This window comes from Sinohyriopsis cumingii, chromosome 6, assembly GCF_028554795.1.
Source record: "Sinohyriopsis cumingii isolate HCF-2022 chromosome 6, ASM2855479v2, whole genome shotgun sequence".
Lineage (NCBI taxonomy): Eukaryota > Metazoa > Mollusca > Bivalvia > Unionida > Unionidae > Sinohyriopsis > Sinohyriopsis cumingii.
In genome coordinates this window covers 86,961,370-87,033,458 of record NC_142966.1, presented here as the reverse complement: position 1 = coordinate 87,033,458, position 72,089 = coordinate 86,961,370, and the positions used below count along the sequence as shown (strand labels likewise).

At 34.6% G+C, this 72,089-nt stretch overlaps 1 protein-coding gene across 1 annotated transcript; it reads left to right on the top strand.

Annotated features, from left to right (window-relative positions):
• Nucleotides 1-33,150: 33,150 nt before the first annotated feature.
• Nucleotides 33,151-64,468, top strand: LOC149797383 (uncharacterized). The gene is made up of 13 exons (XM_089960406.1): nucleotides 33,151-33,182; nucleotides 33,693-33,758; nucleotides 35,052-35,128; nucleotides 35,427-35,498; nucleotides 38,782-38,884; nucleotides 43,051-43,145; nucleotides 46,775-46,843; nucleotides 47,646-47,760; nucleotides 48,524-48,649; nucleotides 49,393-49,532; nucleotides 55,188-55,284; nucleotides 62,800-62,958; nucleotides 63,663-64,468. Exons 1-13 carry the CDS (start codon nucleotides 33,176-33,178, stop codon nucleotides 63,911-63,913), a joined length of 1,377 nt encoding a protein of 458 aa, XP_089816532.1. The 5' UTR covers nucleotides 33,151-33,175; the 3' UTR covers nucleotides 63,914-64,468.
• Nucleotides 64,469-72,089: the final 7,621 nt, after the last annotated feature.

The following is a 72,089-nucleotide window of genomic DNA, read 5'->3' as shown; positions in this document are numbered from 1 at the left end:
AGATTGCGTTCATTTCTTTCCGAAAAGCTCCTAAAACGCTGACAAGAGGGGAGGGGATGATCCCTGCCAACTCTCCACAACCACAAAAAGAAGAAACAATGCGAGAGACGCAACCGAAATGTTTTCCTAAAGCTCATTTTCTTTACAGTTAAAATGTTAAAATTACCCCTTGACAACAGTTAAAATGCAAGAGCTCCATGGGCTCCGGAACCTCGGCCACTAGTGGAGGTTTAGTCCCTCAAACTCCGGGCTCACCGACAAATATCCTACCAGCTATATTTTTGGATCCCCTATTCTCTCATTACACATTTGCAGTGTTTCAAGAAAACATCTAGAATACTTATTAGGTCTACATTTGTAAAGTTTGGTTTTGCTCTGAGAGAGGGTGTATTCATTCTAATATAAAATGGTAGTAGTAATAACATAATAATGAAATAAGTGTTTAGTAATAATAATAATAATAATAATAATAATACTTAATTATTAAATCTACGTAAAAAATCTAAGTAAAACTTACACACATATATATACAAACACTCTCTCTCTCTCTCTCACACACACACACACACACACACACACACACAAAAACGTTTACCTTTGATTCTTTTAGGCCACAATTCTTAAATAGAAAATATGCAAACAATCCAATTAATATTTTCGTTACCTGCATGTATAATGCAAGTGTCCAGGACATCCTCCATGTTGTTACCTTAATGGACGTAGGACTACAACAAACAAGTCGACGAAAACAGGCAGCTAATGATCAAAGTAAAGGACAATCTAGGTCGAAGCACCGCCAAATCACCCTATATCTAATTGTAGACACATAAGCAATTCAAACACAAATGTAGTGTTCGAATTTTATTTTTCAGATACTTTAAGACAGTATCATGATGTAAATATTTATTGCTTATACACGTATGTCTAGTCCCACAGGCTTTGGGTCTTTCACGCTCATCATTGATTCCGAACAGTTACGAAGCAAGAAGCAAGAAAGCATACATCATAGCTACGTAAAACCAAAGTCCATCAAAGATATTAACCTTAATAACGCCGAAAATAAATTGCATGAGTCCATGATAAAACGTTTTCTTTTCTTTAATTGCTGAGTGCTGAAACTATCACTGATATTCTTCAGGGAGAAACCACAACACGATTTTACAATTAGCTACTGTGGTGGACATATTGGACGTCAGGTTGGCACTGGTTTTATTTAGGCCCAACAAGACATTAAAACAAGACATAACAAGAATTTTTGGTGGAAACCCCATGGTTGATATGACTTTCATTTTGAAGAATCAACGATAACAAGATATTCAAGATAGCTGCTATGGTGGCCATATTGAATATCACATTGGCACCATTTAAATTTAAGACAAACTAGATATCGTTAAAACCACTGTTATGAATATCTATATTTTTGTAACTCCTGGTACATCATTATATTTAATTGTAGTTATTTTCATCAGGTTTGTATACTGTATAGAATATTTTTTGTTATAAATTGTGTACGTAATTTTATTCTGTTAAAAACGCAAACTGCGTAGGATCTATAAATAGATGTTTACTTACGTGTTGAGAAGTTGTAATAATAATCGTATTAATAAGACTTAAAATGGAGCCTAAGGCGTAGTTTTTCAGTGATTGATGGGATATGTAAGTTTCGAAAAAAATTATGTATTTTGCCATTAGATGCTTGAGGTCACGTGAATATGCTTAGTTCATCAAACTCAATTGTGTATGTTGCCACGAGGAGTCTATTTCGAAGTACAGTCGCAATTTACAGTGTATGTAAGGAGACAATTAAGCATTCAACTTCATTCCCACTTACGGAGTCGTTCGCACATTTTGTGTTCCTGATGTAAGTCTGCAGACCTGTTTTTGTTTTGTACTTAAGACAATGTTTTGAGAGAAAAACATTTGTTTTGACTTTTCAGTGGTGATAGAAATTGCTCATTATTTAGACAATGATATTGCTCTGGAACTGTTATAAATTATTTGAAGGAATTCTTGACAACCCAATCTTCACAATATCACTGTTCTTGGAAGACTATTGTATTTCCGGCATTAAAATGTAAAAGGGAATTTTCATTCATTTAGGACTTTCATAGACATTTATAAGGATTAGCTTGGATTCATCTCATAATACTGCAAGTTCCTCACACTTTTCATTTCTAGCTTGAAATTGTTTGCTTATTATTAAATAACTTATTTGTTATGCTTCTCTTCTGTTAATTAAGTCTGTGATCAAAATCTTAACATCAACCATCTAGGAGACGGAGTGATAAAAAGATTTCCAACAGGACCGTTTTGGAGTCCATATTTGAAGCCTTATCTTTCATTTACGACCAAAATGATCTGATAATAATTCTTTTAGTAAAACCAGCATGCTAATATGATCATTCATTTAGGAGATGTAGTGATAAGATTTTCAACATGGCCACTGTATTAACCATGCTGGATGTCTTATCAGTTTCGATATACCAACTGGACACCATAACATGTCTACGGATAATAATATTATTTTTGATCAGGAGGGGCGGCGATACAGACTTTAACAATTGCACCACTCTGCCATATTGTACATCACATCAGCACCATTTTCATAACGAATGAAGTAGGTATCATAAGAAGTCTTTGGACCTACTGGATGTCTGAATTTAACCATTTTCATTTTGGATCAAATAGAGGATATAATGCATGTGTATACAATGTTTTATGAGAATCCGCCAGACAGGTTAAGAGCAGTACCAACGACAAACAGAGGAATGGACGACAAAGATAGACAACAGACCGAGACCATCCCATGAGATCTCCTGGTCTATTATCAGTAGAATTAAATTTTTCTCTCGTTGAGAATGAAAGTGTAAAGCAGCAACTTGAGTTGGTGGCATATGACTACAATGTACTTGGAAAATGATATCCAATATAATTTACATCTGATATTTAAGACCATTTCGGATCGTAGATAATTGTACACTAATACTATAAATTCATGCAAGTCAACATAATTAACAAGAGACTATACCCATATGTGACCTGTGCATACACATTATTGTAATGGTCCTGATAAACGTTGTCACCTGGTTGTCCACATCCCTGCGCGTTGCAGAGATCGGTTTCGCAGCATTCAAGACAGGCATTATTGATACTTCCGTTAGAACTTTCAACGCGATTACCACAAAGCTGAAAACATCAATAACTCTACACACAAATCTCAAATATATTCCTTCAAAACTTCATAGCGGTACGATAGAGTGAATTTATTAATTTATCCACAGTGGCTCCAGTGAAAAGAAACAAAATACTTGTGTTTACTACGTATATTTATATATATAGATGGTAAACCCATCGGGGCCTAAGGGAGGGTGCACATAAATGAAATAAACAACATCCTAGGATGGTTGTCACGACACTTTCACTGTAAGGAGATTACTGTCACAACCTCGACATAATAATGATAGAGGAGTAAATCTTGTAAGAAATATAACCACATAGTAAACAACGGACGGTAGAAAACTGTAACTTATCCGCATCAAATGGCACAGAATCAGTTTAGCAGGGGACAATTATGAACAAAATGGCTGCAAAGTGGAATGGTCAATGAATGGCAGTTCACATTATTTTAGAGACAAATCCTTTTATGATTCCTTAAACATTTGTTTGTATTAACCAAACGAACCTACTTCATCTGTATCAATCCGTTTTAAACACAATATTAAAACGGACTTAAATCTAAATTACTAAGATGTAGCTCTTTTCTAAATATAAATTTCAGTCAATCACAATTACTTATGGTCGATTAAAAACTAATCTTATTATGCACACAAAATAAGGCAAAATCATAAAATGGTCAACTACCCAAGTTCCTACGATTTATCCAGCTACTACTGCTACTACTCATGTTACTACTACTACATTACTTCTCCACCTGCAACAACTACTACTTCCCCTACTAATACTAACCCTGCTAATGCTACTACTCCTGTTACTATTACTACTCCTGTTACATCTACTACTCCTATTACTAATACTACTCCTGTTGCTACTACTACTCCTGTTACTACTACTACTCCTGTTACTACTAATACTCCTGCTACTACTACTACTCCTGTTACTACTACTGCTGTTGCTACCACTGCTACTACATCTGTTACTACTACTCCTGTTACTGCTACTACTCCTGTTACTACTAATACTAATGTTACTGCTACTACTCCTGTTACTACTAATACTAATGTTACTATTATTACAACTAATACTCCTGCTGTTACTACTACTCCTGCTACTACTACTACTCCTGTTACTACTACTTATGTTACCACTGCTTTTACATCTATTACTACTACTAATCCTGTTACTGCTACCACTCTTGTTAATACTATTACTAACGCTACTATTACTACAACTACTACTCCTGCTATTACTACTACTCCTGGTACTACTACTTCTCCTAGAACTACTACTAATACTCCTGTTACTACTACTACTACTTCTGTTACTACTATTACTCCTCTTACTACTAGTAATCCTCTTACTAATGGTACTCCTGTTACCACTACTACTCCTGTTACCACTACTACTCAAGCTACTGCATCTTATGTTTCCACTACTAAGCTGCTACTACAACTCCTGCTACTATTACTATCCCTGCTACTGCTACTGTTACCCTTGTTAATAGTACTGTTACTACTACTCCCTCTACTACTACTAATCCTGCTATTGCTACTACTCCTGTTACTATTACTAATCCTGTTACATCTACTAATACTATTACTAACACTACTCCTGTTGCTACTACTACTACTTCTGTTACTAATACTAATCCTGTTACTACTACTAAAACTACTGCTATTACTAATACTAATGTTACTGCTACTACTCCTGTTACTACTAATACTAAAGTTACTGTTACTACAACAGCTTCTCCTGCTATTACTACCACTCCTGCTACTACTACTTCTCCTGTTACTACTGCTACTTTTGTTACTATTACTACTACTACTTCTGTTACTACTACTACATCTGTTACTACTAATACTCCTGTTATTTCTAATACTACTAATCCTGCTACTACTATCCCTGTTACTATTACTTCTTCTCTTACTACAACTCTTGTTACTACTACTAATCCTGATACTACTAATACTACTCCTGTTACTACTATCACTTATTTTGTTACTACTAGTGCTCCTGTTTCCACTACTACTCCTGGTACTACTACTACTCCTGCTACTATTATTACTCCTCTTACTACTACTACTACTCTTACTAATAGTACTCCTGTTACCACTACTACTCCTGTTACTACTATTACTACTCATGCTACTGCTACTAATGTTTCTACTACTAAGCTGCTACTACTACAACCCCTGCTACTATTAATAGCCCTGATACTACTACTACTACCCTTGTTACTCGTACTTTTACTACTTCTCACCTACTTCTACTAATACTGCTACTGCTTCTGCTCATGTTACTATTACAAATCCTGTTCCAACTTCTACTCCTATTAGTAATACTACTCCTGTTACTACTACTCATGTTACTACAAATTCTAATGTTACTGCTACTCCTGTTACAACTAACACTAATGTTGCAATTACTACAACTACTCCTCCTTCTATTACTACTGCTCCTGTTACGACTGCTACTCCCGTTACTACTGCTACTCCTGTTACTGCTACTACTTCGGCTTCCACTGCTACTACATCTGTTACTACTACTATTCCTGTTACTGCTACTATTCCTGTTACTACTAATACTAATATTACTATTACAACAACTACTACTCCTGCTATTACTACTACTCCTGGGACTACTACTACTCCTGTTACCACTATTCATGTTACTACTACTACTACTACTACTACTACTTCTGTTACCACTCCTCTACTACATTTGTTACGACTACTACTCCTGTTATTTCTGATACTACTAATCCTGCTACTACTACTACTACCCCTGAAACTATTACTACTCCTCTTACTAATACTACTCTTGTTGTTACTACCAATCCTGCTACTACTAATACTACTCCTGTTACTACTACTACTTATTTTGTTACTATTAGTACTCCTGTTACCACTACTGCTGCTGGTACTACAACTACTCCTGCTACTACTATTACTCCTCTTACTACTACTGCTCCTCTTACTAATAGTAATCCTGTTACCACTACTACTACTGTTACTAATACTACTCAAGCTACTGCTACTAATGTTTCGACTACTAAGCTGCTACTACTACAACTCCTGCTAATACTACTATCCCTGCTACTACTACTGCTAATCTTTTTACTAGTACTTTTACTACTACTCCACCTACTACTACTAATCCTGCTATTGCTACTACTCCTGTTACTATTACTACTTCGGTTACAACTACTACTCCTATTACTAATACTTCCCCTGTTGCTACTGCTATTCCTCTTACTAATACTACTCATGTTACTAATACTACAATTGCTGTTACTACTAATACTAATGTTATTGCTACTACTCCTGTTACTATTAATACTAATGTTAGTATTACTACAATTACTACTCCTGCTGTTACTACTACTCCTGCTACTACTACTACTCCTGTTACTACTAGCACTTATGCTACCACTGCTACAACATCTGTTGCTACTACTACTCCTGTTACTGCTACTACTCATGTTACTGCTAATACTAATGTTACTATTACTACAACTACTACTCCTGATATTACTACTACTCTTGCTACTTCTACTACTCCTATTACTACTACTCCTCCGGTTACTACTACTACTACTTATGTTACTAATACTACTATTATTTACTACTACTACTACTACATCTGTTGCTGTTACTACTCGTGTTATTTCTGATACTACTAATCCTGCTACCACAACTACCCATGTTGCTATTACTACTCCTCTGACTACTACTACTCATGTTACTCGTAGTAATCCTGCTACTACTAATACTACTGCTGTTACAACTACTACTTCTTTTGTTACTGCTAGTACTCCTGTTACCACTACTACTCCTGGTACTACTCCTACTCATGCTACTGCTACTAATGTTTTAACTACTAAGCTGCTACTACCACAACTCCTGCTACTTCTACTATCCCTGCTACTACAACTACTAATACCCTTGTTACTAGTACTTTTACTAATACTCCCCCTACTACTACTAATCCTGCTATTGCTACTACTGTTGTTACTATTACTATTCCTGTTACAACTTCTAATCATATTACTAATACTACTGCTGTTCCTACTACTACTCCTGTTACTAATACTATTCCTGTTACTCCTACTACTCCTGTTACTACTAACACTAATGTTACTATTACTACAACTACTACTCCTGCTAATAGTACTACTCCTGCTACTACTACTTCTCCTGTCACAACTACTACTTCGGCTACCACTGCTACTACATTTGTTACTACTACTACTCCTGTTACTGCTACTACTCCTGTTACTACTTATAATAATGTTACTATTACTACAACTACTACCTCTGCTATTACTACTACTCCTGGTACTACTACTACTCCTGTTACTGCTACTACTTCTGTTACTACTACTACTACATCTGTTACTACTACTACTCCTGTTATTTATGATGCTACTAATCCTGCTACTATTACTACCCCTGTTAATATTACTAGTCCTCTTACTACTACTTTTTGTGTTACTACTACTAATCCTGCTACTACTAATACTACTACTGCTACTACTACACCTTATTTTGTTACTACAAGTGCTCCTGTTACCACTACTGCTCCTGATACTACAACTAATCGTGCTACTACTACTAATCATCTTACTAATAGTACTCCTGTTACCACTACCACTCCTGTTACTACTACTACTCATGTTACTGCTACTAATGTTTCTACTACTGAGCTGCTACTACTACAACTCCTGCTACTACTACTACCCCTGATACTACTACTACCATTGCTACTCGTACTTTTACTACTTCTAACCCTACTACTACTAATCCTGCTACTGCTACTACTAATGTTACTATTAATAATCCTTTTTACACATTCTACTCCTATTACTAATACTACTCCTGTTGCTACTACTACTCCTGTTACTAATACTAGTCATGTTACTACTACTAGTCCTGTTACTAATGATGCTAATGTTACTGATACTAATCCTGTTGCTACTAATACTAATGTTGCTTTTACCTCAGCTACTACTCTTGCTGTTACTACTAATCCTGCTACTACTACTACTCCTGTTAGTATTACTACTTCTGCTACCACTGCTACTACATCTGTTACTATGACTACTCCTGTTACTGCTACTACTCCTGTTACTGCTAATACTAATGACTAATGTTGCTGTTACCACAACTACTACTCCTGCTGTTACTACTACTCCTTGTACTACTACTACTACTCCTGTTACTAATGCTACTCATGTTATTACTATTAATCCTGCTACTACTAATACTACCCCTGTTACTACTACTACCTATTTTGTTGCTACTAGTGCTCCTGTTATCACTACTACTCCTGGTACTACAACTAATCCTGCTACTGCTATTACTCCTCTTACTACTACTACTCCTCTTACAAATAGTACTCCTGTTACCACTACTACTCCTGTTGCTACTACTACTGATGCTTCTGCTACTAATCTTTCTACTACTAAGCTGCTACTACTACAACTCCTGCTACTACTACTACTACCACCCCTGCTAATAATACTACTACCCTTGTTACTAGTACTTATGCTACTACTACCCCTGCTACTACTAGTACTACCCCTGCTACTACTACTACTCTGCTACTTCTACTACCCTTGTCACTAGTACTTTTACTACTACTACCCTGCTACTACTACTAGTAATATTACTAATACTTTTTTACTACTACTTCCAATGCTACTACAATTCCTGCTATTACTACTACTCCTGTTATTACTATTACTACTACAACTACTACTAAGTCTGTTGCTACAACTTTTTGTCATCCTTATTATTATAAAAGAAATAATTCCAAGATAATCGATCCAATAGAAGAAAACCATGGCGGAGGTACAAAAGCAAGAAAAGAAATAGACTAGTGGGTTATGAGAAGTGATGCAAAATAACTCTCGTCAGAAGAAGAAGAATTAAAACAAGCCATACCATGGATTCAACAACCTAACAGAAACAGAAAACTTAATACATACGGAGAAGATATAGATGTTTTCAATGCCATGTCAAGTATGCCAAAATACTCTGGATAAAGTATATTTGGCAAACAGAGGAATCACGATAGCAACAAGGAGATTGTTTGCGAAAAGATAAATTATGATTTCAAGGATATTAATCAACAAGAAGATACCATAACAACATCGAATTCCTGCGATGACGACTTAATAAATGTGGAATCAGAAAACCTCCCGACGAAACGAAGCTTGTAGGTTTTGTATAAATACATTTACAATCATCCAGTGTCATAAAATGCTAGAGGACCTCAACACCATGAAGATCAATTCCTTGCAATTCTTCTGTAACTTGAAGCATGAAGCCTGATCAGGATAGTAGGCATTATATGCATGTACATCGGATGCGTGTGATATCGGTGCCTTGACATCCGAATTGAATTAGAATCGACAGGGTCAAGGCTCGAAGCATCGCGTGTGGAAACATAGAGGAGAAAAGCACATATATATACTGGCATGACAAATTGCATAATTGAAGATATCGCAGAAAAATCAATCTTAGTGCACAAACAAGAAGCACGGTCTCAATGCGAAGAAAGTGGTTTGAGTCAGCAATGCTAAACTCATTTGATTTGAACAACAGCATCAATAGCAACTACATCATGCAATACAAGAAGACTGAAGTTAGACTTGTTAAGTTATCTAAGGAAATGGTTTAGGAACTGTTGTCTTTAAGGTAAAGGTTTACATCTTCATGGTGCATTGGAAAGATACCGCATTGCTAGTAATAGTGCCATTATGCATAACCATAAACAATACACAGGTACGTTCCCTTTGCTAATGCATTTCTTATACAAATAATGCTCCTATATATCTAAAGTAATATGATATATATTAAGCTTACGTATCAGATAATTTGTATCTCGCTATATCTCATAGCAATATATCCGTTGACACAAATGGTGGTATTGTACATGTCTGTTGAAGGCAAATTATTAAAGTGGAAACCGTAGCAAAGGCATCGTAATTATGATCTAGAAGCATGAAGTCCTTGACATTACCGTTGTTCCTGCAAATCGTAGTTGAGATTTTAGCGCCTTGTAAGATATAGCACTACATATCTCTTCACCAACACGTTCATATTAAACATTATCGAAGTTAAACGCGTCCTTATCTTAACACACCTTTGCATTTTTATTATTCCAGCGTCGATGGACAATATAGGTTTATGAGTTACATACCTCAACATATAGTTTGAGATTTGATCAAGGTGAGTTCAGACTTATAGCTATTTATCTCTTCAGTCATACCATAAAAGAATTATGAATATCGATGATGTCATGGACATATCTACCTGCCAACCTAGCTACGTATATAATGATCTGTATCCGTAATACTTATAAAGAACACTGCGAATATATATATATATATATATATATATATATATATATATATATATATATGTAGTGATGATAATTGTATTACATACATTATTGGGCCTGCATCCAATGTTATAGACGATTTCATCTTGAAGATTTAGGGTTCTTTCCACTGCACAGTACTGTCATTTGGAAAAGAATAGTAAATAAAATGCACGAATGTATTGGAAACGTTCTCTGGAGTAATTGCTTTTACGTCATTGATTGCAACAATAATTCCATGCATTTATGTTGAAATATCTGGTATTTATTCATAGTCATTTTAAATAGCCGTCCAAACAGAGGCACGAATCATAGATCAAAATCGAAAATTATTATTTTCTCTTCTTTAATTGGAAGAATGTTGATACTACAAACAAAGTAAATATCTATTCTATAGAATCTGCTGTCATTTTCGTCAATAATAAATTTTGGGTTAATATACCTCATCTTGTTTCATTCAACGGCCACGTGGCAATGCCTCGGTTGAAATATTTCTCTACACTGTAGACAGGTTAAAGCTGGAAGCAAAGGGTCTTCATGAGCAACTAGATGAATCTCTGATTTAATATAAGGTCAAGGTCCTTCAGGCTAGATCAGTGGCTTAAATGTCGTGCAAAACAGAAGTACTAATGTTGTGATAGAGTTACAGTTAATAAAATATGCTCGAGCCTAGGCACCAGTCCGTGCTAGAAACACGAGGAACATTGAATGGTATCTAACTCGTGGTGGAAACTTGTTAAGGATTGGTTTTCTTTTTCTTTAAAATCATGAAATGACTCCAGGTCACCTAAGTCGCATATGGTTCTTAAACAAAATAGATCAAATTTGATATATGTGTAAGAGATCGATTAAGGTACATGCAACAAACGGACATCGAACTTGAAATATGTTCAAAAGTGAGGATATTTGGCGATAAACACAATTTTGAAATAGCATTTCTATTCATAAAACATAGCAAAGTCAAAGTTGTTAGTGTGCATGTTTTGTCTTCTTTTTCTGTGTTGCAATTTTGACTTTGACAAAGACTCATTGTGAATAGAATGCGCTTTTCATGTTGAAGACTTGTTCTATTCTGTAGTCTTCGGTACCAGCTGTTAGTATATATATATATATATATATATATATATATATATATATATATATATATATATATATATATATGGGTGGGGGTGTGTGTGTGTGTATTTGTGTGAGTGTGTACAGAAAGAGAGATGATCATCTAACATTTCTCGTCTTTTGTCTCATATTGCAGTTTTGTTATAACGACATTTTTTTAAAGTGTCACTTTAACCGTAAAATATCTTTGATGCGTTCAACCTTGTGTACTATACAAAATATTCCACAGACAGAAAACATCACACATATTAACATATAATATTTCTTGATTCACACTCCGTCCCCGTCACAAACATACATTTCAGGTTTCAATAAAGAGTTAATATGAAAGTTTGTAATTTTAATACAGGGAAAATATATCTCATTTAAAATCTAAAATTTCCATTTTTATATACTAATGATTATTAACCATTACTTTTAAACAATATACAAAAGCCATCGCTAGCATCCGCTAATTATATCACTGTCATTCTCGATCGACAATATTTGTGTTGCTGAATGGAAGATGGAAAATCTGTATTGTCTTCTACTTATATCTAGAAAAAGAAACCAATGGACATATGCATCGACAATAATATTCAAAGTGACCATATATGACAGATTAAAATTTAGTAATGTTACTGCAATATAATATAATAAAGTATTTTTGTAAAGTAAATACATTTTCTGCTGGTACCAATTTTGAATCTAGTTTGTATGAAAAATGAGATCATACCGTGAGTTTGCCATTTCGCATTCATTAGCTGCACCAAAAGAAAGGCTACAAAAATTTGTCGCATTCCTGGAAGAAAATAATAATGTTTCATCAAATACCATCATAGTCTTGAACAAATCAGTATCTCATCAACAGCGACACATCTTCAAGCATACTGCTTAAATCAATTTTCTGCATTCGTTCACTTAATTAATATTTAAATCGGCAGCTTCAAAGAACAGATCTCTTATTTACACAAGTTTGCATGTTTTTTTCCAATGTCTCCTGCTGAAATAGTCAACGAAGATACAACTAATGCAATATATTAGGGCTGTGTAAAATGACAAGCGACAAACCAACAGGAAAGTGTCATGTCATTGCTGTCTCACGTACAGAATATACCAGTAACCAGTACATGTTCAAGACGAAGAAGTAGAGGTTAAGGTTATATTATGTATACTTTTATTTAAGATGCAAATTAATCAAGTAAAATATATCATGTTTACTATATCCTATACTATGAATGGTAAAATCGTAATGTATAATCAGTTCAAACATACCAATCATCTCCACTATCACGTATGATGTCGGAACGAAATGGAATGTGAAAGGACGTATTGTTAAAGATTAGACAGTTTCCACGAGCAGCGATTGCTTATCTTGGTTCTCGTGTTTAGCATATATATCAAACTTCAAAACTGAAATCCTTTTTAAAAGTCACGAGATTTTCATTTACATAGTAATTTATAGATACTAATGTAATTAACAAGCATTAGTAATTATATCTTCAATATGAACAAAGTTACAGTTGTTAAAATTATATATTTGTTTATGGGCTCAGTTTTTTCACTCGCAATGTTTTTGAAGAGGGACATTTATTAGCATGCGCTTATGAGATTATTAACTTCCAAACTAAAGTATGCGTGGATTTGTGAATTGCTGTGGTAATGGACAAAGAGGATATTTCATGCCTGAATCGGGTCAATGTATGAATCCGACATCCAATGAACTGACTTTTTCAGATGCCTTTGTGATGCAGTCCAGTTTCTTCTCAATGGCATGAACATATAATTTATGTTACCAGCTATGTGTGAAACACTGATCGATCATTTTGACTCATTTATTAAACTTGTCATGATCTTGGGCATTGACTAATAAGAGTGAGACATTGTGATTTCACGGGGTACCTTTAACTAAAGAAATAGCTATATCCACCTATATCTAATATCTATGTTATTTTGAAGCTGACATGACTGGTTATTACGCAACATCATTGCATTTAATATTTAGAGCACAATCATTATTGAATTATATTTTAACAAATCTGAACACTCTAGAGGCATCCACAGTGGCTGGCATCATGTGACTAATTTTAGACATGAATTTTATGTTTCAACCGCATGGCAAATCGAAAATGATTTGTCCTGTGTAGATTTTAATCTTACCAAATGACAAGGTACTCTTGTTATTATTAAGTATAGTACCTACTCATTTGTTTACAAAGTAGCAAAGCTTTAAAATTTATAATATTAGTCATTTATAATATTCTGTATCTCTTTTGAATATGTGGATCTATATCGTTTGTAACTCAGTTACATGTTTCTCTAATTTTGCAATTTTCATTCATGGCTGTAAATTGTAGTAATTTTCTATTATATTTAATTAGATTTGGCCTACGTGACTAGGATATGTTTTAGAAAAATTAAATTTCCATAGGATCTATAAATAGATGCTAACTTATGTGTTCGCAATTACAAATAATAAGACTTATTGACGACTTTGGGTTAAAATCTCATTGACTGGTGGGATTTGGACGGTTCTAGAAGATTTAAGCAATTTCCCTTTGGTTGGGTTAGGTCACATCAATAGGCATTTTCGAAATAAATGGAGTAGTGTGATCTGTCACGTGGGAGTATTTGTGAAACATAGTAATAATATAGAGTGTATATAAAGAGAGAACTAAATAATCAGATTCATTCCTATTTTATTCATTCTCAGTTCTTGTGTTCCAGTTGAAAGTCTGCAAGTATGTTTTATGTTGTACTTAGGTATTATTCGAGAGGTAAATATTTGTTTGGACTATTCAGTGTAGATAAAAAGTGCTTAATTTCTTTGACTATAATAGCATTTTGGAACTGCTGTGAACTATTCAAAGGAGTTCTGGACAACGCCATCACCATTTTGGCAACGTCACGATTCTTGACGGACCGGTACATTTTCGGTTTTTGAAATTTATGCAGACGTTTTCATTCATTTTGACTTCGATATAAGTTTATCAGTATTATTTTGGATTTGGTTAATAACACAGTACGTTCCTCTCATATTTTCGTTTATAACTTTCATAACTAAATTATTTATTTAGTTTTATAAAAAAAAAACCTGATGGTTTTGCTTCTTTCTGTTACGTAGTTTATAGAGTCTCAACATGTCGTCCGACTTCATACAAAGATCAGCACACTAAAATAATTCCAAAGTCAGCATCCCGGGTTGGCTTTATTTGTAATAAAACAAACCTTGTATTTGATATCATGTCTGCAAGTTTAAAAAGGAGTTTATTGCTCGCTGTCAGTTGGGTTTATTCGTCACCCAGGCTTCAATTTGTTTACAATATGTGATCATAATTGATTCAAACGTTCATAGGATAAATAGTTACAGAGAAATAATTTGCATTAGCAATACATTTGTAACCCATGCTAGCGAAAAGATTATCATTTGCATTCACATTGAATGCATTTTCAAATAAGAATATTTATTTGCCAGATACCATCGTATAGTTGACCTTGATACAATACAATCTTAGTCGTTTTGCACATTATAACGTATCATTTGTGAATGGCACGTGACTTCAAGCAATAGGGCGATATTCCCGTCTCATTTGAGATTTTATTATCTGACATAAGCGATACACACTACAGTAAGGATACATGCGCCAGCCGGCATCTGCTACATATACGGAGTTCTTTAATACATTTTTTTTTGTTTAATAAATTACGCATGATGAAAAATAAATGAATAAATTATGACGATGCAAAAATAGCTTCTTTCTTTTTATTTTCAACACATTATTATGACGATTCTTAAGTCTTGTGACATACACCTTGATGAAAAAAGGTTCCGCATAAGAACTGGGACAGGAATTTTTCAAAATTATTTTATCGTGTCCTGATGTATACGGTAAATATGGTATGTATATATATATATATATATATATATATATATATATATATATATATATATATATATAATATGACTGATTCTACAGACTTTTGTACACCTATTAATGATAAAAGTCACAGATTAATACATTATATTCCTCTTTAAAAAATCCTTATAATAATGCTAAATAAATTGGTTGATCATAGGTGTAGACTCTACATGTTCAAAAAAGTATTATGATTGTTTAAAATATTAATAATATACATCTGCAGCAAGGTTACTGTACTGTAATATTTTATATGATATAATTTAAATTACGCTCTTTCTATTGTTCTTTTCATGCACACTATATAGCGTTCAGTGGGATTTAGGAGAATTTAAGACTTGCCCATCCCTCACACTATTTGATCCCACAACTTCAGTCCACTTTTTTCGTGGTAAAAGGGTGTTTCGTAAAAAGAAAGAATCCTATTGTCCCATAATCAATCTTCTGGATACATCCATGTGCAAAATAATGCACCATATTTGCTGTACCAAATCAGGATCGTAAGATATATCAAAAAGACATTTACGTGGGGAAATTAACCAACTGAATGGCTAGGTTGAATTGAAGGGATAAATGTACGTCATATTCCTGTTTGGCAATCGGAAACTACCGATAGCTTACGGAGATTGCCGAATACATTTCTTTCTCATTTAAAATAGAAGATTTTTAAGTCTAATTAAACATTTTATAGTGCGCATATATAAGAAATGCGTTTCTTTTATGACTAATAATATCACACGTTTGTACAATATAGTTGGCCAGTCACCTTTAACTAGGAAAAGATGTATTATGTTGATTAAACGCCACACAATACATTATTCTAATACGTTATAAATTGTGTTTTGAATGCTTTTTTAGCATTTGTAATATTTGTAATTATGTGACGTGAAGTGCAGATATTTATTTTACTATTGCACCATATTTCATATATACGCCTGTCGAATGCGCTGTCTCTCTAGATGAAGGGACCGTCGATATAACGACTGAAAATGTCCATATTCCATTCTTTATAACACCATGTTTGTGTTTCAGACCTGTCTTTGTTTTATGTACTTTTTGAACAATGATAGGTCAGGTCTACAAACCTGGCCCTGGATTGGTAAAACATTTTGGGCACGATGCTCAAACTCGAACATCAGACCATGAAATCAGGTTTGCGAACTAGTGGACATCTGCATCAATGAAATTTATCCCGTTAAGATTATGGGTGGCATTTTTACAAAATCGTTAAGGTTTGTTTATCTTAACGTAATTCTAACTGAGAGACAGGACATTGATTATTTCGAAAATTTGGCTTGGGTTTGAAAATTATACTCAGTAGTTACCAATAATACAGATCTAGATACGGAGATTATGAAACTTTAACGTTTTTATTTGTACTCGCGTTGTAAAATCAGTCACTTCAAAACAATATTTTATATACCTAGGTACAGGTACTTGCAATTGGTTAGGCACAAATCTTGTGCCGTGGTACAATATAAATTCAATAAACATTTTACAACTTTAATGCACCGTAAAATCATGCCACATAATAATTGACTGAACTTTTAGTTAATGAAGTTCAGCATTCAGAAAGTTAAGACATATTTATTAAACTTGCATTTAGTCCACTGAATAGGTTTAAGTGACACGCAGAGCTGTGAGTTAATGTATGTATAATCTGAAGGTATTCACGAAGCTTAATAATATAAAGTAAAACAGATAAATAAATACATAAACTAAGAATTTCAGTATTGTCAAATTGATGGAATCTGGTACTCACAACACCATCTTTTTGGCTCACATATACGACGTAGAGAAAATGCAGTGGTGAGCTATTGTACTTTCGCCGGACATGACGTTGGGGTTCACACAACTGAACTGGATGTAGATAAACCATTCTTTCTTCATCGTATGCATCAGTTTGGAGAGATTTAAAAGCACTTTAAAGGAGCTAATGGAGATAATTGTACGCATAAGTAAACATTAGTTGTACATTCTTACTCAAGTTTTTTCTTCATACTTGAATTTTGTTAAACAAATTTTATCGATCTACTAGAGGTCCATGGCATTGTTGTTACTTGCATTTAGATTTAGATCATGTCTGCACAACAAGAAAATCAGTTTTACGATGAACAACCTGTTATAGTTATACAATTTGGGATAACCCTGTCACTGAGTAATATGCCATAAAAGTGTTTGACTGTATTAGTTTTAATTGCTACTTGTGTCATAGCTGAGGTAGCTCCGGAACATGGTACTTTGGTTAGACCGATTAACGGAATTGTGCAGGATTTCGTATTCTTTGAAAACCTCCTTCAGACATGCACATGATTCTAAATTGTGCCATTGTCTCCCAACACTTAAGTCTATGTATGGGTCATCCGAGAGGTTGCAATGATGTATATTTAATTTGCTGTGTGTGTTTCTACATCATTTTATGTTATGCATATCATTATTGCGTAACTGAATTTCGTCAGTAATTGAGTTTAGAGCCTCTCTGACTACTCAATCATTTTGGACTTTAGAAACAACATATTCCATAGCTAATATTTCTCTATAAGTTTCGATTATGCAACAAAATCATTATAAATTGCAAGCAAACATGTTTGCACATGTTGAGCTTAATGTCAAGCTTTATTTAGAAATTAAGAATGTTCTAGAAGCAAATTGGCGACCAATATAATGGGAAATGACCCTCGTTCTAGTTCTGATGTTGTGTCTTAGCTTTTTGTATAAATATTATTTACTTCGGAATTATTAAATTCCTACCTTAAAAAACAAAAGTAGAATTAGTCTTATTGTTGCTTTTAGTTTTTATTTTCAGATTATTTATTTATATAATTTTTAATTGGAATTACAAAGTGTTCATTATAATTCTTGGACCTTTTCAATCATTTGGGATTGCCGTCAATTCATTCAGACACATTTATGACTATATCATTGTTATCCATTATACCTCATAATTGTTATCGCATAACCCGATTCCAAGCTCTTGGTACATAAACACATTCAAAATACAGAAAGCAGTACTGATTTATTTATTACGCCGAGTACGTACGACACAATGGACCGAGTACGTGATAGGCCGATTTGAGTAGTCCGCCTTCGTTATGGGCCGTGAATGTGAGTAGGCCGACGCTGCTATAGGCCGAGTAGTCCCAGAATCGCATTATTGTAACCCCATCGATTGATCTAGGAACAAATTTGTAGCGATATCACATAATTGATAGCGAAATGATAAACGGAAATAAATGAGAATTATAAACAAATCAGTAAAACATAGATCTTTTAAATTGGTCTACAACGTTTAAAAAGAAACAAAACTAACTTATAGTAATTAAAACAATTATGAAATACAGCAGCTGCAAATATATCATATCGCTGCGTCCTTTTCAGTGCCCTTGCATCAGTGTAGATCTATTGGCTTATTGTTATTCACGTTCGTATTCACAAAGTGTTCTATAATTTGTATTACAGTTAACGAAATTTGTATGATATGATTCAATAGCAACATACAACATCACCATTTGAGTTTTAGGCACTCATGTTAACAATTCGGATTAACGACTTAAAATAAATGTTGAACACACATAATACGTCCGTAGATTCATGATAGCGACAAAAGCAGGAAACGAAACAGAAACCGTCAAGATTTGGTTCGATGTGATAAACGGTTAATCCGTACAGGTCTTGTGGTAATAGAAGACAAGTATCTACACAACATTTGTCTATCTGAAATCATGATACAAGGACGGAGCAAAACCTTATAATGTAAAAAATGGGAGAACTCGGTGGAATGAACTTGAGTTATTCAAAAGCCCTGCATTCGATGTGCTCATATATGGTTAAGATTAAGAGATAATACAGTACAACAAAGTTCGATTACACTTGGATACAATGGTAGAGCAAAGAGAAGTAAATAACAAAAATAACCAAAAGTAGAGTATGGGGGCGAAATAGGGACAATCGGACTTACCGTTAAAAACTGGTCCCGTCACTGGGGTAAAAAGGGCAATTTAATATGCTGGGCCTATCTAGTGACTAGGGGAATTTAACATAGGTTGGGACTATTGATGATTGGGCCTGTCTAAGGAAAAGGGAAATTTAACATAGGTTGGGACTATTGAGGGACAAAGGGAACTGTATAGAGACATAGACATATACATATACAAACAAACAAACAAATACACAAATATGGCAATAGAGAATATATCCCAAAGGGCTATGTTAGAATGGGATGATAATCATACACTATGTTACAATGGGATGATAATCATACACTATGTTAGAATAGGATGATAATCATACACTATGTTAGAATGGTATGATAATCATACGCTATGTTAGAATGGATGATAATCATACGCTGTGTTAGAATGGGATGATAATCATACGCTATGTTAGAATGGGATGATAAGCATACGCTATGTTAGAATGGGATGATAATCATACGCTTTACAGTCATATCTTACATACTCAAAAAGTAACGGAGACAACAGGGTTAAGGTGAGGGTCACTAACACATACTAATTGAAAACAAATATACCATCTTATTCTGCAACATCAACACACATGCATACAAAATCTTTTGAAAGAGGTTAAAAATTATGTAATTATCATCACACATAACCCCAACTAAAAACAGTCTATATATAGAGAGGATATCTGCATTTGTGAGTAGATAAACAGAAATATTTCCAAGTCAAATATAAATTTCGCATTTTCACATTCAAAATATATTCATATAAATACTCAAAAACCGTATAAGTTCCTTTCATTATATGTTGTGTGAAAACCGTATCGATTTGCATTGATTTTCTCTATTCATTCTATTCTAATGCGATTAACATCTGCGAACGAATGTCAATAACAAATATGTTGGAACGTTGAAGAAAATATAGATTGTACATGTCATGTTTCAAATTAAATATATTTTCAAAATAATGACCGTATTGTCCGAAAACGAAGAACGTTTTATTTATGGTGACTCGTTTCATGAGAGAAATGGATGTAGCAACATCGCAGCGGTGTCGTCGTAGAGACTTCAGAGAGTAACATCTTTAAACAACATATTTTTAATGATTGTGAGTTTGTAAAGATTGTTCCTTTATTTATTCAGTCTAAAGTAAATGTTTGTGTGGCACTGATAACCTTGTAGTCAAGTTCGGCATCAGGCGCTGTATCAAAGTTCGATTGCCACTTACATTCAGTTTGTAGCCAACTCATACCAATGCCCCATTTATCCACGATGGACAAATCAAACACTATTGTGATGCGAGTAAAGTTTGTTACTTTAATAAGTTGACTACTATATTTAATCACAATTCTTTTTCAAAACTGAGTACCTTTTATCACAGAGTATTGCATGTATATAATTATGTATGTGTAACACATAACAGCAGGTCATGTAACTTCGGTCACTATAGCTTTCATACTTCGTGAAGAAAACTAAAAATGAAAAGGTCATACTTAAGGTTTACATTTTGCTATTGGGACTTCGTTTAATGGAATTTTGTACAGCGTGTCATTGACTATATAAACGTACACAAGATGGCCTTTTAATTCACTTTGGTATGTTATTGTGAATAGGAATCGCAATGAAATTGCAATTTTTCCCTAGCAAGTGTCGTCTGTTCTTGTTTTCTACATTTTCCTTTCCAGCGGAGAAACTCTTAAGGTCAGTGTCATTGCTTGTAGGACACAAAACATTCGTCATGAATTTTGTGCAGGGATCTCTGTTATCTTGCTTTTAGAATAACGAGTTTCTTTTCTGAATCGTCCTGAATTCCTTCGGGTCCCAATTTACTTTCTCTTGACAAATGTAACAGGTTCTGTCATTTTATTTCTAACCAAGTTGTGGTTTTATAACGGGTCCAAAAAGAGTTTCCTATCTGGATCGTCACATTTTCTGGCATTCGGTTACGCTTGCTAGTGACTGTGAATTTGGATGAATTCCTTTTTAGGGCAGATATAGTTAGAAAGACCGAACTGAATATACACACAACTATTTCTTCGTCCTCGAAATACTCCTCGGTGCACCGGCTACACAAATTAGAACTCAGTCGAGAATTGTTTTCGAAAGTGTAGTTTTACGGTGATGAATAATATCTTTTGTCCTAGATCTACTTTTATGCCGATATTCACAATATCAAAATATAATCTATTGACGGAAAGATAATTGGGATGAACAGATTCCGAACGTGATCGGTGTTCCCTCTTTTAATGGTATCTCTAAATGTAGAACTCACTTACAAGGAAATAATTCTCTAAAGCTAGGGTTAGGCCATGGTTAGCAACTGTTTCCGGTCAAGTTGTACTCGACACAAGGATCAAATGATTCTTGCAGTCAGATTAATCGGATATGGAAAGAAAACGTGAGGAAAGTTTTGTTGCGGTTGGTGTCTTTGGTTGCAGCAATGGCCCTGTTCAACTACCAATACTACCACCCTACAAAATAGCGAACAACCGTTTAAGACGATAAGAACTAACTACAATCGTTCAAAACAGGAGTTATGGCATGTTCTTAAATGTGTTTGCATGATGTGTAGTTTCATTAATAAATATTCTTTGCACATATTTAATTGAGATTGTTTTCAAAAACAGATCTTGTAATACCCTTGCATATTTTTAAAACTTTCTCAGTTCTAAAAGCATCCATAGTCACTTATACATCTAAACAATTAATGTATTGTTACGCCATTAATCTCATATTTGAACAATCCAACGAGCTGCTTGCCAGGTAATGTTTTGTTTAAATATGTTATTTTATTTTGTTTTGTATCATCATAACATTTGTCTGCTTTAACACTATGCCTGGAACATATGTGTCTGTCATTGATAACTTCATTTTATCACCATATTAGTTCTTTGGCTTGTTGTTGTTGTGTTCGAGAGTATGCAGATATGTAACTTATTTATACATACTTTGTTTTAAAGTTCTTTGTAAACAGTTCACGACCGTTTTTTATCCCATGATTTTTTCACTAGTGAAAAAGCAATATGTCGCTTATTTTAATTCCTTACAAGTGTTTATTGAGATATTCAGTGCATTTGGCTGCTTTCCGTCAGTTGTCTGCTTACAAATGATGTTCAGTGCCAGCATTACCTCCAAACCAGTATTTGATGTTAAAGAGTGCATAAAGACCACTTTCGCAACCGAGTTTACAAATATTGTCGTTTCATCGATTTTCCTTCAATCCTGATTTGTAGATATGTATGTGGTCATCCACGTTACTGATTCTAGCATAAACAATTTAAAGAAACTTTTAAAATCTTAATCAGAAAACCATTTATTATTGATCACATTGACACACTGTAAAGGCGTAACATAAGTCAACAAACTGTTTCATGTTGGTCACATTGATCCCCTGTTGAAAGATGTATGGAATCATCTCGTTTAATGGTTATAAGATGAACAATGCGTGTGAAACGAAACTGAAGCATAATCTGAAGCCCATCTCAATACAATTTGAAATATTAGATATAGTGACTTAACTTTATAACGAAGGCTTAGTCATCATTAAAAAGTATCTACTTTCTAGGATATTTGATTAATCCAGGTATATCAGTCGGTATATATGATGCCATACCCTATGTTTTACATATATATATTCATGATAGAATCAACACACTAGATGATTGTATGTATCTCTTTTAGTTCCACGCCATTAATATGCATCGTATTAATCGATTGCATGATTCTAGATATAGCAATACATTCTCTGACGCAAATACCAATTTAGTACAGATTTTAATGAAAATGAATAGTGAAAAATCCTGTGAATAGTGATGCACGTGTAAATATCAGACTGCATTGCAATATGATTATGAGAGACCGAGAGAACGAAATGATCAGGTGCTCTATGAGGGCGTGTCAGAAAACGAAACGTTTCCACAATGCTTCCCTATCCGCTGCTATGATGAAAACTCTGCTCTGTGTAATAGGAAACAATCACGGGGTCGCTAATCCATACGAGAAATATATACTAGACAACGTACACTTTAATCTCTACAAAAGGAAGAAAACAAATACAGAAATGAACGAAAAACAGGAGAATACACACTTCTAAAACTATCCTTGATAGAATTTATTCATGGTAAACTATAACTGTCAGATATACATTATTTTGTTTTATCATCATCTCCTGTATCTTCTATATTTATTTAGAATGACTGTATGTGCATTGCTACCGATATGTTATGTTATAAATTACGTTTCTATTTAGATGCGGTAGGGAGGGAGCATGAGTTCGAATGTGATAAACAGAAATCAGCTCTGTTTCATAGTTAGTATTGCATTTGCTTTGAGTGGTGGCATTCACATCTAGACAAGCAAACGTGGTTTTCAATAAAAGATTTCTTACAATGCCATAAATTAACATAACACCCTTGTGACATCCAAAAGGGTCTGTGTGGCTGCATTGTTGAAAAACGTTTTACCTATTCGCTTTAAATGTGGATTTTTCCACTGACATGACGCTTTAAGGATAAGACTTCGAAAATGGTTAATTTGTCCCAACTGAGAATTTTACATTGTAGCACCTCTCATCTTAGCTTTTATTAAAACTTTTTAACAGCCAATATGCTTCAGAGGTGCATGATGAAGCACGGTGACCAAGCTGTATAACGAAGGCTTACTACTCATGAATATGCATCCACCAGGAGTTTGTTATTCCAACTATAGCAGTAGGGATATATGATGTCATAGCATATGTGTTACGTATATACCTATGTGGCACTGTTCATGATATAATCAACAAAAGGTGATGCTTGTATGCATGTATGTTAGGTCCACAACATTCGTATGCATCCTCTCACCAGTTTTCATGACTCTAGATATAACAATACATTCTCTGACGCAATTACCAATGAAACTGAGTTCTTAAAAGTCTAGTGGTAGCGATGTAGCTGTAACACAACTACTGCCATGCAATATAATTATTAAAGAGAGAATGAGAGAGAGAAAGAGAGAGAGAGAGAGAGTAAGAGAGACTGGGAGAGGAAGAGAACCATTAGCGATAGGGTGTCAGGAAACGTTTTCAGAATTTTCACAATGCTTCAATATATACATGCTAAAAGGTCATTGCTTGAATCCACATGGAACTAATAGTATGCATATTTTAAAGGAACATGCCATTACAAATTGAGAGAAGCAGCACCGACATTGGAGATACTTACCATTTTAGGACGCTTTTTCTTTCATTAATTCCTCGCCACTGCATTTAGTTCAGATATATTTGATAGTTTAAATTAAAAACGTCATGCAGTACAAGCAGGAAACACACAAGAAGTGGTGAGTTTTAAAAGATAATTTCAATGTTTAGAAAGAAAAATAGACGCAGCCTTTATCCATCTGCATATCCACAACTATGACGAAAGTTCTGTGTAATAAGAAACAATTACGTGGTCTACATATTTTCCAAAATTAATAGTGCAATTTTCGAGAAACACTCAAAGTTTACTTTACTATGACCTATGAGAGCCAACCATGTTCATTGTTTAACTACGTATTGCTCAACATTATTTTGTACATATCACATGACGCCACCCTTTGTATAAGAAGTCATTGAATTGCAAAAGTGGTTGCAGTATTGAATCTTTTTCCATGACCATATACGCCTGTTAATAGGCGCGTTCTCATATTGATTTTGCCAATGGCGAGAGATAACTGAATCGTAATCAAGCTGTACCCGATGTCTCATTGGTGAGTTATATTGTATTCATTATTGAACATCATAACAATCATATATGGATTGTCATTGATAGCCTGCACGTATGTTGAACATTGGTCTCAATGTTTGACACTCCAATCTGGCTGTGATGTTTACATTTAGCCCTTTTAGTTAATGTCAATACTGTGGCGTACAAATAAATATGTAAATTATGCTGTGAATATTTAATATTGTTAATAGTTTTGTGCATAATTATTATATTACCCATTCCCTCTTGGTCTTCTTCGGATATGTGATGGGTATTTATTCAGAAGAAGACCTTTTTGTTATTTCACTACATTAACAGCATTTATGAATGGATGCATTTGCCAAGATCCATTTGCATATAACAAGCCGACATTCAATGACTTTTCCGTCTTTCCTGCACAGCATAGGCAAACCAAATGAATCAATGTGCCAATGGTGTTGTCAGGGCTTTAGAAGTGTACGACCGGGAGCCTTTGAGCCTCGTCCTGAGGGTCCAGGAGAATAAAGTGATAGTCCCGGAGAAAGAATCAAGCAAGCTAGTGAAATACTGAATAAATGAAGCAAGATAGAGACAGAGAGAGAAAGAGAGGTTCAAGTAACATTATAACCTTGGTGGGTTTTTTTTTTTGCAACCGTTGAATTTGGTTTTATGTGGTAATAAAATGAACACACTGAGATTTCACATACTTATTGTAATTTGATTCATTATCCATCCCCAAACCAAACCATTGGAGTCCACTCATGCAAACACACAGCAAATAAAATTCCAGCTCTTAATCAATTAAATTATTACGCCACTTTTAGTGCATTTCATTGAAATTGTATTACTGTGTAATGACAAACATCTCTACAATATTGTATCAATTAATTTCTCGCGAATTCACCCGAAAAATACATACCAGACAACCTTCGCTTCGAATTTTACAACAAAAAAAATGGACAATAACGATATACTCTCGACACATTACGTTTCTTTCTAGATTGGGTAAGGAGGAAGGGTGGGTGCGATTGTGACAGAGAACTTTGCTATGTTTCGTAGTTAGTGTTGCATCTGGTTTGTGCGGTGGCATTGACATAGGTAATACTTCAAGATGGAACAGGTTTTTATGGTATCAAGTTAATGCAAGCATTTGCAATCTGAGTCTGGTCAATTTAGAATAAATCAATCAAACGTGGTTTGCTCTGAAAAGATTTCGTGGATATGCAATGTTGTGTGTGTGGCTGTAATATTGAATGGTCACACCGATATGATGTTTTAACGAATAGACTTCTTAAAATATTTGATTTATCCAAAACTGAAAATGTTGCAAGTATCATCTCTAATCTTAGCTTCGATTGCGACCTTATAACAGCCAATATGCATCAGAGGTTGAATATATCAACAAGTTACAATATCTTCCTAACACAGGACAACTACGTGCAGCAACATGTACAGTACATCAGTATCTATAGGAAAAAATTCTGAATCGACGACCAGATGACAAGCAGCGCAGATGCTACTTACTCCATCATCAGAAAGGAGACGATAGTCCTACAAAGGTATAGCAATTTCGCCGAATATTTGCGTTATCGCCTGTAGAGATTGAATTAGTTGCCTTTGTCTTACACAACAGATTCACCTGGTGGAATAAGACACGGATCAAATGTAAATAAGCACGTTCTCACTAATTATTTCAGCTTGTTTTGCTTAATTTGTTTGTAATTTTAGGAATAGTTCTTCTGTTGTATAAGTTCAGACCTTTTTACTTACGAGACCAAGTTTTATTCACAGTGGATTGTAAAGAAGTGTTTCCTGGGAAATCTCGGTTTCAAAAGTTTGAACTGCATGATTTTAATTATTAAGGTATTAAGATGACTAATCTACAGATTTTATACGTAATTTATTTTTTAAATATTATAGTTTTCAATTTTATCAAACTTAATATATTTACCCAAACAAAACTAGACGAATAAATCAGGATGGATGATAACTGTTTTCTATGTGTCGCATCTTGTGTCCATAACTTGTCAATTTATTAATAGTCATTTGTTTTTCTTTTTATATAATTTTCTATTCCAGGACTTGTGAAATAAACGAACAAAGTATTGGCTTAACAAACGTTAGTTATGGCTGAAATATTTGTCATCGTGGCATGCATTTCTGATAACGCGAAATTCTGTTCAAGATAGATCACCTTAGAAGTATGAAGATATCTCTCCATATTACCGAAAGTATGAAGAAAAACCTAGAGTAAGAATGTACAACTAATGTTTACTTATGCGCACAATTATCTCCATTAGCTCCTTTAAAGTGTTTTTAAATCTCTCCAAACTGATGCCTACGATGAAGAAAGAATGGTCTACATACAATTCAGTTGTGCGAACCCAAACGTCATGTCCGGCGAAAGTACAATTATCTCATCACTGCATTTTCTCTACGTCGTATATGTGAGCTAAAACGATGGTGTTGAGAGTACCAGATTCCATCAATTTGACAATACTGAAATTCTTTTTTATGTATTTATTTATCTGTTTTACTTTATATTATCAAGCTTCGTGAATACCTTCAGATTATACATACATTAACTCACAGCTCTGCGTGTCACTTAAACCTATTCAGTGGACTAAATGCAAGTCTAATAAATATGTCTTAACTTTCAGAATGATGACTTTCATTAGCTAAACGCTCAGTCATTTATTATGTGCCATCATTTTATGGTGCATTAAAGTTGTAAAATGTTTATTGAATTTATGTTGTACCACGGCACAAGAAATTCCTCATCGTCGCCTCCCGTTTAGATTTGTACCTAACCAATTGCAAGTATATGTACCTAGGTATATAAAATATTGTATTGAAGTGACTGATTGTGCAACGCAATTACAAATAAAAACGTTAAAGTTTCATAATCTCCGTATCTAGATCTGTATTATCGGTAACTACTGAGTATAATTTTCAAACCCAAGCCAAATTTTCGAAATAATCAATGTCCTGTCTCTCAGTTAGAATTACGTTAAGATAAACAAACCTTAACGATTTTCTAAAAATGCCACCCATAATCTTAACGGGATAAATTTCATTGATGCAGATGTCCACTAGTTCGCAAACCTGATTTCATGGTCTGATGTTCGAGTTTGAGCATCGTGCCCAAAATGTTTTACCAATCCAGGGCCAGGTTTGTAGACCTGACCTATCATTGTTCAAAAAGTACATAAAACAAAGACAAGTCTGAAACACAAACATGGTATTATAAAGAATGGAATATGGACATTTTCAGTCGTTATATCGATGGTCCCTTCATCTAGAGAGACAGAGCATTCGACATGCGTATATATAAAATATCGTGCAATAGTAAAATAAATACCTGCACTTCACGTCACATAATTACAAATATTACAAATGCTAAAAAAGCATTCAAAACACAATTTATAACGTATTAGAATAATGTATTGTGTGGTGTTAAATCAACATAATACATCTTTTCCTAGTTAAAGGTGACTGGCCACCTATATTGTACAAAAGTGTGATATTATTAGTCATAAAAGAAACGCATTTCTTATATATGCGCACTATAAAATGCTTGATTAGACTGAACAATCTTCTATTTTAAATGAGGACAAAAAGTATTCGGCAATCTCCGTAAGCTATTGGTAGTTGCCGATTGCCAAACAGGAATATGACGTACATTTATCCCATCTATTCAACCTATTCATTCAGGTGTTTAATTTCCGCACGTAAATGTCTATTTGATATATCTTACGATCCTGATTTGATACAGCAAATATGGTGCACTATTTTACACATGAATGTATCCAAAAGAGTGATTGTGGGAAAATGGGGTTCTTTCTTTTTATGAAAGACCCTGTTTACCACAAAAAAGTGGACTGAAATTGTGGGATCAAATAGTGTGAGGGATGGGCAAGTTTCAAATTCTCCTAAATCCCATTGAATGCTCTATAGTGTGCATGAGAAGCACGATAGAAAGAGCGTAAATAAATTATATCAAATACAAGATTACAGTACAGTAACCTTGCTGCAGATGTAAAATATTAATATTTAAAACAATCATAATACTTTTTTTGAACGCGCAGAGTCTACACTGTGATCAAACTGTTTATTTAGCATTATTATAACCAAAATAAACTCAAAAGGATTATAAAAAACAGAAATATGATGTATTCCTCTGGGACTTTTATCATTAATAGGTGTACAAAAGTCTGTAGAATCAGTCATATATATATATATATATATATATATATATATATATATATATATATATATATATATATACCATATTTACCGTCATATATATATATATATATATATATATATATATATATATAAAATTTACCGTATATATCGTGACACGATACAATTATTTTGAAAAATTCCTGTCCCAGTTCTTATGGCGAAACTTTTTCATCAAGGTATATGTCCCAAGACTTAAGAAACGTCATGATAATGTGTTGATTTTGTCTCCTCCGCCCCGCACAATACAATAAAATAGATAAACAAAACCCTTATTTGAAAATAAAAAGAAAAAAGCTATTTTTGCATTGTTATAACTTATTCCTTTATATTTCATCATGCGTAATTTATTATACAAAAAATATATACCCAAGAACTCCGTATATGTAGCAGTTGCCGGCTGGCGTATGCATCCTTACTGTAGTGTGTATCGCTAATGTCAGATAATAAAATCTCAAATGAGACGGGAATATCACCCTATTGCTTGAAGGCACCTGCCATTCACGAATGATACGTTATAATTGCAAAACGACCAAGATTGTATTGTATCAAGATTAACTATACGATGATATCTCGCAAATAAAAATTCTTATTTGAAATACATTCAATGTGAGTGCAAATGATAATCTTTTCGCTAGCATGGGTTACAAATGTTTTGTTAATGCATATTATTGCTGTGTATACTATTTACCATATAATCATCATCCAACGTTTGAATCAATTATGATTACATTTTGTAAGCAATTAGAAGCCTGGGTGATGAATAAACACAACTGACAGCGAGCAATAAACTCCTTTTTAAACATGCCGACAGGATATCAAATACAAGGTTTTGTTTTATTACAAAGAAACCCAACCTGGGACAATGACTTTGGAATTGTTTTAGTGAGCTGATCTTTGTATGAAGTCGGACGACATAAAGAAGAGAAATATTTTTCCTTTGAATTCTTTTAAGTGTGCCGATTTCAGTTTATTTACAAAGTCGGCCGACATAGGAAAGCCTTTCTACCTGTATTAACGGGAGTTTTGAAAATAAATTGAAACAATGGAACAGTTTTAAAAGTGAGACAATCTAGTGCGTAGTGCACGCATATCGATATAATGCTGAACAGTAAATTTGTTTTCAACATTTTCATATATATGTTCCTTATTTATAGTTTATAGTGTTTTATTTTTCGACAACAAGAATCGTGTACTTTGTCTTGTGGGGTTGGAGTCTTCGATAGGTTGGAAATCGTAGCTAAGGTGAATTAACAGCGTTGTATAATTATATTTCTACTAATTAAATTATTTCTTCTTTACACTTGCTTGATATTTTTTTATTCGTTTAGTGCGAGTATAACTACTTTGAATCATGTAATGCAAATCTGAAGAAGAAAAAATGTTAGAGTATGGCCAGTGATCTTTAAATGTTGAGTTTGCTCGTAAAAGATGTATTCTTATGTTAAAACAAAGAAATGGCTGGTGTCAGCAATAACAGTTGATGGTCGGCGACAATAAATAACGTAATCCTTCGGAGCGTACTGTAATTTTTTTAAATAATAATTATTAGTTTTCCTGATTTTACGGGAATTTAGTCGGGATTTAAAATTGTGCACAGGGCGATATTATTTTTTGAATCATCAGATGGCTCATTGATCTCGAGTCTTGAAGTGTTTCGTTGTAACTCCTATAAAAAAAATTCATAGTGTATCCAATATTCACAGGCAATAATACAAATGTTGAGACTCTATAAACTAAGTAACAGAAAGAAGCAAAACCATCAAGATTTCTATAAAACTAAATACATAATTTAGTTATGAAAGTTGTAAACGAAAATATGAGAGGAACTTGCAGTATTATTAACTAAATCCAAAATAATCCTGATAAACTTATATCGAAGTCAAAAGGGATGAAAACGTCCGTATAAATTTCAAAACCGAAAATGTACTGGTCCGCCAAGAATCGTGACGTTGCCAAAATGGCGATGGCGTTGTCCAGAGCTCCTTTGAATAGTTCAGAACAGTTCCAAAATGCTATTATAGTCCAAGAAATTAAGCACTTTTTATCTACACTGAACAGTCCAAACAAATATTTACCTCTCGAATAATATCTAAGTACAACATAAAACATACTTGCACACTTACAAAAGGAACACAAGAAATGAGAATGAATAAAATAGGAATGAATCTGATTGTTTAGTTCTCTCTTTATATACACCCTATATTATTACTATGTTTCATAAATTACTCCCACGTGACAGATCACACTACTCCATTTATTTCGAAGAGGCCTATTCATGTAACCTAACCCAACCAAAAGGAAATTGCTTAAATCTTCTAGAACCGTCCAAATCCAACCAGTCAATGAGATTCTAACCCAAATTTGCCAATAAGTTTTATTATTAGTAATTGCCAACACATACGTTAGCATCTATTTATAGATCCTATGGAATTTTAATTTTCCTAAAACATACCCTAGTCCAGTAGGCAAAATCTAATTAAATAATAGAAAATTACTATAGTTTACAGCCATGAGCGAAAATTGCAAAATTAGAGAAGCACATGTAACCGGAGTTACAGACGATATACATCTTCATATTCAAAAGGGGTACAGAATATTATAAATGACTAATATTATAAATTTTAAAGCTTTACTAATTTGCAAACAAATGAGTAGGTACTCTACTTAATAATAGCAATAGTACCTTATCATTTTAAGATTAAAATATCATCTACACAGGACAAGTCATTTTCGATTTGCCATGCGGTTGAAAATAAAATTCATGTCTAAAATTAGTCACATGATGCCAGCCACTGTGATGCATCTAGAGTGTTCAGATTTGTTGAAATATAATTCAATAATGATTGTGCTCTAAATGTTAAATGCAAAAATGTTGCGTAATAACCAAACAGTCATGCCATCTTCAAAATGACATATATATATATATATATATATATATATATATATATATATATATATATATATATATATATATATATATATATATATATAGATGGATATAGCTATTTCTTTAGTAAAAGGTGAATTCACAATGTTTCGCTCTTATTAGTCAATGACCAAGATCATGACAAGTTTAATAAATGAGTCAAAATAATGGATCAGTGTTTCACACATGGCTAGAAGTTTAATAAATGAGTCAAAATGATCGATCAGAGTTTCACACGTAGCTGGTAGCATAAATTATAGTTTCATGCCATTGAGAAGAAACTAGACTGCATCACAAAGGCATCTGAAAGAAGTCAGTTCATAGGATGTCGGATTCATACATTGACCCAGTTCAGGCATGAAATATCCTCTTTGTCAGTAACCACAGCAATTCACAAAGCCACACACACTTTAGCTTGGAAGTTAATAATCTCATAACAGCATGCTAATAAATGTCCCTCTATTGGCAAAATATTGCGAGTGAAAAAGCTGCGCCCATAAAAAAATTATATAATTTTAACAACTGTAACTTTGTTCATATTGAAGATAGAATTACGAATGCTTGTAAATTATATCATTATCTATAACTTTCTATGTACATGAAAATCTCGTGACTTTTAGAAAGTAGTTCAGTTTTGGAGTTTGATATATATGTTTAACACGAGAACCAAGATAAGAAATCGTTGCTCGTTGAAACTGTCTAATCTTTAACAATACGTCCTTTCACATTCCATTTCGTTCCGACATCATACGTGGGAGTGGAGATGATTGGTATGTTTGAATTGATTATACATTACGATTGTACCATTCATAGTCTAGGATATAGCAAACATGATATATTTTACCTGATTATTTTGCATCTTAAAAAGTATCCATAATATAACCTTAAACTCTACTTCTTCGTCTTTAACATGTGCTGGTTACTGGTATATTCTGTATGTGAGATAGACATGACATGTCACTTCGGTTGGTATGTTTACACAGCGATAATATATTGCATCAGTTGTATCTTTGTTGACTATTTGAACAGGGGACATTGGAAAAATCATGTAAACTTGTTTAAATAAGAGAATTGTTCTTTGCAAGATATATATATATATATATATATATATATATATATATATATATATATATTAGAAGCTGCCGATTTAAATATTAATTAAATGAACGAATGCAGAAAATTTATTTAAGCAGTATGTTTAAAATATGTCTCAGTTGATCAGATACTGATTTGATCAAGACTATGGTGGTATTTGATGGAACATTATTATTTTCTTCCAGGAATGCAACAAATTTTTGTAGCCTTTCTTTTGGTGCAGCTAATGAATGCGAAATGTCAAACTCATGGTATGATCTCATTTTTCCTACAAACAAGATTCAAAATTGATACCAGCAGAAAATGTATTTACTTTACAAAAATACTTTTTTAAATTATATTTGCAGTAACATTACTAAATTTTAATCTGTCATATATGGTCACTTTGAATATTATTGTCGATGCATATGTCCATTGGTTTCTTTTTCTAGATATAAGTAGAAGACAATACAGATTTTCCATCTTCCATTCAGCAACACAAATATTGTCGATCGAGAATGACAGTGATATAATTAGCGGATACTAGCGGTGGCTTCTGTATATTGTTTAAAAGTAATGGTTAATAATCATGAGTCGAGAAAAATGGGAATTTAAGATTTTAAATGAGATATTTTTCCCTGTATTAAAATAAGAAACTCTCATATTAACTCTTTATTGAAACCTGAAATGTATGTTTGCGGTGGGGACGGGGTGTGGTTGAAGAAATATTATATGTTAATATGTGTGATGTTTTCTGTCCGTGGAATATTTTGTATAGTTCACAAGGTTGAACGCATCAAAGATATTTTACGGTTAAAGTGACACTTTAAAAAAATGTCGTTATAACAAAACTGCAATATGAGACAAAAGACGAGAAATGTTAGATGATCATCTCTCTTTCTGTACACACTCACACAAATACACACACACACACACACCCATATATATATATATATATATATATATATATATATACAAACAGCTGGCACCGAACAGTACAGATTAGAACTGTCTTCAACAGGAAATGCGCATTCTATTCACAATGAGTCTTTGTCAAAGTCAAAATTGCAACACAGAAAAAGAAGACAAAACATGCACACTAACAACATTGACTTTGCTATGTTTTATGAATAGAAATGTTATTTCAAAATTGTGTTTATCGCCAAATATCCTCACTTTTAAACATATTTCAAGTTCGATGTCCGTTTGTTGCATGCACCTTAATCGATCACTTACACATATATCAAATTTTATCTATTTTGTTTAAGAACCATAGACGACTTATGTGACCTGGAGTCATTTATATAATCATTTATTTCTTTAATGAAAAAGAAAACGAATCCTTAACAAGTATCCACCACGAGTTAGGTACCATTCAATGTTCCTCGTGTTTCTAGCACGGACTGGTTCCTAGCCTCGCGCATATTATATTAACTGTAACTCTATCACAACTTTAGCATTTCTGTTTTGCACGACATTTAAGCCACGGATCTAGCTAGAAGGATAATGACCTTTTATTAAATCAGAGATACATCCAGTTGCTTACGAAGACCCTTTGCTTACAGCTCTTACCTGTCTTCAGTGTAGAGAAATATTTCAACCGAGGCATTGCCACGTGGCCGTTGAATGTGCACAAGATGAGGTATGTTAACCCAAAATTTATTATTGACGAAAATGACAGCAGATTCTATAGAATAGATATTTACTTTGTTGTATCAACATTCTTTCAATTAAGGAACAGAAAATAATAATTTTCGATTTCGATCTATGATTCCTGCCTCTGTTTAGACGACTATTTAGAATGACTATGAATAAATACCAGATATTTCAACATAAATGCATGGAAATATTGTTGTAATCAATGACGTAAAAGCAATTACTCCAGAGAACGTTTCCAATACATTCGTGCATTGTATTTACTTTTCTTTTTCAAATGACAGTACTGTGCAGTGGAGAGAACCCTAAATCTTCAAGATGAAATCGTCTATAACATTGGATGCAGACCCAATAATGTATGTAATAAAATTATCTTGTCTCGAATTATATATTTTAAATGTATGTAATAAAATTATCATGAACATATATATATATATATATATATATATATATATATATATATATATATATATATATATATATATATATATATATTCGCAGTGTTCTTTATAAGTATTACGGATACAGATCATTATATACGTAGCTAGGTTGGCAGGTAGATATGTCCATGACATCATCGATATTCATAATTCTTTTATGGTATGACTGAAGAGATAAATAGCTGTAAGTCTGAACTCACATTGATCAAATCTCAAACTATATGTTGAGGTATGTAACTCATAAACCTATATTGTCCATCGACGCTGGAATAATAAAAATGCAAAGGTGTGTTAAGATAAGGACGCGTTTAACTTCGATAATGTTTAATATGAACGTGTTGGTGAAGAGATACGTAGTGCTATATCTTACAAGGCGCTAACATCGCAACTACGATTTGCAGGAACAACAGTAAAGTCAAGGACTTCAGTGCGACCAAATCATAATTACGATGCCTTGCTACGGTTTCCACTATAATAAATTGACAGCAATTAGCAATTCTATAGACATATACAATACCACCTTGTGTGTCAACGAATATATTGTTATGAGATATAATGAGATGCAAATTATCTAATACGTAAGCTTAGTATATATGATATTACTTTAGATATATGGGAGCATTATCTGTATAAGAAATACATTAGCAAAGGGAACGAACCTGTGTATTATTTATGGTGCTGCATAATGGCATTGTTACTAGCTGTGCGATATCTTTCCAATGCACCATGAAGATGTAAACCTTTACCTTAAAGACAACAGTTCCTAAACCATTTCCTTGGATAACGGAACTAGTTTAACTTCGGCATTCCTGTATTGCATCCTGCAGTTGCCATGGATACTGTTATAAAAATCACATGAGTATAGCATTGCTGACTCAAACCACTTTCTTCGCATTGAGACCGTGCCACTTGTTTGTGCACTCAGAATTATTTTTCTGCGATATCATCAATTATGCAATTTTGTCATGCCAGTATATATATATATATATGTGTGTGTGTGTGTGTGTGTGTGTGTGTGTGTGTGCTTTTCTCCTCTATATTTCCACACTCGATGCTTAGAGCCTTGCCCCTGTCGATTCTAATTCAATTCGGATGTCAAGGCACGGATATCACGCGCATGCGATGTACAGGGATATAATACCTACTATCCTGATCAGGCTTCCTGCTTCGAGTCACAGAAGATTTGCAAGTTATTGATCTTCATGGTGTTGAGGTCCTCTCGCATTTTATGACACTGGATGATTGTAAATATATTTATACAAAACCTACAAGCTTCGTCTCGTCGGGACGTTTTCTAATTCCACATTTGTTAAGTCGTTCTTGCATGAATTAGATTGTTCTTATGGTATCTTCTTCTTGATCGATATCCGTGGAATCATAATTTATCTTTTTCGCAACCACTCATTTAAAACATGTATATCTTCCTCGTATATATCAAATTTTCTGTTTCTGTTAGGTTGTTGAAGCAATGGCATGGCTTGTTCTAAATCTTTTTCTTCTGACGAGAGTTGTTGTGAATCACTTCTCATGACCCATTAGTCTATTTCTTTTCTTGCTTTTGTACCACCGCCATGGTTTTCTTCTCTTGAATCGATTGTCTTGGATATTATTTCTTGTGCAAGTTGTAGCAATTATCTTAGTAGTAGTAGTTGTAGTAGTAGTAGTAAACGTACTATTAACAGGAGTAGTAGTAGTAGCTGTAGTATTAATAGTAGTAGTAGTAGTAAACGGACTAGTAACATGATTAGTAGAAGTATCAGGTAGGAGTAAAAAGACGAGTAACAGGGTTAGTAGAAGTAGCAGGATTAGTAGTAGCAAAGGCAGTAGTAGTAAAAGTACTACTAACACGAGTAGTAGTAGTAGATGGGGTAGTAGTAGTAGCAGGAGTTGTAGTAGTAGCAGCGTAGTATTAGAAACATTATTATCAGTAGCAGGTGTAGTAGTAGTAGTAGTAGGAGTAGTATTAATAGCAGGAGCAGTAGAAGTAGTAGTAGTAGTAACAGGAACAGTAGTGGTAACATGATTAGTAGTGGTAATAGGAGTACTAGTAGTAACAAAAGTAGCAGTAATAGTAGTAGTAACAGAAGTAGTATTTGTAGTAGCAGAATTAATAGTAGTAACATGAATAGTAGTAGGAGGAGTAGTAGAGGTGTTAGGATTAGTAGTAGCAGGAGTAACATGAGTAGTAGTAGTAACATATGTAGTAATAGTAACAGGAGTAGCAGTAGTAACAGATGTAGTAATAGTAACAGGAGTAGCAGCAGTAACAGATGTAGTAATAGTAACAGGAGTAGCGGCAGTAACAGATGTAGTAATAGTAACAGGAGTAGCAGCAGTAACAGATGTAGTAATAGTAACAGGAGTAGCAGTAGTAACAGAAGAAGTAGTAATAGTAGCAGGAGTAGTAGTAATTGCAGTAGTAGTCTCATTAGTATTAGTAGTAACATGATTAGTTGTAGCAGTATTAGTAGTAGTAGGGGGAGTAGTAGTAGTTGGTGGAGAAGTCGTAGGAACTTGAGTAGTTGACCATTTTATGAATTTGCTTTACTGGGTGTGCATAATACGATTAGTTTTTGATCGACCTTAAGTAATTGTGATTGAGTGAAATTTATATTTATAAAAGAGCTACATATCAGTAATTTAAATTTAACTCCGTTTACATCTTGCGTTTAAAACGGATTGATACAGATGAAGTAGGTTCCTTTGGTTAATACATACTAATGTTTAGGGAATCATAAAAGGATTTGTCTCCAAAAATAATATGAACTGTCATTCATTGACCATTCCACTCTGTACCCTTTTAGTTCTTAATTGTCTCCTGCTAAACTGATTATGTGCCAGTTGATGCGGATAAGTTACAGTTTTCTACCGTCCGTTGTTTACTATGTGGTTATATTTCTTACAAGATTTACCCCTCTATCATTATTCTGTCGAGGTTGTGACAGTAATCTCATACACTGAAGGTGTCGAAACAACCATCCCAGAATGTTATTTACTTCTTTTAGGTGCGTCTTCCTTAGGACCTGATGGGTTTACCATCCTGATATATAAATATACGTTGCAAACACAAGGATTTTGTTTATTTTCGCTGGAGCCACTGTGGATAAATTAATAAATTCACTCTATCTTACCGCTATAAAGCTTTTAAGGAATATTTTTGAGATTTGTGTGTAGAATTATTCATGTTTTCCCATTTCAGCTTTGTGGTAATCGATTTGCCAGTTCTAACGGAAGTATCAATAATGCCTGTCTTGAATGCTGCGAAACCGATCTCTGTAACGCGCAGGGATGTGGACAACCAGGTGACAACATTTATCAGGACCATTGCAATACTGTGTATGCACAGGTCACATATGATTATAGTCTCTTGTTAATTATGTTGACTTGCATGAATTTATAGTTTTACTGTACAATTATCTGTGATCCGAAATGTCTTAAATATCAGGTGTAAATTCTACTGGATATAATTTTCCAAGTACATTGTAATCATATGCCACCAAGTCAAGTTGCTGTTTTACACCTTCGTTCTGAACGAGTGAAAATTTTAACTCTCATGATAATAGACCAGGAGATCTCATGGGATGGTCTCGGTCTGTTGTCTTTTCTTAGTCGTCCGTTCGTCTGTTTGTCATTAGTACTCGTCGTAACCTGCCTGGCGGATTCTCATGAAACATTGTATACACATGCATTATATCCTCTATTTGATCCCAAATGAAAATGGTTAAATTCAGACATCCATATAGGGCCAAAGACTTTTTATTATACCTACTTCATCCGTTATGAAAATGGTGCTGATGTGATGTGAAATATGGCTGACTGGTGGAATTTTTAAAGCCTGTATAGCCGCCCCTCCTGAACAAAAATAACATTATTATCCGTAGACATTTTATGGTGTCCGTATGGTATGATGAAACTGATCAGACATCCAGTATGGTCGATACAGCGGTCATCTTGAATATCTTATCTCTGCATCTCCTAAATGAACTATCATATTAGCATGGCGGTTTTACTAAAAGACTTCTTATCAGATCTTTGTGGTCGTAAATGAAAGATGAGACTTCAAATATGGCCTCCTAAAGGGTCATGTTGGAAATCTTTTTATCACTACTTCTCCTAGATGGTTTGTGTTACGATTATATGGTCACAAACTTAAGTAACAGAAAAGAAGCATAACCAATAAGTTATTTAATACTTAACAAACAATTTCAAGTTAGAAATGTAAAGTGTAAGGAACTTGCAGTATTGTGAGATGAAGCCAAGCTAATCCTTATAAAGGTCTATGAAAGTCATAAATGAATGAAAAGTCCCATTTACATTTTAATGCCGGAAATACTATGGTCCTTCAAGAACAGTGAAAATGTGAAGATGGCGTTGTCAAGATCTCCTTCATATAATTTATAACAGTTCCAGAGCAATATCATTGTCCAAATAGTGAGCAATTTCTATCACCACTGAAAAGTCAAAACAAATGTTTTTCTCTCAACAAAATGTCTAAGTACAACATTAAAAAACAGGTCTGCAGACTTACATCAGGAACACAATATGTGCGAACGACTCCGTAAGTGGCAATGAAGTTGAAAGCTTAATTATCTCCTTATATACACTGTATACTGTACTTCGAAAAAGACTCCATGTGACAACATACACAATTGAGTTTGATGAACTAAGCATATTCACGTGACCTCACGCAACTAAATGGGAAATTACATAGTTTTTCTCGAAAAATCCATATCCCATCAATCACTGAAAAACTACGCCTTAGGCTCCATTTTAAGTCTTATTAATACGATTATCATTGCAACTTGTCAACATGTACTTAAACATCTATTTATAGATCCTACGCAGTTTGAGTTCTTAACAGATTACAATTACGTAGACAATTTATAACAAAAAAATATTCTATACAGTATACACATTTGATGAAAAATAACTACAATTAAATATAATGATGTACCAGGAGTTACAAAAATATAGATATTCATAACAGTGGTCTTAACGATGTCGATGGAAATGGTGCCAATGTGATATTCAATATGGCCACCATGGCAGCTATCTTGAATATCTTTTTATCACTGCTTCTTCAAAATGAAAGTCATATCAAACATGGGTTTTCCACCAAAAATTATTGTTATGTCTTCTTTTAATGTCTTGTTGGTCATAAATAAAATCAGTGCCAACCTGACGGCCAATATGTCCACCACAGTAGCTAACTGTAAAATCGTGTTGTGTTCTCTCCCTGAAGAATATCATAGATAGTTTCAGTGCTCAGCAATTAAAGAAAAGAAAATGTATTACCATGGACTCCTGCACATTATTTTCGGCGTTATTAAGGTTAATGTCTTTGGTAGACTCTTGTTTTACGTCGCTTTGATGTATGCTTTCTTGCCTTCTTACTTCGTAACTGTTCGGAATGAATGTTGAGCATGAAAGACCCAAAACCTGTGGGACTAGCCATACGTGTATAAGCAATAACTATTTACATCATGACAATGTCTTAAAGTATTTGAAAAATAAATTTTGAACACTACATTTGTTTTTTAATTGCCTACGTGTATACAATTAGATATAGGGTGCTTTGGCGGTGCATCGACTTAGAATATGCTTTACTTTGATCATTAGCTGCCTTTTTGGCGACTTCTTTTTGTAGTCCTACGTCCATTAAGGTAACAACATGGAGGATGTGTCCTGGAAACTTGCATTATACATGCAGTTAACGAAAATATTAATTGGATCGTTTGAATATTTTCTATTCAAGAATTGAGGCCTGAAATAAACTAGTGGTAAACTGTTTTGTGTGTGTGTGTGTGTGTGTGTGTGTGTGTGTGACTTAGACTTTTTACGTAGATTTAATAATGAAGTATTAGACTTTTTACGTAGATTTAATAATGAAGTATTTTTATTATCATCATTATTATTAAACACTTCTTATTTCAATATTATGTTATTACTACTGCGATTTTATAAGAGAATGAATACACACTCTCTCAGAGCGATACCAAACTTTACGAATGTAGACCTAATAAGTATTTTAGATGTTTTCTTGAATACTGCAAATGTGTAATGAGACAGTAGATGATCCAGAACTATCGTTGGTAGGATATGTGTGGGTGAGGGCGCCTTAACAACTGAGCCGGGCGTTTGAGGGATGAAACCTCCAATGGCGGCCCAGGTTCCGGAGCCCATGGAGATGTTGCATTTTAACTGTTGTCAGGGCGTAATTTTAACATTTTAACTGTAAAGAAAATGAGCTCTAGTAAAACATTTCAGCTGCGTCTCTCTCGTTGTTTCTTCTTTTTGTGGTTGTGAGGAGTTGGCAGGGATCATCTTGTCAGCGTTTTAGGAGTTTTTCGGAAAGAAATGAACACAATCGATATGCAGCACATGTCAGCACTGGAAATAATTTGAGTAGCCCCGGATGGCCGATTATTCTAAGAGGCCCGCCCTTACAGATCACCCACATCTCGCCTCTGTCCACGATGGTTCAAATATCGGCTCGACCATTGTAGGTATGTGGTAGAGCTTGGCAGTAGCTTCCCATTCGTCAGTGGTTCTTACGTGGTTTTTCTGAGCTTCTTCCTCCACTAAATATACGGGCCGTTGTGTATATCATATCACTGCTGAAACATGGCGTTTCACCGCAACAGAAAGAGAACAATTAGGTTGACCATTTACCTGTAAAGTGAAACGGTATTATTGTAATCTACACCGTGAAAAATGTACATGGTGATTATGATTTGTACCACAGTGTGTCAATATCAATCAAAACCTATCTTTCCAAGGAAGAAAGACCCTTTCCTATAATACTGATTACGGCAACATCATCGGCTTAACACGGACGCATGTACTGGTTTTCTCTATTTCTAAATGACTGCGCTCGGGGCAAATACACAGGCACCAGAATTGACGTTTGGTACAAGTCAGGACAAAAGTAGATCAAATTTTTCAAATCGTGTATACACTGCAACCTTGTTACAATGCACTTTACAAATGTTTCGTTAACGCAAAACCAGCAACTGTAAATGCTAAATGGAAATGAATATTCGTTATGTCAGAATTCAATAAAGTAACCAAATATTTGCAATAGGTATTAAATAATATTTCATCTATAATTCGACTATGTATATACATACATACATACATACATACATGCACACACAAACACACACACACACACACACACACACACACACATATATATATATATATATATATATATATATATATATATATATATATATATATATATATATATATATATATATAAGTATACATTGCTCTGTCTATTTAAAATGTTACTGAATTCTACTTAATAATTGCCCTTTAATTTAGTGGATGCATTTCAATTCCCATGAGGATTTCAGCATTTCAAAGCGTTTGTAGCTTGAACTTTCATTCTCTATATTATCTTGATATTCCGGACTTGTTTGCAACCTGAATTATATTTCTACATCCCTTTCCTATTTCAAAGGCTACCCAGCTACAAGAGGTCCAGTATGTTATCACTGTGGGCCGACCGGACATCTGACCACATGCCGCACGTTGCAGGCTTGTCAAGGTCATGAAGTGAGTTCAGTTTTATAATTTATCTATACATTTTGCATTTGAAATAACAGAATTAGATTTGATCTTCATTAAAATATATTTTGCTATATAACTCCATTTTCAAGTGTGTATTGCTAGTATTACCATGTTACATACAAACACACAATTTCGCATCTTATTTTGTTTGTTTCTTTTGGTGAAATGGTATTTCTTACGATCAACTGTGTTACTCGTACCAATCAGGATGGTTAGGATACTTAATGATCAAGGACGGAGACTGTTTTCATTGTTTTATTTACTCTATTGTTAAACATTGTTTAGATTAATATTTTTCTCTGGTTGAATTTCTCCAACCCAATTCCTGCAATTCACCGTTAAGATTATTGAATATTACTTGCTCCATTGCATACATTATGTAAGTCACGGTTTGCTTTTGTGTGTGATGTGATTCTAAAACAATCCTTCCAGCCATTAATGGAGAAGTGGATTTTTGCTGCACGGTCATTTCAAGTAAATGTTAATGATGCTGTGCATTATAAAATTACAAATTGTGATCAAAACCAAAAAGAAAGACAACACTATTTATTTGTTTCAGTTTCGAATGAAAACATCTACTCGTTATTATAGGAAGTGTTGTAAAGAACCTTGCAAATAGACTTATTGCTCATTATGGTGTTTTTTTCTAAGCAAATCCTCACAGTAATTGCAAATGGTAATAAGGTAAACCCATTGAGATAGAATATCAAATACACCCAATCTTGCATGCCGCAACTAATCTTCCACTCGGCAGAACAATCACTATCGAGAATAAAGGTCGAGTTAATCCGTCCTGCATACTCTCAAAAGAAGCACCATTTACCTAAACATGTCCCACCCCAACCCCTCCTTAAAGAATGTGTGGCTTGGCACCTGAAAACATGGACCTCGTGATCTTTATGAGCAAAAATGAAATGGACGAACATATGCAAAGTTCTGAGATTGAACTGACCTTCCAGTCATTTAATTTCTGGCACTTGCAACTGATGAAGAATTTACGGTATAATGTATGTAAAATTCACAGTAAGTAAAATATGAAATGCTATCGTGCCATTTTACTATGGAATCTACAGATGGCAGAGAAAATTTCCAGTATGACTAAATATCATCTAAAACAGATTAAGTAACATTCATTTAAGGTGGTTCTGAGAAACAAGATCGATGATTACAAACTGAATCTGTTTTTGCAATTGATCAAATTTAACATTCGTCTTGTAATCATTGCCTATATTATTTAATTTCTTCAAGCAAAACGTTTGCTGCTATCGCAAAATACGGGCTAGAGATCTAAATGGTTGGAGTGACGAAATTTGTATACTGCCAGCACAATCACCACTCCAATATTTTCTGTAGCTTGTGCTTTTTGATGTTATGGATACTTCCCTCTGATAGGTGAATGAGAAACTAACAATGAGGTAGAAATCCCAAAAACCGTCCAAAGTATGAAAGCAGGCTATCGGGGTGTGAGTGTGTGTGTTTAGAATTTATTTAAGATATTTTCAATCACTTGTTGTCAAAATTACTTCTCAATCATTATCTTTAACTAAGCAAATCAAAACGAAGTCGTTCGTGTACTTTCTAAGTTGATCGTTATGTCCCTTGCACCAAATACTAGACTTCAATAACATTTGGTGAATTTGGCACATACCATCGTTAACGCCGCCTCAGATGCGGAAGGTCGCTGGTTTGAACCCCGGCTGAGTCATACCAAAGATTTGTACAAATATTGCTAACAGCTACCTCGCTTGACGCTCATCATTAAGAGGTTAGTGTTAGGACTGGTCGGCCTGGTGTCAGGATAATGTGACTGGGTTGGACATGATGTTACATGCCTACGACATTATGTCCCAGTGCTAGACATCACTATAAGCCGCCACACTGCGTAGTGTTAAAGCTACGTCAAAAATCCAATCACACATATACCATCGTTAACGAAGCTGGAGTGAGTCTCTACGGCATATCCTCGAATGGACCATCCAATCAACTATTGCTGGCCGCCCACTGCAGAGGAGGTAGAGCCTCGAGCCTCTACCAGTACCAGTTTTCCAGTCTACCGCAATATAATAGCTCCTCCCATCTTCAAGTAAATTACAGTCACGTGGGTACTACTAAACAGCAATATCCACCGGCTCAGTATTTGCATTAATGATTAACGCCTTCAGTCTGAAGGTGTAAATAATTATATAAAATATGCATCTTTAGTTTACTATGCAATACGTATTGTAGAAAGAATTATATCCCCTCCCCATTTTGTTCAATTCTGTAGCAAAGCTTTTTCTGTGATCTATTCGATATAAATGTCACCATCCAGAACATTACCTTAATCAAAAATCATGTCACCACCACAATCATCATCAAAATCATCAACATCACCATCAACAACTAATATGAGAGTATTTAAAGAGTATGTGTTACTTGTATTAAACGATGTTTATTTCAGAGGGAATCTTCCTAAAGATTATTAAGGGAATGTACTCTAGAATACATTCATATTGAAGCACGTGGGTCTAAAACCCATGCGAACATTCGAGTCTTTACATCAATAAGCATGCGCTATATTAAACATTAGCTAAAATAATAATAGACTGATATTCATGTAATATCTTACATGGGTACGGTTATAAATACACAGACGAAAAGGAAAGGACGCATATCCTGAGCATTGTGGAGGCCTTCGCTACTATTGCCTCCCTCCCATCTAATTTTAGAAACACTGATATGAATTTAATGAGATAACCACGCTATATAAACTGTGTTTGTTTTAATCAGTCTCATTCTCTACACCTTATAAGGTTTGAATATGTAATCAATCCAGCATTATCAGTAGTCTATTTTATATCTGTGAGTTGACAAAAAGAACCAAAATTACTAATATATTTAGGCGCACGTCATTTGGGTTTCCTGGTTTACATTGTTGTCTCTTTATTCCAAATGGGTCGAAGTCTCCATTTGGGTACATTTGAGTATTGGATCAGTCCAGCTGCATTGATCTGGGTTCAATAGGCACAATCTGGGTGAATTGCTACACCTTTCGCAACAGTCTTCAAGCCACTGAGTTTCCATCATTTGCCATCAAAACCACATAATGCGAGATCAAAAGATATTCAGATTGTTTTCTGGGACGTTCTTATTAGACGCTTTACTATGTACCATCACAAATTGTCTTGCTAAATTGCATTGTCAGACTCCGCATCAGTAAGCAACAGCCTAACGTTCCAGTATTGTTTAAGTGAAAATATTTGATCCATTTACAAAGTCTAAACTGTTGTAATGGCTATCTTTCGACCTCATCCAAACTGTTTCGTGGTTTTGAAGTTTAAAAATGAGTTGAATGCGTTGGAAACCATGTGTTATCAACGTTGCTTCTCCGTAATCATACTTTTGTTGAACCAATCAAATCAAACGCACACATACCTTCGACGTTTGTTAATTACGTATCTTTGACCAAATTACTGTTTTCTTAATATTTAATACCCCTAAACTATCACAAATCCTCTCACATTTGTTTCACTTTCATTAAAAAGCGGCTACGAAACACCAGAAAGTGCTATTATATACAAATAATACGAATATAAAACATTGTGGCTTCCAATTCTTACTATTCAAATTGGCAGGTGTGCTATACGGAAAGGAACACAGAATTTTCCGACACAATATATACCAGTGGGTGCAGAGACAAGCATGTAAGTTTACTAATGTTGATAATGTAGCGCGAACCGTTAAATTATCTCTGTGTATGGACGATTCTAAAGAACCCTATTTTTAACCGGTCGGTTTTTAAAAAACCCTTATTGGTGTTTTTCTCGACTTTGTAGTGTAAAGCAGACATTGTTTGCGATAACACATTATGTCTTCAAGTTCACTCACTGAAAGTTTCTGGGATGCATGCTTATCAAACGTTAATATTTGAAGTCGATTTGTACTACTACTTTGTTTCTAGGGCATTCCTATCGGCAGCTCATTGACTGCACACAGGTACACAAGGGGGTCTATAGTAGCACATTTTAAGATATAGATAATACAGGTTTTAATAACATAAATCAGGGCAGCTATGTTTCTTAAATGGGAAACAGTGGTATCGCCATTGTCCACGTATCATTTCTCCCAGTGATACATTTTAATATCTGACCAGGAAACATATACTATAAACACGATTTATCTTCTAATTATAAGGTATATCGTATCTTACAATACAGAGAGCTTTATCGTGTGCATTATGAAAACAAGACGAAATATTAATAGAATTCTACTGATAATTTCCTTCCTTTCATGTAAGTAACATTCTCGTTTCTGTTCAGGTATGTCATATTTTAGAACATTTGAAGCTTTAAAATAAAACTGTGAAAACTACCATATAGTTGAATTTCCTTTCGCATTTCCCAAGAATAAAGTGATAGCTTTGATTAGAAAATTTGTAACACAAACTTTCAGTTCAATTGATATTACCACATATTGATATATTACGCCACCACTTAATGACTTCAGTTATGCTACAATCGACGATCAAGTCGCGGACAGAATGGAAAGCGTCTGAAAAAGTTTATACTGTCTGGCAATCATGAGAAAGAATGCTGCACAATGGATCTATGCAATGCAAAAGGTATCAACGATTATGATTCAATACAATATACTTTAACAGCTAATTATGGGCCGTCAGTCAACCGTTTTCACTTGTACAGTGTTCGCTTTGTATCTTACAACTACTTGTATGATTCAGTTACTTACAAATTCTGAAACTTTCTTTTTTTCCTCTTTCAATTTTCCGATAGTAAAACAATGAATATTTGAAGATGACAGCATACTTGCATTCCATCTCTATGATCCTAAGCTCAATCGCAGATGTTGGCGTATACATGCCCATTCATGATCATTTCTGACCCCCACTTTCTCCATTTCAAAGATCAATGATGCCGATAGTACTTTACGTTATTTGTTCACACTTGCTTTTAAAACATTTGTATCACTGATTCAAGTTTATAAAACAGACAAATGTATAAACGCTGTATTTATTTTTCGAAAATCATCACAAAAATACGATTGACTGTAAAATTATGTTAAAAATGGTTGCCTTTCCGTATTTGTTAACAGTATGTATCGATATGAAACATTAAATAAATCTTTTTATGTATTCTCACTATATCAAATAAAGGTTTATTTGTATGTGCCTCAGTTATAGCTACTTTAGTTATTTTAGGCATTTTTCATATTTATTATTATTAACATTATTATTATTGTTGTTGTTGTTATCATTGTTCATATAATACTTTGCTGCACGAAAATCCCTTTTTTGACATAGAGGAAAATGAGGTATAATAATCAACGTCTATAAAAGATCATAACATTGTGTTTTCTTTTTATTTCAGGACGCACAATGATCACTTACACCACAAGCTCTGGTCTAGCTACACTATCCACATTCACAAATTTAACAACTTCATCAGCTTCCACAGCAATTACAAGATATACCACCACCGACTCAACAACGACAGGTTCTCTGTCTGTCTGTCTCTCTCTCTCTCTCTCTCTCTCTCTCTCTCTCTCTCTTATGAATTTGTTACAACCAAATGGAAACTAAACCTCCACTTTCCTACGCGAAGATCTGAAAGCGACCGCTTAGAGATCATGTTCTGTTGACCTATGAACTAGCCAATGGAAATACAGTTATTGGAAATCTAAAAGTGAATTAAATCGTTCCGGACACGTTGATGTACTTCAGCCATACTGCTCATCCACCCAAACGCGAAGTTATAAGACTTCCTCTAATTGGCTGATAAATAATTAGCGATTACGGTGATAAGATAGATCACCAAAACATGATCCCTAAGAACACGCTGTCAGGTCTTCATATATGATATTGAAGATATGATTTTAATCAGATTGGAAATTGGTAGAAAATATATTTATTTGTAAGGGATAAAGATGTTTATTTGGGTTTTCCGGAGGCGAGGTTTCATAATGGTCAAACTTTAAAATTTTGATTTTTATTGCATTTAAGAGGAGAGATATTTAAATGTTTCCTCGCAATACAACTCAAATTATGACCTAGAAGATGTTGGACACGGGTTGAAAAAAAGAGGAAGGTTCCTACGTGTCCTCAACTACTGGTACTAATACTACTCTGACTAATTACAGGAAGTGCTTTTACAGGCTTTTAAAATGACTAACTTCAAAAACGATGTTTCCTGAATTCTTCAAAAAGGGTGTCATTTAAATCTAGTATTTTTCGTTCAAGGCATACTTAGGACATCTTGCCTAGAGATAATGAGAACTCATCCGAATAGCAAAAGTGGTGTATACAAGATAATGCCTGGCGACAGGAACGAGTACATCGACGTCTTCTGCGATATGGATACAAACGGTGGGGGTTGGACAGTGAGCATAGTTCTCTTACTTGATCCAATCAATATAATAAATTGCCAAAAACATATCTAAAAGGTTAACTGGATTTAGCCAAAGGTATTGTAAAGCAAAGGCTCTAGTATAAAATATTTATTCGAGTAAAGGCATACGAAGACGACAAGAAAAGTCTAATTGTCTTACTTTAAAACCGATATATATATATATATATATATATATATATATATATATATATATATATATATATATGCATATTACGTTCTGAGGCGACGATGTCTCTACTAGAACTAGACAAATTGAGTCAAATAGCTGCTCATAAATTTCAATAACAATCAAAGCCATTGATTATGTCACCCTTTTGGTTATTGTCATACAAAATCGAGGACCAAATATCATTAATTTATTACCTGCAGTCAAATGGTACATGCATACATAATGGACACACGGAGATATACCTCTCCGTCTCTGACTCACCAGATATCCTTGCAGTTACACAGAGGTTTTAAGGCATTTGAGACAACATATGCCATATTGTGTATTTTTAGCTATGTACAAAGCTAATGTATATTGACATGGACCGCTCCTGTGGCCTAGTAGTTAGAGCGTTCGCCTCGGATACGGAGGTCGCGCGTTTGAAACCTGGTTGAGTCATACCAAAGACTTATAAAAATGGTGCTAGCAGCTGCCTCGCTTGGCGCTCAGCATTAAGAGGCTAGTGCTAGGTTTGTTCGGCCTGGTGTCAGGATAATTTAACAGATATGAAAATGTTCTTAATAATTTATGTTACATTTATGTGCAATTTAATGCAAAATTGGTATTAAAATTAAATCTTTTAGGTGACTTAAAAAAAGCCTCTGAGGTAAATTGAAACTTTTGCACTCATATGTCTTAATCATATATATTCATATATCCCTGGTATATATGTGATGTTACTTTTAATCCTTTGAATATATGTAGAAATTTAATACAAAATGTTTCGTTTAGATTTTGGTACATGTAAACACGTCATGCAATTTGTGTACTTTTAATATCATGCAAGTTGCATGATTGTACACAGCGTACCCAAAACCCAAACCTTGTAGAATTATGATTGCTAAGGATTTAGAAAACTTAGAATAGTACAAAATAGTGTCACGTATCGGAATTTATCTAAGACCTGATTTTTTATCAAGAGCTATCCATCCTTTCTCAAAGCCCAGCTCCTTCAGAGAATGCAGAGCATATATTTCCATACCAACGACATATGTGTCATCTGCTTTGATCATAAGGACATTGTTACACTCCGTCACGTCATGTTTAGCATGTACACAAATGCGGATATCCGTTTTTATGAGAACAGAAATGCAAATTGATGTTTTAATGGATGGGGACAATTTATCCATTTGTGACGGATATCGTGTTGGTATTACATATATGGGCTATAATGTCTGAATAAAAATAGTTGGGATTTGTCATTGAATTATCACCACTGAAGATGCTTTGCCGATTTCTTGGAATTTTGCTTGTTATTCTTACCCTTCTCTTACCTCGTTGAGTTTGCGTGGAAGCTGTTTAGGCGATGAAGCTGGATGATAAATCTACGTCAAACACAATGTCAATGCGTTTGTATTTGGTGCAGTATACATCTTATGTGGGAATGACATTCATCTTGGCGCGCACAGCAACTACCTTTGCTCTGTTATCAGAGTATGCACTGATGTTAAACCATTAATAATGAGAGCATTTACGTTTGGCTCACTGTTTGCTATTTTCCCCTGAGCCTCAAGAATGTCAAGCAGCAGAGATTTGTGACATACGGAGAGCCTAAAATGTGTTGATCAAAGCGACTGGAACGGACTTGTTTTTACACTAGATGAATTCATGTAGGTCACACTGTAGCACTGACATAGGATGAAGATTTGAGAAAAGAGTTCGCAGTCAACCATCGGTGTTTTTTGCTTAAGGTGACTGGAAATGGTTACTTATTTGAAAAATGCGGATTTGTTCTTCTTAGTGGATTGATATAGAAAACATTAAAGAATGATTTAAATTGCTACCAACCTCTCTTGTAATTTGTTCCAACGGTATTCTTAGTTATTGGCAATATCATTTGTAGATCATGCTTGGCGGTCACTTGACTCTTTTTCCAAAATGTTAAATATGTTCTGCATTACCTCAGTAAAGTATGACTAATTAATTATCTCTGGGTTCATTTCATTTCTTCATGGTGGCTGCTGACGGTTGTATTTTCAGCTCATGGTGCTGCCTTGTACTCTGAGAAATATGGTTCCCCAGTCATATTTGATGACTGTTTTGGTGCTTGGTCAATGGACATTGTTAGAATATACTGAGTCGTGCGTGTAAAACAAAGGTTCCCTTGTGAAACTCGTTCGCTACCTGTGGATGTTGATGCTCCAAGAATAGGAAGCCACCGTGCAAAATTGAAATTGTTGTTGGCATAAAAGTATTGGATCTTTTCAAATAGTGCATTACAGTTTCACGGTACAGTTTAACGTTTCATTCTCAACATGACAGTATCTGTATGCAAGTTGTGAGCTTTACTTCAACACAAGATACCAAGATCGGAACTGAGAACTCTTCTGTATACGTCGTTTACACCCGTCACCAAAACTAATGAGGTTGAATGAGTTAACTACTACTTCGCTGCATTATTCAGTCCATGATGTCTTCATGAAATCGTAAAGATTGCTTCTTATTATCTGATGAATTTGTGTTTTCTTGCAGTAATTGGCGCTGACGAAGAATTCCGCAATTTCTTATGAGGTTTCTTCTGCGTCAACAAAACGATATTTCGAAGCAAGGTTCATATCTCAATATATAATCCTTCAAATATGGGGACAAACTTGTTAACTCCATAGGACTTAGGACAGACTGTTCTGGAGTAATTACATGTTTTTTGTCTTGAATTCATAGATGCAATACTACTGTGACTCTGACTTTATCTTTCACATGCTTTATGCTGACAATATAATGCAAGTTATGTCTGAGAAGAGGCGACATTGATGAGATGGTGACTTTAAATTTCTGGTTTCTTTTCCGAGAAACATAGTGAGTTTATCGCGATTTCCTAACAGCATCGTTCTCAATACAATTTATATTAACATTCTCAAGTAATTCATACTCGGCTGAAACACGTCTTTGCAACCTATTACATGGCATCAACAAAACAAATGGTTCGTGATTTAGGTTAATTAGCAGTATTCTGTGTGAAATAGTGTAAACGAAATTCATTTTAACACGAACAAAATCAGGAACACTCATGTTCCCCTCCTGCTTCAAGTTTGGGTTTGGTACCATCGACCGAAATAAATAGATTAGGGTAACATGTCGTACCGCCATATATTATGTATACAACTTTTACCTCTTACCTATTTGACAAAACAACGGGAGCGTTTGTTGTTTTAGTTTAACATTCCAAAATATTTCACAGTCTTAAAACCATGTCTAGGTGATATTTATGGTCGTTCTTTAAATATTTTCTACATTTTAGTCGTACATTTCATTTAGAAAGACTTCGCCATCATGTGTGTCAAATAGAAAGTATTGTAGATCATTTGGAGAAAAGTAATTAATTTATTTTCTTGATCCCTTTAAGTTCTTCGAGAAATAATCACTGCCGTTTACTAGAAAATAAAATAAGCATAAACATAAAAATACTTCCAACATGTACGTGGCATTTTAACTTGCCTTAATTCGTGTTCAATGCATGAGTACAAATGCATGAGTACAAATGTACAGTTTGACTTCTGATATCCTATTTTGTGGGAATAATTATCTAATATTTGGACCAGCGAATAATTATCGGGTAAAATTAGCTTTAAATATAAATGCTACTAATGTCATAATGTGCCATCAGCTGGTGGATATGATTCTATGATCGTACAAATGTTGAGTCTAGAACTCATCATTGCACTCTTCAATGGTGTAGGAAAATATCAGTCTTTTAGTAAATGTGCACAAAGGTGCTAAATGCTACTGTTTGTAAGAATAAAATCCAGCTAAAATTGGAGAGAGATAAATGGGACAAAATTTATTTTCGTAATTTAATGATCCTACAACACTATTATCGATAACTGACAATAAGACTGCATCAATAACTACAGTGTGGCAGGCGAAGCAGTAACTGTTATTCTGCAAAACGAGTTATTCAGTCATTGAGTTGTTGAAGATTATAAGGTCACCGACTCTTTTGTATTATATTGTGGCGTCAAAACTACGCAGCAGCAATATAAGGTATGGTGTAGTCAGCTGCAATACATTCATGGTTTTATTCAACAATATGACAGTTACATTTCTTACATTCATGGCAGTTATCTCCAAGTTGTAAGATGTGCTACTGCACTCATATTGCCATTGCGTACAGTGAACTTTCTCCAAATGATAACAATTTCAACTCCGCACAGAAATGGATCCTGCTTGAAAACGAGGCTGCCGCGAAACTTCTGTGTTTTCATTGCCAAATATAGGTTACATGCTGATGTTGTCTTCAGTAAATCTCCATACTGTCAAATTAGGTGAATACTCAGCGTTATAATCCTTTACCAAACTAGGCCAAAGTCGACGACACTCCGCATACATTCTGTTATGTAATTTATCAACATTTGTCCAGCATCAACTTTTATTATCCTTTTCCCTTAGGAATCAATAAATATTATGGGATATATATATATATATATATATATATATATATATATATATATAGGGCCCTGGTTGGCCGGGTTGTCTAATGCGTTCACCGTTCCGGATCACTGCCATCTCACCTCAGGTTCAGTTAAAATGGGTACGTGAGAAAGTCTGCCAGTAGCTTCTCCTTGGCCTATCTTGTGCTGAAAAATGGCGTGAAACCCTACATCAACAACACAAAACCTATAATAACAATAATAGCAGCAACAACAGCCTAATATATATTAACGAAACAGAGACAGCTATGTTCATTTTCATTGAAATAACAAAAAGAGAACATTATAAAGAATTAAGTTTAATGCAGTAATTATTGAATCTTTTTTCGTTTATCTTAAAGTACTTGATATCTATTCATTTACATTGCATGGAAATTTATACTAGAAAAACTAAATCATCGGCAGATTCTTTGCTCTAACGAATGATTTTTTATTTTTTATCATCATTATTATTATCATTATGATTATCATTATTATTAAAAACACCCATCTTACATCCATTTGAGCAAAGTTTATGTTGTTGTTGTTGTTGTTTTAGGGTTTAACGCCATTTTTCAGCACACATTAGGCTATACATGGCGGCCAGTATTAATGGTGGAGGTAGAACCCGGGAAAACCCCAAGAAAACCCCAGAAAGATCCACCGATCCACGAGAAGCTACTGGCAAGCTTTCTCACATACCCACATTGGCTGAATCCGAGACTCGAACCCACGCAGACAGAGGTGAGATGGCAGTGATCCGTAACTGAGAGCACTTTAGACCATTGGGCAAAGCTTATGCTGGTTAAATAAAGTTACTTTATTTATACATATATGTGTGTATGGGTGTGTGGTTTTGGGACGTAGTAGCAAAATATTAGAGAACCAAGATCGATATATTACACGGTGCTTTATTTTTTGTGTCGACATAACTGTAAATATATTCAAGTGTCAATATGAACGGAAATCATATTTTACTCATTTTGATATATTCCGCTGTCTCTGTTCACAGGTGTTCCAAAGGCGTGTTGATGCTAGTGTGTCATTTGACCAGAACTTTGCAGCATATGAGGCCGGATTTGGGAATTTGACAGGCAATTTTTGGTTAGGTACAGTATATAATGTGCATAAGATTTTGCGATATATCAATGAATTTACAAAAATCTTTGTATTTTGTTCAAAGAATATATTACTGCCAGATCACGATATAAGAGATTAAAGTTTTGCACAAACAAAAAGATAGTCTACACGATGGAAGGATAGGTACATCTTTTTGTTACTAGGGAGCCTACAAAATATGTATATATTCCATTTAAACAATACAATTTCAATTGCGGACAGAAGATTTTATTGTTGTTGTTGTTGTAGGGTTTAACGCCATTTCTCAGCACACGATAGGCTATGCATTACGCCAATATTAATGGTGGAGGAAGAACTCGGGAAAACCCTGGGAATAACAGCCGAACCATGAGAAGCTACTGGCAAGCCTTCTCACATACCCACATTGGCCGAATCCTAGACTCGAACCCACGCAGACAGAGATGAGATGGCAGTGATCCGTAACGAAGAGTGTTTTAGACCACTCGGCCACTCGCAGCCCCCAGAAGATTTTAATGCAAATAAGGACGACGTACGACGACTATTTAGACTTCCTCATTTCTATACGACAGGGAAAAATTGAAGGAGTATCAGCTACATGTCTCATACAGGCTTACTTACTTTAATATCGTTGGTACAATGTAGGCAAGCAATTTGAAAAATAAATTTATTAATTGCCATGGAGACATTAGAAGTTGGTATATCGTAGGAGCTGCATGTTTCAATTTATAATATGTACGTGTCAACGGGTCTCAAACTTCAACTAGATAAGCGAAATGAAATGTGAAAAGAAACCTTTGCTGTGTTCGGTTACCTACGCGACGAGACGAAGCTTTCTTTGAGGTAACTCAGCAAACTTGAATCACAATCACAATCAACAGTTTATAATTTAACATCCAGACATGTATCATGCTTCACAGGTAGAAAGAAAATTTTGGTAGAGTCATAGTCCATAGGTATCAAGATCACTTTATCGAGACATAGTTATCGGTATACAATCATACCTACAGAACATTGACTTCCGACTCTGCTGCGGACGAACAAAAAAGACATGGGCTACATATATATTATTAGTGGCTTTTCAAAACTCATTCACTGTAAGGTTGGCAATAAAAGGCTGATGTTGTTGTTGTTGTTGTATGGTTTAACGCAATTTTTCAGCACAAGATAGGCTATACATGGCGGCCAGAATTAATGGTGGGGGAAGAACCCGGGAGAACTCCGGAAAGAACCATCGACCCACGAGAAGCTATTGGCAAGCTTTCTCACATGCCCACACTGGCCGAATCCGAGACTCGAACCCAGGCAGACAGAGGTAACAGGCTGATGAGAGGCTGATTCTGATATCAAGCTGCCCAATTCAAACCATCATTATACAAAACTGTTTATATCAATAATTACAAATAGACTGAATATATTCTGTATTGGGTTACTTTCTATACTGGAAACGATTGATAAAGAAAGTACAGAACGATATGTCTAAGCCAAGACTATTATTATAGCCAATAACTAGTTTTCTTTTCATACATTCACTAAAGTTTGTCCACAGAGGAGCACAATACATAGTGCAGCAATAAGATTTGAATAACCTAATTTTGATATTCAATGAACAATTCTTAAATTTACGTAGAAGCATGTTTGTTCGAGTACACAAAAATCGGTAAATATGTAGCCTACCTAACATGTTGAATCTCTGCAAACTTAAACCACCTTTGGCTACGTCATATAAACGCTACAAGGATATATCGTTATCCCCACGTTCGGGGTTATTCCATCAGAAGAATGCTTTTCAGTCTGCGAATACGTGAAGGGCATCTTCTCAAACATGCCGCAGAAATAAACGTAGCCTGCAATGTGAACGACTGATGACTTTACAGTGCTACAAACGGGTCACACATGTGTATCAACGAAATAATGTCTTAATGAATCGTGCACAGAAGACAGAATATCTCGCCGAGTAATCTTGAAAGATTCATATTTGAGATTATGGTTCTAACTTTGTGTGAATTATTCACGAGCAGTCCTGCCTACCTTGTTTATTGATACAACAAAATTCTCAACCAAATGTTGCTTCTAAAGACTGGTCGAAGCTTGTCCTTTACCAGAAGCATATCACATCGCTTAATAAATCGCTTAAGAAATATATTATCCGGCGACTCATATGGCTTGACGGGAGACTTCATAATAATGACTCAAGGCAAAAAGCAAAGTTAATCAAGTAGAAAGCCAGCAAGATAGAGGTAGTACATCTGAGAACTCAGATGAATAATACACCTTTGGCCTGCGAACTCGAGATAAAGTCAATTCTCTAAAACCAAAACAACCTCACACAGTGGTAGAAGTAGATGGAACGAAAATAGAAGTACTAATTGACACATGATCAAGCATTAATGTTATGGATGAACATACATTTGCAAAGCTGACGTCTAAGCCTGAACTGCAGAAAACAGAGACAAACGTATTTGCATACAGATCAGAAACGAAATTACATATAGCTGGCAAATTTCAAGCCAAAATTGAAACAAAGTATAGGATCACTACAACTCCATTCTATGTAACGAAAGGAAACTTTGGAAACCTACTGAGTTATGAAACAAGCATACAGTTGCAAATAATTCCAAGAATCTGTGCTACAGTGAAGAGTAAGTCTGAAAAATTGTGTAAAAAGTACCCAGATATGTTTAAAGGAATTGGAAAACTAAAAGACGTACAGATAACCTTCACACTGATGATACTGTCATCCCTGTAATTCAACCCCATCGACGTATTCCATTTCATATTCGACAGAAAGTTGAAAAAGAGTTGGCAAGACTTGAAGAATTGGACATTATCGAAAATGTAGACGGACCAACTCCTTGTGTATCTCCAATTGTGGTTGCTCGCAAACCCCAAAACCCCGACGAAATTAGGATCTGCGTTGATATGCGTTTGCCCAACGAAGCAGTACTTCGCGAGAGACACCTCACACCAACAATAGATGACCTTATAGCAAATCTCAACGTTGCAACCGTATTCTCCAAGCTTGACCTAAATTCGGGTTACCATCAACTGGAATTGGACGAATATTCAAGAAATATTACAACATTCTCAATTCATACTTGACTACGAATATATAAACGTCTCATTTTTGGAATATCATCTGCAGCGGAAATATTTCAAACCACACTCCGTACAGCACTGGAAGGACTATTAGGCACAAGGAACACTAGCGATGACATTCTAGTATTTGGTCGCACTCAGGAAGAACATGACAAAAATCTAGAGTCTACATTCACTCGCATAAAGCAAAAGGATTTGACACTAAATAAACACAAATGTGAGTTCAACAAAGACAAAATTGAGTTCTTTGGATACATTTGCAGCAAAGGTGGAATTTCTCCAGATTCGAAGAAAGTGGAAGCAACGAAAAGTGCCAGTACTCCATCAAACACATCAGAAGTACGCATTTTTCTAGGCATGACAAACTATGTGGGACGATTTATTCCAAACTAGGGAACAAACAACGAACCTCTTAGAGCTCTAACCAAGCAAAATAAACCATGGGAATGGACTGAAAAACACGAAAAAAAAGTTTGAAAAACTCAAAAAAGATCTAGCTAGTAACACAATAATAGCGTATTTTGATCCTATTAAGGAAACACAATTAATTGTAGATGCAAGTCCTGTCGGTCTAGGCGCGTTATTAACCCAGAATGGTAAGGTTATTGCCTACGCCAGTAGAGCACTTTCAGATGTGGAAAAACGATATTCACAGACGGAACGAGAAACACTAGCAATAGTCTGGAGTTGTGAGCACTTCCATCTATACCTGTTCGGTCATACGTTTAAGCTAATTAGTGACACAAGCTCCTGGAAGTCATTTTCAATAATCCAAAATCACGACGCCCTGTAAGAATCGAGAAATGGAGACTGAGATTACAAGCATACAGTTTCAAAGTAGTTTACAAGCCAGGTAAAACAAATGCAGCATATTACATTTCGCGCGATCCCAAGACCGGAACTGAATGCTGTAAACATTCTGAAGTTGCAGAAGCTTATATTCAATTCATATTCGTCAATGCTGTAAACAAAGCCATGACCTTTGAAGAAATTCGGACGGCTACTTTAGTGGACCAGGTCCTTCAACATGTTATCAAATCAATAGAATCTGGAAACTGGAAACATTCTTACAATCAAAACATAGCATTGGAGACATTTTCAAGACTCAGACATGAACTTACGATCGTTCCAGTTGCAAATGGTTTTGTCCTACTGTGTGATAGGAAACTAGTAATACCAAAAGGGCTACAAAAGAGAGTGATAGAGCTAGCACATGAAGGCCATCAGGGCATAGTCAAGACAAAACAACTTCTTCGTGAGAAAGTATGGTTTCCCGGTATTGACAAACAAATAGAGGATTTCTATCAAAGTTGTATACCATGCCTTGCATGAGCACCGAAGCAAACGACAGAGCCGCAAAAAATGACAGTTCTACCAGACAATCCTTGGAGTCAAATTAGCATGGACTTCAATGGTCCTTTTCCGTCATGAGTCTACTTAATGGTACTTGTTGATGACTACTCAAGATATCCAGTAGTTGAAATTATTAACTCAACATCTGCAAACACAGTCATTCCGCAACTTGACAAAATATTTTCAATGTTCGGAATACCAGAAGTTGTAAAAACGGATAATGGACCTCCATTCAATGGACAATAGTTTACAAAGTTTGCCGAATACATGGGATTCAAGCATAGGAAAATCACACCTTTATGGCCTCAAGCCAATAGCGAAGCAGAAAGGTTTATGAGGACAATTGGAAAAACAAAGCTGGAAACAAGAAGTGTACAACTTTGTACGCAATTACAGAGCCACACCTCATGCAACAACCAACAAATCTGCAGCCGAAATTCTGTTTGGACGAAAAATGAGAACTAAACTCCCAAATATACAAATCAAATCAAACGACAACGAGACTAGGAAAACCGATACTGAGAAAAAGGAAAAGATGAAGAGCTATGCAGATCAAACTAGGAGAACTAAGAAATCAAATTTCAAAGTTGGAGACAGTGTTCTAGTAAAACAAGAAAAGCGAGACAAGTTGTCAACTCCATTCGACTCCAAACCATATGAAGTTATCAACAAAAAGAGATCAATGATAGCAGCGAAAAGAGAAGACCATCAGATTACTAGAAATTCGTCATTATTCAATACAGTAAAGAATTCACCACATATTCCACCACCTGATGACCAGACATATGATACAATAAATCTAAAGAAAGATGGAGATAGATGTAACACATATCCAACATCCGGCCTAGCATTAAGAAGATCATCCCGAATCAGAAAACAACCAGACTACCTAAAGGATTATGTGTGTGAAAAAAAATATAAACTTTTAGAAGTTTTACCACATACATTGTGCTGTATGATATTTTGCTTATAAATCGTGTAGTGTGCTATAACTGTAAACAGTTCTGCAGACCTAGATAGTTAACAATAACACGTGTGTCTCATCAAATGACAATTTAGTTTAATGTAGTAAATTTGAACTCTACAATCAATCAAAACCCATAATAGCATTAGGACTAAGCTGTGAGAACTGTAAACCTACTTTACCCAGTTCCAAGTTTACCATTATATACATCAACAAGAAAAGAAAAAAATCAAGAAGCACATTATGTGAATTTCTGTTGTTAAGAAATGCATATTTATTATCATTATGACTAATTCGAAATATACTGAACTGATTTTCAATTTAAGAATATATATTATAAATCTGGAAGTAAAGGAGGAATGTAGTGTTCTAGAAGCAGTACTATATGGTAATATAGACTTCCCCACTGCTGAATCAGCATGTTTAGAGATTGGAGATAAGGCTGACAGATAGGGTGCTAGATGTAGGTCAGGCAAGCAAGTCAGTTATAGTTTGTATGCTATGGAATAAACATGTGTTTGTAGAAACAGGTCTTTTCCTCTCTGATTACAAAATCCAATAATTACACCACTGATGTGTATAAAGTTGACATACAACAGTTTCTTGACTATTGAATGGACAACAGTGAAAATTAACTATAAATTAGATTTTGTATACGTACAGGATCAGTCTTGTCTTTTTATTTTTATCATTGTTTTCAGTTGTTCTGTAATGAATTATACACGGTATTTCTAATTTATCGCAATGCCTAAATACCCTGCAATATGACGCTTCCTATGGTTTCGTAATGTTACAGCTGTAAACACATGATTATAAGAATTTGTATGTAATTTCCTGTTTCTTAAAGGTAAAGGTTTCGTATCAAGAGCAGATTGTTAATAAAAATTAATCACAAATTGCATACGTTCCGTGTTACTTTGCCTTCTATACCTCCACAAAAATATCACCCCGAACATTCATAATAGCAATCCAGCATATCTATCTGTCTGAACAGTTAAGTGATCTTAATTTATCTGCTTCCAGTTCTTGCATTGCCCACGCTCTGATTATGCTATGCTCATATACACTTTGTGAACTGTGATCGCATGAACGTATTGGAGATATTGCGAGTCAGAGGCCTTTTTTGCTGCTCTAATTTGACGACGATGATGATGATAATTAGATTATTATAATTTTATTATTATTATTATGATTATTGTTAGTAGTAGTAGTAGTATTAGCACAGTTGTAGTAGTAGTATATACATGACATGAAAATCGTATATGTATCTGTCGACTATATGCCTGTAAGGATAATTACTGCATTCGTTAAAAAATAAACGAGAAAACATGAAGAAACATATTCGACTTCAATATTTACTGGCTATAAATTAATGAAAATGATAATATATAAGATGCTCGAATCTCTCAAGATAAATGTATTGCAAATAAATATACTTGAGAAAATTGCTAAACAAATAACGTTTTATGGCGATACTATTTATTCACATTCAATGAATATAATTATAGTTTAAATATTTTCAATTGAATGATAAGCCTAATTTAGTATTTACTTAACGAATGTCGACATCTGGTTTGACAAACTAAATATACTCTGTAACGTGAAAACTTAATTGGTCATATGAATGGTGCCTTATGGCAAAGAAACTTCTTAGCATGAAAACGAAATCATGTTGTTTCGTCGGAATTTAAAATATGTTTATCCACAACTGTTGATAAAGGTACAGCACATTTGCGAAACAATAGCTTAAAAAATAAGTACCGCGAAAATATGAGGAGCCAGCGTAATTTTCTTTCTCAGACTGGGCCACATGATCTACATTTCTCACAAAGCTATTTACGGTCATGTATTCAAACATGGAATAGTTCATAGCAACAATAGCGAAAGCTGGAAGTTAGATGACATTAAAACACGCTTTATATTTAATATTCTAATATAAAATACCAACAAATGAAATAGAATGCAATTGTAGTTTGCTCCACATTCTTTCTTGACTATATTTTGAAAATGCTGTTACACTCGCATAGTTTCACAAACCATATCCTCTATAATTCCCAGACTGATTCATTTATGTTCTTAAGTGTCGCAAAGTCTTATATATTTATTACAGGTCTTCATGCTCTATATATTCTTACAACGAAGAATGCAACTCTCAGAGTGGATATGACGTCGGCCAATAATACGAAATACTATGCGGAATATTCCCGATTTTACTTAGATAGTGCACCTCTCTACATAGTTCACTGTCGTGGCTATTCAGGAACCGCAGGTTTGTATGAGAGTCAGCTGGCACTCCCAACAAAGAAAAATTTAGTCGAAGACAAAACATGAGAGCATGCAATTATCACAATACACCAGTATTGTTAATATTTGTATATTGCTCAAGCGAATCACGTTGCATATCGAATATCTAGACTTAACATTCAAAACCCGACCTGAATAGTTATTGCACTGATTAATGTGAAAATGTGATTCAAGGTAAATAATGAGTTATTGAAATAAATAGTTTGCTTTCCTCTTATTTGGATGTTGAAGTTAAATTAAAAATCCGAAATATGTGCTGATTGGCTTGCAAAGAATTTTTGTTTTAGCTTACTGAACTGTATTGGCCATTATGAACAGTGTTGCGTGCAAAATAAGCCATTAAGGGTTTCAGTTGTTCCCATAATTTTGTTGTTGTATTAACTTACTCAAGCTGATGATATTATTGAAAAAAGTCTCATCAAGTGGCATTTATTAGATGTACTCGAATTTTATTCATATTCTAAACAAGTAGATCGCGTTAGATTGGATGCAGGTCTGATCACCTCAGATTGTAGCTTTCATATGAAAAGAAGTTAATTCTATCATTACTTGTAAGCATTTCTTAAAGAGAAAATGTCTTTTCTTCTTTAAATAATTATAAACTCTGCATCTAAAATTAGAATTTGGATATCAATTACAAACTTGTACATTTTTTTATTTCTAATGAAGGAGACGCTTTTAACGGGAATAAATACAACAATGGAAATTTTGATGGTACGGCCTTCATAACACCAGACAGAGATAACGCCGTTGGTTGTGGTCACTACTATCATGCTGGATGGTGGTATGGTAATTGTTACAGTGCGAACCTGAATGGAAAATATGTGACTCCTGGAGAGTTAAACTATCTTGGCATACTATGGTTAGACGATTTGCATGGCGCAGGTTCTTTGAAATTTGTTGAGATGAAGCTGAGATAGGGAATCGAATGAATATGCTAACGTAATCCTTCCAGTAATAATTGTTAAGACGATTTCTCAAAAAATTTTTGTTATTTAGTTGATATTTCAAAATCAATCTTTCTCCATTACATATATTTTGTCTATCAATCTTAAATCTCCATACCAGTATAAATACCCATTTTTAAGACCAATCGCTCAATGCATAAACGCAGAAGATACTCGTGCCCGATCCCGATAATGTAGTTACCAAGGTTATAGTGACCGTAACTGTGTCTTTCTTGTTGGGGTATTACGGTTCCCTCTACTCGGCCATTGACAATGCTCCTAGGTAAACCATAGTTGTCACACAACTTTCTCTCTCTCTCTCTCTCTCTCTCTCTGATACATACACACACACACACACACACACATTAATGTGTGTAAAAGTGTGATTTCATAGATCTGAAACAATTCAGAACATTTTCTTTCATACAATTTTCAAGTCTCTATTTTTACCTCAAAATAAAGAGAAAAAAACTTAAAACCAAAATAAGAAGATTTATTGAATCCTCCCTAGCAAGTATTTGTTGCAAGAAAGATTTGTCGCAGATTTCATGCATGGAAAGTTTGTATTTTCACCCTTGTTTTCATTTCAATCAATGTATTATTTGATTATTAAAGACTGGTAACGAAATCACACCTTGATTAGTAATTGTGATTATAAACCTAGATTATAAACCTAGATTACCTTGAGCATTAGCTAAGTGTGCATACAACGAATATATGTCTAAAAGGTTAAAACTGGCAATACAGAATAATGTTTCTCTTTGAAAATGGTGACACGGAAGGCGCCCATTAAGCGGGATAACGACGGGAGTGTTCCAAAAATGCCTAACCTGGAAAGGATGCTGATACATAGGATAGTTTACAGACTCATTGTACTAGCTCAATTTATATAGCAAACCTATGCAAACCCCAGGATATTAATAATTCAATGACTTAAATTTTCTGAGTGCTCATGATCAAAATTATATTGATCAGTATAGAGAAAATTATGTGACCCGCAGCATTTTCTGGATGTACGTGTGTTTTAAACAAGTGTCAGATGCTGTTTCAGAAATGAGTCTTCCAAACTCAAGTCTATAAAAAGACTGAAATTCTGTCGACAAAATAGCGTCTGATTTTTCAGTTGCGACAAGGATAAGCTCCCAAAAAAAATCACTTTTGTTAAAATCTCTCTTTCTATCAACCAATCCTAGCCAGCCGAACCGATATATAATCAAATATATCTATACCCATTTCTGGACTGGTTTCATTTTTCTATAATATTAATACAATGAGTCCTATATCCACCATTGACTTACTTGACATATCAATGAATAATAGTTAGAATACGTAAGTAAATTGGGCGCATTGTTATGCTTTTCAAAGTTAACATTAGTGAATATTGAGTTATTGCAAGATTATGTACACTAATAATAGCTATTGTACATTTCAGGCAACATTTCAGTATGTGAACCCCATTTCGGAAAATCTGACAAAAGTATTAAAATAAAGTTGCCTAATCAAGAGTTACCTTTATTACTATCACCATTTATCTCTCTTCAATTCAACAGTGAACTAAAGTACCACCCTTGTGATATTATGTAATTAATGAGTAAAAGGTCAAGGCGAACATCTATAAGAGCATGTATTATTACAGAAAAGGAGATTTAAATTAGGGAAATTACCTGAAATTCTCACAGAACAAATATAATGTAACATTAATGTAAGGCAGGTATACGCCAATTAAAATACAAAATATGAAGTTCCAAGCCTTTCACGGAATGAAACTTGTGGAACACAAAGTCATGAGGATTCGTCGCCAGTAAGAGGCCTAAAATGGTCCTATATGAAGCACAATGTTTCAAACCACAACTAGGAAATATTACATTGCTGGTTTTAATGAATCTACGAATGGGAGATTGTATAAGCTATATATATATATATATATATATATATATATATATATATATATATATATATATATATATATATTTATATATATATGATTGCATATATTAATCAATGTGCAAAGCATTCATTCTAACATTAACAAATCTACACATTCTAAACACCACACTTCCCCATTACATTACAACAGTTGAAAGTGTGTTCAATATCCCAATGAAAGTCACTCTGATGAATACAACAGGTATTATTAAGTTTGCTTATTATCCAGAAATATTTCCATAATTTTCCGTTTATAGGAAAATAAATTATAGATATATATTTGGAATCACTCGTCAAATTACGCTTCGAGATTGATACCTTTGTACTTCACATTGTATCATGTCTTATGTGATACGCCTTGCATTGTAGTAACATTTTCTTAAACCTCTTTATCCGTTATTTTCTTTCCCTCTTCTAAAAGCGTATTCGAATTCTTAGATAACTTTGCTTTAATGCTACCAATATTTATCCAAACAGCATCTATTATCTTCTAGTCTCAGGTGTTTTCTCTTTCTCATTAACTTTATCATAACATATTATATTATGGCTTATGGATATAATGGCCATAGTATTAATACCGTTTAACTAACTTTTGGCAGGAGGCCTTTGTAATATTCCATCTCCTTGATCAGAATATTTTTAATTTCATTGATTTTATTTCTCCTAAAGTATTGCCGTTGTCGATACAGTGATATTGTCTCTCCCATTCCGATGTCAAATAGAAATCTTGAATCTAGCACCGATTCTGGTGAAAACAGGAATTGATTAAGATTTTTAGTTTTATTCTTCTGTCGATATTGTTATAATGGTATAGCTTCTATTTACTTTTGAGGGTTTGGTTTGCTTTTCAACATCAGATATATTTATGTTTAGGTACACTAGCATTCATTAGAGTATTAATTATTTTATCTGGTTTTAACTCTTCTGCTGTCAGAAAATCAGTAGCAAACTGAAACATTCAGCTTAATGAGTTCTTTAATATCCATCTTTGCTGGATGCTTTTTAGCGTCCTAAACGTCTTCTTTAACAGAATGATGTAATCGTTTGCAAGAGTTTAATTCAATGTTGCATGGTAATTAGTTAAAACATACGTCTCTGCCATTTATGTGCTGAAACAAATCTATAACGTTCTGCCTGAACTAGCCGAATTTCTGGTAATGGTTTTGTCTGTTCTTTTTAGGCGACTATTTTAACTGGTTGGTGTTTTTGAAATTGCGTATCAGATAAACAGTTTTGTGTTTTCGTCTTTTTAACACTGCTCGTTTGGTGTGCTTTTGAATATAACAAAATCAAACATGAGAAACAATTACAACACATATCAAGTAATACATTTTATTATGGTTAATTGCTTGCCCTTCTGTCAGTTTTATCATGTTCTTGCTTTGCTGTTTTCCAAATGAAAGGTATGCGTGGATCGTTGAAGATACATTTTTTGGTGACTTAAATTTGTTTTTACTCTTCGGCCCAAAGCAAATATTGCTACATTTGTTCTTTCATGAACTTGTTCGCTTTTCTCACTTTCTTTCACTTAGTTTTCAACAAGATCAGCAAAATGAATATGACTTTAAAGCTGGTTGAAAGTAACTCAAGATCACATTTTACTTAAACATATGCTCAATTTACACTCGTCTTTGAGCTTATCCACTAATTATGTTATTTGTGGAGTTCCGCACTTCACGTTCACAACAGAGACCCATGACTTCAAAATATTATAGATGGGCTCTATCTTCCAAGTTGCGTACTATTTCAAATGTCCCACTATGAGATCATTACCTACATAAAGCTTAATCGAAGGAACGCTGGCTATCAAGAGTCATGTGAAGAGAGCCAAATCGTCAAAGTCCAATATACAAGAAAAGGTCAAGTAAGCAGAACGACGATACCATCGACAGCACGGTCGATCGCCAAGTCTCAATCTTGAGCAAACCACGAATGATTCCTGCAACTATCGCTGTACTTCTTAATCACAGTTCGTGAACTCGCCGGTACCCCATCTTCTCTTGACCCAGAAAAAGTTAAGGAAAACACTTGAGCAGGTTGTATATTGATACCCCTACTTTTCTAAATAATTTACATGATGTGGGATCCAAGCGTAAGATCGCTTCATAGAGAAACGTCCTGAACTCATGATTGTCTATAGGCTATAAATACAAACGCTTTTCCCATGGTTTCACTCTTTCTGAAGACAAATTGTGGACAAGAGTTGAATCGTCTACAATTGTTTTGGGGATGGTGTTTAACCCAGAGTACCCATTGTATGTGAAATCATCATGAGTAATCACCAAGATGACGAACGCGGCTATTTTGAAGAAAAGGATTGATGTGGAGAGGCAATGATGCATGAACAGCGTATCGCAGTACTGCTCTCCTGTGAGGCGAAGTTTTAGGTAGAGAAGAAGATCAGTGAGATGCGGCGTATGTTATCTCACTTTGGTTAACAAAACCCATCGGTCCTGTTTAGGGCCACTCAGATCTCTAGATAAAATGCTATTCCGCTATAGCCATTGGTCTCTGCTTTTTGTCTTTCTTTGTTTTTGTTTTCAACACAAACTTAAAACCGTTTACCATTTGACCTCATAAACCCTTTTGATCCCATAAACACCTTTGACCCTGTGGAAGCTCCCGCATATCCATTTTCTCTTTTGAACCCCCAGTGTCCGCTGTGACGATCTGGATCTCTTGCAAAACAATTTCCTAATTTACATATTTCAGCATTAGGTTTAGTCGGAGAACAATCTATGGATTATTTAGAATGATTAATCACCTCTCCATCCCATCAGGAAATTTGATAATTCCATCCCAGCAATCTGGAGATATAAAGCAGCTGGGAAAGGTATGCTTATTTGGCAAGACAGACATTCCAATGCATTCAGTATTATTCGTATTCGCCCACTGGCTCTATCATCTATTTTGTGTATTTATTTGTTGCTGATTTCAAGTGATATTTGTTTGGGGTGGGATTTTGTGTGCAACTGGTATTATTATTTTTTTGAATGCTTATGCATGGATTTTAGTTACTGCTACCTGATAATTGATACCATTAGCAATTCTCTTCAATCACATATGGAACATTTTTGGAGATTTGGGATATTAAATGTAACTATTGTTGAATGCCCGAATAACCTCGTTCGCTTCTTGATATTAATTGCCGACAATGGCGTTCTTATGGCAAGGGATGAAACATCAACAACCATGACTTTCTTCAAGCACAAATTGGATTCGGTGAGATTCGCCTTCCCACGGACAAACTGAAACAATATAATGTATCCATAAAGTCATATTTGTCTCGATGTAAACTCACCTTCACAGAGATGAAATTCATCATAGGTACTCTTAAATTTGCTTGCGCGGTTGTTCTGCCATGTTGTGCCAGGATCGGCTTTCCTTAGGCGGCTCTTCGACTTTACAATTAGCATCCCCAAACCGAATCACCGCATAAGATTAAGCAAGCATGTCAAGAAAGATTTAAGGATCTGGCACACATATTTAACATGTGTTAACTGTAACGTTTGTTTTGCCTCAAAGTTGGACAACACTTTCTGTCTCATTCAACTCACATACAGGCTCTGTGGGATACTGTGAGGTCTTGCGGACACATTTTTGTACGGACTTTGGGATAAGACCTGGGCATATCAAAATGTTGCTCTTCAAGTACCAAATAGTTCCTCCAGCTGAAGTCTGGGGAGCACACTTAACCAACAATAATTGCATCCATCTTTTAATCGACAATCAAGTATAGTTGAAATTCTCAACAAGAAATCTTCCTGTGACACAAAAATCATGCACATCATTCTGAGATTTGTACACTCATACCTTAATTAAGTATTTTAATTAAGGCAAAACACCCAACTAGGTTACATACCACACTTGCTGATGCCCTTTCAAGCCAACACGTTTCATGTTCCCTCAAGATGGCCCCCTAACATATCCATATCCACACCTATCTCCATCCCTTCTAAATGTTCACATCTATAAATTATTTTAAAAGATTTGGTTAAACAAATGTTAAAGCCAGCAACACAAAACACATATAAGAACAATTTATAAGTATCTAACATTAGATGACCTGACTGATATATTTCTGCCAAATTCATATATATATATATATATATATATATATATATATATATATATATATATATATATATATATATATATATATATATATATATAAAGTTGCTTTTCTAACAAGGGTGTTGCATAGACTTTGCGGCACCTCAATCACGGCTCGGGGCACCCTATCAATTGTTTGCTGCAGCCCAACCAAACCCTACTAGCTGTCCCATAGTTCTTTTCACAAGAATACTTACCCCTCAATGTTCATACTACAGGCCGGTCTTAATGTACCCTTACGATCAGTTTACATGGCATTATTTTATTAAGTACTTAGAAGAGCACCTTGCTATTGCTATCTCGACATCAAATGAACTTGACTCTTCGTCTCAAGACAAAATTTCCTTAGACTGTTAGGATGCTAACCTCATCTCTGTTTACACTCATTTTCTTCCCATTGCTTCTCCCGGACCTAACTTTTAACCTTTTATCGCACTTGGAAGAAAATTTTTGATCTCGCTTAGCAAGATTTAGAATTTTAAATGCATTGAATCTAGATATCAAATATGATACAACAAAATAAATTATTGTCTTTCCATCAATTCAATTGTACCAGAGTTAATTAAATTTTACACTACCTGAATATACTGATATTAATTATCTAGAGCTTCTGCTGTTTAGGCCTCTTTAGATTTTGGTGATGAAGCGCAAAACAAACACAAAAATGATTTGTAACTGCATGTGCCGCACGCTGTATAACATCAGATATACGTGTATTGCGTGAAATTGGTAAATGAGAGTGACGTAAATTTGTAGGAGAGGAAGAGAAGATAGTATAGCGAGTTTGTTAAACAAAGAGTATACTGTATAATCCGGCCGCTCGTAGCTAACTTTCCAAATGATATCAAGTACGACTTAGTTAATGTTTACGCATATATGTTTATGTCTTATCAAACAATTCTGAGGTGGGTACGTCGTTTTAAACATTGAAGAGAATTCGTTAGTGATGGCTCATTGTCTGCAAGACCTTTGCGATACATGTATAGGATGTAGCTGCTGTGAAGGAGGTAATTGTTGAAGAGGATCAATATACAGAGTGGTATACTTTTTTTGTCAGGGGCACTAAGTAGTAAGATGATTTTAATATACTGAAGGATCAATTTGAAGGTCAGAAAGGTTTGTGAAAGATCGGTCCCGCATTTGAAGACGGCTGATCAACGGAAACAGGGTTCAAATTGCGAAATAGTTACTAGCCAAATATGAACCGAAGAGCCAGAGGAGGTCTAAAGCAATGCCACAGATCTTGAAAGACATGGGTTTATTTTATGAACTCAAGAGCAATTAATAAACCTTTGATGGGAATAAACGAGCAGCCACCGTTAATCCCATCCCTCGACGTAGTGAGAATGTCCATGTTAGCCACCGGATTAAAGGGAAAAAGAAACAAAAGTGATTCATATTTGCAGGGGACGAAAGGCGAGGAGGCTGTATAGTTGCATATTTTAATATATTGAATTGTTTGGTGACTCCAATGACCTGTCAAACATGGACACAATAGTATGTAAAGTTCGAATGTTTGTAAAGTGGTATGTTATATAAACCATCATTTAAAATAAAATAGAAATTAAACTAAGGTTTTGTTTTGTTCCAGCAGTCAACAGTCTATGTCCAAGATGACACAGTAAAAGAAAAACAATTGTTTTGATTGGTAAATAGTGTTTAAACCTTGAATTACTTTTGAGCAGTTTTATGTTAAAAACAAATCAAAATAAGTTGCTTTTTCAGGCAGCCGACAATTTAGTGTAAAAGGTCACGAAGCATAATACACCAATCTTTGTTCGGTGAAACTTTCTGAAACTAACCATTTTTGCTGATAGATTTGTACTAATCAGAGGTTTACTTGAAAGGTTCCTATTCAGGATATGGAGTTTGCTGTTTGGTTGAATAAACAATACTGAAAATTAGATTGCGAGGATAGGAAGGTTGAAGGGAATATTTTAATCATAGGCAGCCAATAATGTTTTCTCTCAGACGCTACGATTGGGGCATTAATCAATGCTTTCCTTCGAACATATAGCGACGAAAGCATTTGATACTCCTTCGTTTTCATTAATAAATTACATTGCAACAGCGTTTATAGTCTGTCAATGAAATTAAATGAATCAAATTC

Bases quoted from the DNA above. Each gene is read 5' to 3' on its own strand.
- LOC149797383 (XM_089960406.1), top strand. The intron at 35,129-35,426 runs GTATGTTAACCC...TTCAAATGACAG, and splicing joins TTGAATGTGCACAAGATGAG to TACTGTGCAGTGGAGAGAAC. The intron at 46,844-47,645 runs GTAAGTTTACTA...TAATGACTTCAG, and splicing joins GTGGGTGCAGAGACAAGCAT to TTATGCTACAATCGACGATC.